This window comes from Leiobunum rupestre, chromosome 5, assembly GCF_980474605.1.
Source record: "Leiobunum rupestre chromosome 5, qqLeiRupe1.1.hap1, whole genome shotgun sequence".
NCBI lineage: Eukaryota > Metazoa > Arthropoda > Arachnida > Opiliones > Sclerosomatidae > Leiobunum > Leiobunum rupestre.
In genome coordinates, this window is record NC_143388.1 from 70,983,101 (window position 1) to 71,055,189 (window position 72,089).

General features: G+C 35.8%; 4 protein-coding genes and 1 long non-coding RNA gene across 6 annotated transcripts in view; 4 read left to right on the plus strand and 1 right to left on the minus strand.

Moving 5' to 3' along the window:
* The first annotated feature begins 1,593 nt into the window (after positions 1–1,593).
* Positions 1,594–7,754, plus strand: LOC149945791 (uncharacterized). The gene is made up of 3 exons (XR_016480930.1): positions 1,594–1,679; positions 6,872–7,100; positions 7,712–7,754. It is a non-coding gene; the product is annotated as an uncharacterized LOC149945791 (long non-coding RNA).
* A 632-nt stretch (positions 7,755–8,386) lies between these two features.
* Positions 8,387–17,198, minus strand: LOC149945792 (uncharacterized). Its single transcript, XM_090174856.1, has 4 exons — positions 17,068–17,198; positions 11,213–11,441; positions 10,773–10,945; positions 8,387–10,670 (listed from the first exon to the last, which is right to left on the minus strand). The coding sequence occupies exons 2-4, from the start codon at positions 11,439–11,441 to the stop codon at positions 8,835–8,837; spliced, it is 2,238 nt and encodes a 745-aa protein (XP_090030982.1). The 5' UTR covers positions 17,068–17,198; the 3' UTR covers positions 8,387–8,834.
* An 11,418-nt stretch (positions 17,199–28,616) lies between these two features.
* On the plus strand, positions 28,617–37,357 carry MED27 (mediator complex subunit 27). Its single transcript, XM_090174656.1, has 9 exons — positions 28,617–28,792; positions 29,736–29,938; positions 31,097–31,241; positions 32,925–33,055; positions 34,768–34,864; positions 35,456–35,563; positions 36,669–36,710; positions 36,945–37,022; positions 37,179–37,357. Exons 2-9 carry the CDS (start codon positions 29,748–29,750, stop codon positions 37,311–37,313), a joined length of 927 nt encoding a protein of 308 aa, XP_090030782.1. The 5' UTR covers positions 28,617–28,792; positions 29,736–29,747; the 3' UTR covers positions 37,314–37,357.
* A 5,207-nt stretch (positions 37,358–42,564) lies between these two features.
* Positions 42,565–59,112, plus strand: LOC149945794 (uncharacterized). Of its 2 annotated transcripts, none has more exons than XM_090175656.1 (4): positions 42,565–42,636; positions 57,683–58,102; positions 58,281–58,393; positions 58,992–59,112. In XM_090175656.1, the coding sequence occupies exons 1-4, from the start codon at positions 42,615–42,617 to the stop codon at positions 59,109–59,111; spliced, it is 675 nt and encodes a 224-aa protein (XP_090031782.1). In that variant the 5' UTR covers positions 42,565–42,614; the 3' UTR covers position 59,112. The 2 variants fall into 2 exon arrangements, with proteins under 2 accessions (XP_090031782.1, XP_090031781.1); XM_090175655.1 differs by lacking the exon at positions 42,565–42,636 and adding an exon at positions 52,995–53,171.
* Positions 59,113–63,758: 4,646 nt separating this feature from the next.
* LOC149945795 (clotting factor G beta subunit-like) overlaps positions 63,759–72,089 on the plus strand; it is a 21,920-nt gene continuing 13,589 nt past the window's right edge. The window contains exon 1 of the mRNA XM_090174763.1: positions 63,759–63,830. Within this exon, the coding sequence (XP_090030889.1) occupies positions 63,809–63,830 (22 nt within the window). The 5' untranslated portion in view covers positions 63,759–63,808. The remainder of the gene's footprint in view (positions 63,831–72,089) is intronic.

The window sequence follows — 72,089 nt, forward strand, 5'->3', positions numbered from 1 at the left end:
TCAACTCTCCGAGCGTCGCCTAAGATGTTTACCTTCCGACCACAACATCGTCACTTCACCTCAATGAGTTTGTCCACCCCTTCGATGAACTTCATGTCATAGTGAAAATACTTGTGATAAGTAATAAGTTTAATATCATGGCAGATGGTACACAATTAGGTTAGGTTAAAAAGCCATATAAATGGGGTTTAGCTTAGGAGGTTTAGCAGTAGTTTTTAGTTTCCTTTCATTTAAGAGTGTGCACGTTTAAAGCCCAGTTCACACTATACAATTAATTGGGCCATTTAATTGAAACCAACTAATTGTAAGCCAGAGAATTGAATAGTGTGAACAGAAAAATTGTAACCATTGTTTCAACCTTTTCTGTTCACACTGTACAGTTTTCTGGCTTACAATAAGTTGGTTTCAATTAAGTGGCCCAATTAATTTTAGAATGTGAACTGGGCTTTAATCATTTTCATTTCGCGGAAGTGTTTCAAGTTATTTGTCTAGGAATAATTAAAATTGGTCTTTTGGTATGGCAAAATATATTTCCTTATTTCATCCCTTCCCAAAAATTCAAATAGTTGCGTACCCCGAGCAGTCGGCTATAGTAGATTCGCAGTAGTAGTAAAATAATAGTAACAATTGGCAACTGGTAGGCCTACCCAGATCTAATAGAATGGTCAGGGGATAAAAATTGTTATACTGGTTAAATTGCATAGTTTTTATGGAAAGGGGAAACCGAAGAGCTCGCTGGAAAACCCCTTTTACAGACAAGGAGATAACTTACAAACTCAACGCAGGAGTTTTTCCTTCCTAAACTCAATAATTAAACTGAAGTGAAAGTAATAATGCAGGGGCGTAGGAACGTTTTTGAGTTTGAGAGGTAGATTTCGAGCCTCACATGCCGACCACCACAATATATGATATTATAAAAGTAGACTAATACACTCTTTTTCGCGGTCTTTTCGACCCCTCTTTTTGGCCGCCCGCTAGTCGGCCATTACCTGGAACCACCGGTGGGGGGTCTAAGCTCCGGTATTTGGTCCCAGGATATGGAAAATGGGGGTTAAGGGGGGTAAACTCAACATGGACGCGCCCAGCAAAATTCCAAAAAAAGTGTCTATATTTGGAAATTTTACTTCAATTTAACCAAAAATCGAAAATTGAATTTAAATTCGCTCTTACTTTGTTGTTGAAAGTTTTCAAGGACAAATTTATCTTTTTCATAATGGTTGTAAAAACAAATTCTCAATATTTCAGGGGGGGGGACAAACACCGGTGTTGTATCCCTAGTAGAAAATTGAGTAGGGGGCATTGTCCCCTTGTCCCCCTGGTTGCTACGCCGCTGAATATAGGTATTTAAAAATAAGAAAAAATCAGAGGCCATAGACGAGTCTATTGGGTATTTTTGACGGCATCATTCATAAACAGAACTAAAACTAAGTTTGTTAGAATGAGATAAAGTAAAGAATGGTGCGATGTGACCGACGAGTAAGATTTCTTCGCCAATACGTCATTGCACTCCAACACTGTAAACAAGTGTATTACCAAAAGCGGTTGTCTAATACACCCGTTTATGAACTGATTTATCTCCCAACGCAGTTTAGTAGAAATAGTCGCAGTCATCGTCGTGGCAGCTTTTAATTATCTTCGTTATACGGACATTCAATTTATTTCTAGGGAACAAGATAACGGTAAGTTTCAATTTTATTATATATAAATAAATATATTTCAAGCTGTGACAATCCGTTGTGTATAATGTAACAATATAACAATACAAAAATAAACTAAATTATCACAAGTTGGCAAGCCAAAATATACCTCTCCTCGGAAGAATTGTCCCTAGTGGTATTAATTTCTCGAGATAACCTTTAAAGATATATCTCCGCAATTTAGAGTTATTTGTTAAAAATATTAACCCATTTCTATCCCGCCCGGTATAAAATTTTAATTATAATTAAAATAATTGAGACGAAACGACCAATTTTAATTTATTCAGAATATCATAAGTTAAGTAGTTACAACAGTAAGTTAGACGTACTATAACAATGCACAATTGAATTAAACCCTTTTACAGAACAAGTTTATCAGTTAAATATAATACGAAGCAAATTTTAATGAAATATCTACAGAGGCTTTTTGGAATTACTCGCTTACGAAATACTTGCCGCATCTTTAACGCTCATTTTATTTCAACACTCGCCCTTGATGAAGATACCGTAGATATCTGGTAGTGGACGACTCGTTCACTTCCTGTTGACGTTGTGACGCATACCACATGAAAAAGACCAATGCCGTCCAATTTCCAATATCATATAATGACTCGCACACCCAAGAAATCATTGACTGCGTTAGAAATCGTAGATGTCCAAATATCCACAACAAATGTATTTACAAGAACCAAAAACCTTACCATCAACAAAGCACAGAGAGCCACTTGACTAACCGCCAGCTTTTAAAGCAATTAACGTTAAATTATCTCCTTTGAATTAACAGAACTATATATAGGTCGTTAAGAAAGTGGACCACCCACAGGGTCTACCCTTTAACCCTCTAATCTCGGCTGACTGCGCTAAAACAAGATTTAACCTTTAAAAAATACCAGATTAGGCCTTCATAAATTCATTAATAAAAAAAGACTTTATTACCTATTATGCTTACGATGCCTGTCTTAATTTCAGTGAATCTAAGCAGCTATCGGTGGTTCTGTGGTAGAGCGCTCGACTGCCAAGCCGAATGGTCTGGGTTCGAAACCTGGGTGGCGCATTTGTTTTTAAACAATAGAGAAACGCTAAATTAGAATTTCTTCGATGCAATAATTTCAATTTCAATTCTATTTCAATTAAACCAAAATTTCGTACTCTATTAAATACGCTTCCGATAAAGCTGAAGGTCTAATTTTCAAAAAGGCGTAACAAGTGTCGGTGGTTCTGTGGTAGAACGTCCGCCTGTCAATCAGGAGGTCTCGGGTTCAAATCCCGCCCGATGCGATCGCAAATTGATACTAAGACGAATACCGTGTACAACTGGTGGAAACCCTGCCATTGGACGTTGAGAGGTAGCATTACACTCAGCACTCGGTCCGTCCCTAAGTCATTAAGAAGACGTTGGAGAGAAAACGCCCATATAAACACAACAGACTCAACATGCACATCCATCAGAACACAAACACAACAAATTCAACACTCACAACCTACGCATAAACATTACAAAAACCGTAATACACCAAACCGTCACGACGGTGAGCGAAAAAACACCATCCAAACCAAACCGCAAATGCATCCGTTAACGCTCACCGTCACACGGTGGTTTTGCCAACCCTTTGAGAAACTGCGTACGCAGTGATTACACTTTGCACCGAAAATGCGAACGCGTTCGCAGTCCTGACAGACAGACCCACCCACAGACAGACACGGTCGTTGTATAACCCCTCCTAGGGGACTTTGTCCCCTCGGAGAGGTAAAAAATGAAAAGAGCTATTGCCCAATCAAGGTGTAGTTCATCACAGCGCCCCCACGGTTTAAATGAGCAGAATAAGGGGCTTATTGAAGGCAGGTTGGACATGGACTAATTAACAACAGGGACGGTCCGGCCCGGGAAACAAAAGTAAAAAGAACTAGCATCGACGAACTCTAGCGGTACTCGCGGGCATAACAGGAAATGCTTGTATAGGCTGGTGATTCAAAATAGGCGGGGGGATTAAAATAGGGCAAGAAGCTTCCTTGGAATGCTTGGAACTTAAAAGTTGAACCATGAGATTACCATGCGGTGCTAATATATTAGTCTTTTAAATTAATCGTCGTAAAAATTTAGAATGTCGAGCTTTTCCGATCGTACATATAGTAAAATATACTGCTTACCGTCTGGAAGCAATTCCCAAATTTGTTACGGTAATTATTATTATCATAATACAATATTATTCATAAATATAAATGATTGTACCAAGGCTTAATAGTTGTTTACCTTTTTATGATGAATAATTTCCGTGAAAATTCTGAATCTATCTTAGAATCGGATGTGGAAAACATATCATTTAACTATACCAATTATACTAAAATAATAACTATAATTATAGTTATTTAACGTGATAAAATGGATGGTTATGAGACACGTTTGAGGTTTCCTTTGTAAACAACAATCTGAAAATTCAAATCACAACCGCTAAAACCGTTGAAAATCAGTTTCCAGTTTATGACGTTTGAATCACCAGGATGAAAAATATTTGCCTCGCAACGCTGCTGAATGCGTTAACCCTTTTTTTGGGGGGTCTTTATAGGGAAATGTTATAGATCTGCGGGGTGCCTGTTGTTAATTAGTTCATGGGTTGGAGAAACATTAATTTTGTCAAATCCTCAGTAATTGTTTTAGTCACTTTTCAGAATGTTTTTTCGAATTTTTTCGGAAAAGAAAATGGTTAATAAAAAAGGCCCCGAGTACTTAATTTTGCCTATTGGACATCATTTTGTCAACACAGGCCCTGGAAATTTGTCAAGGCTTGCCCTCTCGTTGAACCTGATTATGTTTAAATATTCTCTATTCGGCATTGCCAGATACTCATATTTTAATAATAATTATTGATTTTACTTAAAATTGTCGGTAAATTTGAATTTTGTCGGAATAATAGGGTAAAAACATTTTATAATTATGAATCTTTGCAAAATTTACAGAAGGTTTTGCCAAGTTCCTATTATGTAGAATAGCGTACTATAACGTATATATGCTGTTTGAAATTCAAACCTTTCAAAACCAGTTGCTCGGACTATATATACGCTGCGCTTACTAGACAGGCGTCTCCATACAAGAAACTTGTTAACACTTTCGAAACACGGGAGAAGCCTTTGACCAGCCGTTAGAGGCGCCACTAGTAGCACTGCTGAGGCACGGCGAAGTTTTGACCAGCGTCTGCTATCGTATACAAGTTTAGCCATTGAACACGCCAGTCTATTTAGCGAAGCGTATATATAGTCTTTGATAACAAGCTACGATAATACCCAAGGAACCCTACAGGCCTAAGTCAACTAGTGACTTGTGAAGCTAATTACTGGTGGCCGGCTTAAATTGGAAAGCCTGAGAAGTAATATACGTGGACTATGTTAATGGACGCTTCAATAAAAGATACTCGGTTTTTACTCCCCTCTCCAAATTCATCTGGGAAGGAACTATTTCCGGTCGGTCGGTTAAACGGTTAGAATGGCTAGGCAAAAAGTCATATTTAAGCCAATTGGAGACGCGTTTTTGCCCTCATGAGAATTTTGCGTCAGATAAGAAATGCGTCGGCTCACGTGTATAAGGAACATACTAATGTTAATTTTCGATCATATATTTTAAGGTAAAATATATAATGTTACTAAAACTTAGTATAAGAAGATAATATTATTATTATTATTATCATCCTCTTATGGTATAAATAATAAAAATTATACGGAATATTTTTATATTACCGGGCAATTTTAAGGCTTCTCATGGAGGCAGAGTTAATTCATTTCGTACAAAATTATCTTTCGGAAAAAGATGAAAACTAATTCCTTTAGAACTAAACTTATAACTTTTGCAGTATGGTATGCAACAAGTGTTTCCTTTTAACCAGGTAACTTTTTTTGACATGTTAAGCAGCATAAGGCTTAGCAAAAAACCGATGTTATGTTCGAGAAATGTTTCCATATTTCTAATATTTCAACAAGAACAAGCACTATATAAATAGTAACTTATGAGTCCTGGATGTCGGAAATATTACTTCTTGGCAATTTCTGGGAAGATGTTTTATTTAAGCGCCTATTACTTTGACGCAAAATATCTCAGGTCACAGTTCGAAAATCCTAATTCAGTTTCGTTACGAGACGGAAGCTTGTTAGATCTGTATATACATTTCTAAAATTAAGTCGGGTTTGGATAAAAAATATCATTTTAGTTAAGTCATGGACCGGCGGTTGCCAATTGGTTTTTGCTATGGAACTCTAAATTATACACCTAATTTTGGCGGAACCCCAACTCATTTGTTTTACTTATCTTAAACGACTCTGGACTCAAAAGAAGATGGGCGTGCTGAGAATTCTCGGAACCCCTGTGACTCTTCCACGGAGCCCCAGGGTTAAAGGGTTCCGCGGAACATCTTTTGGGAACCGCTGTCATAGCCGTTTTTACTTCGTATATTGTTGCGCCATAATAGTTAAATTTTAAATCCGGTTTTAAGCCAGTTCGTGTACGCACTATTGTGATATTTTAGTTTCAATAAGGTAGAGTAAGCGTAAGCGAAGCTGATCATTATGTTCTGGTTACCTTCATTTCTGTCAGCTTGTGTTTCGCGTTCATTACATTTATTGCTAATAACTATAATGCATTTTTCTGTGTAGTAAAAATAAATCTTTCATTGAGGTTTAAAAGCTTTTCTTATTTGAAGGGACAAGCGTGGGTCCATTAGACAAGGTTATTGAGAAAGCGTTGTAATGGATTTTCTTTGTGGTCGAGCCAAACTTGGGTTTTTAATGTTTAGTGCACTAACGATCTTAAGGAACAGGCTTTTTAATATATTGTTTGTTAATAGAGAAAGGGCTTCTTTCGGTATTAGGTGCTCTTCGATCTTTAGAGTGCGCTTATTAAGTTGATGTAAAGGGTGATTGAAATATTGTTCCTAATGGAGAGGGTAATTAAGATAAGAGTTATTTTACTACAAACAACGTGACGTTGTTACTGCTAAGTGAGCTAATTAGGATCAAATATAAGCTGTTTGAGATACACTCTTTGGTTATTATAGGGCCCTTAATAATGAACAGAGTGATTGAATTTTTTTCAAAATTTTAATTTAATATGAAATTAAATATAGGCCTATTTAACACATTGAGGGAACTATGTGTGATCTAATATTTGGAATATCTTTGTTTGTTTTTAGATGGCTACTAACGACTTTATGATAGACATAGTATCGAAGACCTTGCCTTCATTAAGTAGCGTCAAAGTCAAAGAAGTAATTCAAGCACTTACTGACTTGGGCTTTGATAACGAAGAAGATCTGCATTATTTGAAGGACACTGATTTAGAAGGAATTCTCAAACCTATTCAAGCGAGGAAACTAATTAGCTGCTTAAATGGACAGACACAATTTACAGAAAAAGAAAGAGGTACCTACAATATTGTTATTCCAACATACTCCCAAAACATTATTATTTGGTGTTGAACATTTAACTTATCCTGCTCAAATATATTACCGAAGACACGGAGAACTTAGTAAGACGCAAAATGTAATAGTTAAATCTGATTTTAACTAGTGCAAATACGGTGGACGTAATATTGTATTAGTCCTAACGAAGATTTTTTTGTAATATCGATACCGATTAATTAACCGATATTGGAGATTCGGGAAATCGTTACCGATACCTAACCGATTTCTACCGATACCAATATCTTTTCTTCTTTTGAGTAGCCATTACATAACTTATGGGACGCTAGGGGTTAACACGTGAAATAATCACGGACCTGCGGTAGCCGAATTAGCGAAGCCAAAGGTCAAGGTTAGCGGCGCCATCTACCTTGTTTTAAAAAAAATCGGGGGTAAAATGTTTGGATAAAATCCGGGAAAATCGGTAATTATTACGCGAAGCGATTAATCGAGAACTAATACAGATCTCATATCGATTTCTCCACATCACTCATTTCTTGCTTAGAAGCTCACCTTCGTGGCGTTTATACCCGAGTTAAAATCAGCTCTAACATTATGAAAATACCATTACAGAAAGGAACGCATAGGCGGTCTCAAGACCGGCAGCTGAAACAAGAGAACCTTTCAAGCAGTTGGAGAGCCATAGAGAGCCAGCTGCGGAACCAGAGAATAATGAACGTCATGCTAGTGTTGAAAGCGCCTCAAATAACCTAGTATCCAGTTTGAGAATCATTTCACAGTTTTTTCGCTTTTCAAATTGGGCGTTTGGGGCAATAAATTTAAAACTAGATAGATATCATAATTGACATCATCGCCCGTGTTCCTAAAATGTCACGTTTTTTGAATATAGGCCATGTCACTGGTAAATAGTGACACATAATGACAAATTTGACCAATGATGGCATATAATGACGAATAGGGGAAACAAATAATTTTGTACTCTTTGAACACTTTATTTGCTATAACTTTTAGCAATGAATAAAATAAAATAAATATAAAAAATAGCCCAATTCTTGGCAACCACGAGTAGGATAGTTACAAAAATAGCATAAAAATGCTTTTATGGTATTTCATACGAAAAATTTATTAGTATTTTTACTTTTTCTAATATTTACCACTATATGTCAATTTGTCACTAAAAATCATTATTTGCCATGTCACTTTTTGCCACTATTTGCCACAATAAATGTCAGGTGGTATTTACCACCCGGGAACACTGATCATCGCTGACCTTTGTTTCGAGCCCCCTTCAAATAAGAGTTGAAATTATAATTTCACTTAGACATTGAATTGATTTAATTGAAAACCAAGGAACTATATAAATGGAAATGATTTTTTTAACATAGTTTGGAATATTATGGATAATTCCTCAGTTTTTTTTATCCATTTACTACAGTAAACATAAACGTACATTTTGAAACTGTAAAAACGGTTTTATGAAGTATACTGTAGAACGAAGAGACAATTTTGATTTGTAACACAAATAAACATGATTTACTAATATAAATGTTTCCGGAAAATATTTTTTACCAAAAACCCCAAAAAACAAATAAATAAAACAGAGAACTGAGAAAAAAAGAGTTTGATTTTTCTTAGCAAAGTTATGGATTTTGGCCCATCACTACGGACAATACAGTTTGCGTTGTAGTAACAAAATATTCACTGTACGTTATAGAAAAAGGATGCGGTACAACGTTTAGAACCAGTTGAACCGTTTCTTAGGCTTACTGGCAGGCAGAGCATGAGTAGTATTGTTTGTAGGCGCCTTCTTGACGTTTTTCTTTTCATGTTTCAACATGTGTTGTTGCCCCTCAAAAGCTTTCCTGATGTATTCTCCGTTTATTTCTAACGAGAACAAATCGTTTTGCAGATCTCGAATCATTTTGGGACTGTAACTTCGCTGAGGTTCGTTGGTATTTTTCAGACTTTCTTTGAGAATGTCCAGCTGCCCCTCGTACTCTTGCTTGACTCGATTCAAATGATCGACTTTTTTCTTGTTACCGGGATCCAAGGCGCATTTATCCTTTTCGACTTTAATCAAGTGATCCAAATAGTCCATGGTGGCGTCATTGACCAGAGAAATTGAATTCGCTTTCAAGAAACAAGCTATTTGAGCGCTCGCTTCGGTGATTTTCTTTTGTTCGTTCTTTTGCTTAATGATTCTGAACTCGCACTCCTGGAGAACTCTCTCGGCTTCCGCTCTGATGTCCCCTTTGGTTTTCAGCTCGAGTTCCACGTTGGAATCGATTTTCTGGGTGCTCGTCTCCACGTTTTTGTAATAAACGTGCATATGCTTTTCATATCCGCATTTGCAATGTTGGCAATGTTGAGTCCCATTCATGGCTGCGCAATTCAACAGTTGCGTATTATTAACCAGTTCCGCCGTTACGCCCTCCAAATAGCAAGGATCGTGACAGCTTTTCGTGTAATCGGTGACGGTTCTGCCTTCGCCGACGGTGCGAACGGTGACGCATTCGCTCGACGTACACACCGTTCTCGGCTGCTCGAAAAACTCGGCCTTCAGATCGATGTGCGGTACGTACAGCGCGTCTTTCAATTTATCCATGTCGTTGCCGGACTGCTGGATTTTAATTTGTTGATCTTGGGCAACTTGAATATTATTCTGAATGTGAATGGAGATATCGCAAAGTGGTTTGGCTAATAGGCAGACAATCTGCTTGGCTTCGTACAAAGATACCGTGTCGTCAATCGAGTGCGGAGGTAGATTCATTATGTACAACATCAGACGTTGGCACTCTTCAACGGATTTGTTCCAACTGTCGACGAAGTTTCTTTTTTCGTCGGCTGAGAATTGGACGTGGCTCTTTAACGCTACCAAAAACCTAAAAGATTCGTTGTCTAAGCAATAAATTGTGCTTAAATCCAATTTAATATTTACGTAAGGCGGATTTTGGGCGTTCTTCTCCAAAAGCTCGCGTAAAGATGGCAGCGTATCTCCAGGGCGATAGAAAGTCGACCTAGCGTTGGTGAAAAGGAAGACAATGTTGCGACTAGCGCTTTTGTGAAGATGACCGAGAAGTTCTTGAATGCAGAAACGGAAAAGAATGGACAGACGGGCATTGTTCGGTTTCAACAGAATGATAATTCCGTTTAGAACAGAGTACTGTTTAATGAATGACATAATCCGTCTGAAGTTCTCCGTGTCTTGATCAATGCCTGAAGTATCTCCAACTCCTGGAGTGTCGATGAGATGGACAGTAACTTCTCCCACTTCAAACGCGTACTCTCGGCAAGACTGGGTTTGAGAAGCTCCACGGCGTCCGCTTTCGTTGGGGTCACTTCCAAACTGAATGTGTTTCTCGGTGTAATCCCGGTCGGTTACGGTAAATGAAGTCGGAATCAACGATACCAAATCACGATCTTCGGCTTCTTCGAGGCTGCTGTACTTCATGTAGTTGGCGAAAGCATTTATGAAAGTAGACTTTCCAACCCCCGTTTCCCCCAGAATAAGAATGTTGCATTCGTTGTTCGGTGTGTTATTGGTAGCTCTGATGTTACCGAGTTGTAATTTCTAAATACAGTAAAAATATTACTTTATTTCACAAGCTTATAAAACGCTTTTGAGCCTAGAAATTGTACTACCAATAAAGGCAGGGGAAGAACGACCACTTACTTTTTGTTCCGTTGCTAGACGATCGTGCTTCTCATGCTCCTCCCATTCCATGTCCAAATCAGATTGATGTCCATTGGTCTCTGGCTTCTCAACTGGCCTTCTATGGACCTTCAACTGCTTCGAAGGTTGGCTAATATCAGCTGTCGATTTTGAAACCTTCGATGCGTTTGGCTCTGTAATAGCAAATACAACCTTATGTTACTGTTACATTTGGTTTTCTTAAAAAGTTATCCGTGTCATGAGCCGGATTCGCTCAATGGTCAACTTCGATTAATAATTTGAAGTATTGTGAAATACCAATATGGTAGTTGAGAATGACAAAGGTCTTTCTAGGCCTAAATCCGAGCATTATACATCCATATTTCACATTTAAATTTAATTTGACTACAAGTACTTAATTGTCTTATTATCATGAAAATTGCAATATTAATTTTAGTTACCCGCTTCATTTTCTGTAGATTCTCTCGGTCGATTTAAGCAGTCAATAAATTTCCTCGCTTGAATAGGTTTGAGGATTCCTTCTAAATCAGATTCCTTCAAATAACGCATATCTTCTTCGCCTTCAAAGCCCAAGTCAGTCATTGCTTCAATAATTTCATTCACTTTCTCACTACTTAATGTAGGTAAGGTCTTTGACACAATGTCTCTCAGGAGGTCGTTACTAGCCATCTGAAAAAAACCGAACAAAAAGAGAACATGTGAACACAATGCTCTAGTCATTCAAGAGGCGTTCTTTGTAGCACTGTTTCTCAAAGATTACCTTTCTACTTGTAAATAATATTTGCATACATACCGAATCGACCAGCTTCCTTACCAAGCCGAATTTTGATTTTCGTAGACAAAAATCATATTGTTAAGCCTAAGATAAATATTGTGTATGTTGCCTCAAATAATCTTTACCCATTTTCAGGGAATCATGACAATAAACGACATACTTTATTAGTATATTCTCTGTTAGCCTGAATACATTCTTGTGTGAAGTCGTAGCTACCCGTATAGCAGATATTCTAAAGTAACGTGACTTTCTTGTTTAAATGGCAAAGGCTACCTTCGACTATACTTTCATTAGCCGTCCCACCAACGAGCCTATGAATTCACCCATAGGTTTTAGCATTAGCTGAACTATTTCGTCAAGTTGGGTCATGCATAGCTTTCGCCTATTGAGTTAATGGCAAACGTCAGCCGAGTGCGGTGTTCAGCGACGTATCTAGATCCGTTTAAAGGTATTTATTTTTAGATAACAGTTATATGTTTTAAGTACGACTAGTACTCGAATTTGAATCAAAATAAATAGATAAAACACTTTATTACAATACATTATATGGGTAACTTTTTTCCATTCATATCTTTCTTTTAACTAGATAAATTTACTCTAAAACTTGACGTTTTTGAAACAGCTTGATCTCCAAAAGGTTTTATACTTATATCTTATTTTTATTAGCAACGTTTTTGTAAAATACTCGGCGAATATTTTCAAGGTACAAAGTGTCTTTCTAATTTTTTCACGTTATCAGTTTCGAATGACGACACAAAATATTATACGTAGTCCACGTTCATAGTATAATTATTTTGATATGACGAAAATACAACGACAAATAAGTTATTAATATTCCTTTAATCCAATTGGAGATTTTACACTTCGATTCTTAAAGCGCTCTGAATATACTACCAGGGACGTACCGAAGGGGTCATAATAGGGCATGGAGGCCCACGAGGTGTGGCAAACAGGGCAATTGCCACCTTCCTTTCATGAGTTATGCCCCGTCGCCCCCTCTTTGATCGGATTATGCCCCGCCATTATTTTTGTTACAAAGGTAGTAATTAAACGAGGAATATCTTTTATTGCTACAAATGACTTACTTAAAGCTCGTTCATTTATCAGAACGTTTAGTGTGAACGCCGAGCGAGCGAGGCCGTTATGCAGTGGCGTCGCCAGGGATTTCATTTGGGGGAGGGGGGCAATCTGGGCCAACTATTTCTAGTAGAACTTAGATAGAATGAAATGCCGAATATAAATTTTTCCCTTCGTTTCTACAAAACACACTTAAGCAACCTGATTCCCTAAGATAAGCAGTGGCGTACCTAGAGGGGTGGTCCGCCCCGGGCGGCATTGCTCATTCAATTACAAAAAATTGCGATTTGTACAATAATAGGTTTATTTAGAAACGCTACAGCTGTTTCGGGACTTGCGAGTCGCCCCGAAACAGCTGTAGCGTTTCTAAATAAAGGTATTATTGGGCAACAGTGGTGTGATTATTTGTTAATTGAGTACTATGCACAAGCTAGCCAGTAAATAGTTTAAAATAGTATTAAAGTTTTTACTGCTTTAACTATTAAACGATTGCTCCGAGCGTCAAAGGGTCTAGGTACGCCACTGGAGATGTACTGGTAGATCGATACGAAAGTATTATCTTAGTAGTCTGTATATTCTTTTGCAGTAGGGGGAGCTATGGCATACGTTTTGGGGGGTACCACGGTAATTATCACATGGGAAAAAGGGGGAGGTGGGTACCCCGGTAATTATCACATGGGAAAAAGGGGGAGGTGGGTACCCCGGTAATTATCACATAATAAAAAAGGGAGGAACGGTAATTATCACATGATAAAAAAGGGAGGAACGGTAATTATCACATGATAAAAAAGGGAGGAACGGTAATTATCACATGATAAAAAAGGGAGGAACGGTAATTATCACATGATAAAAAAGGGAGGAACGGTAATTATCACATGATAAAAAAGGGAGGAACGGTAATTATCACATGATAAAAAAGGGAGGAACGGTAATTATCACATGATAAAAAAGGGAGGAACGGTAATTATCACATGATAAAAAAGGGAGGAACGGTAATTATCACATGATAAAAAAGGGAGGAACGGTAATTATCACATGATAAAAAAGGGAGGAACGGTAATTATCACATGATAAAAAAGGGAGGAACGGTAATTATCACATGGGAAAAAGGGGAAGTACCCCGGTAATTATCACATAGGGAAAAGGGGGAGGAAGGGCCTTACTGGGGGTACCCCGGTAATTATCACATGGGGAAAAAGGAGAGGTAGGGCCTTACTGGGGTGGTTCTACTTTGGGGAAAAGGGTACCATGGAAATTATCGCATGGGAAAAGTGGGAGCGGCCTTACGGGGGGAGGTCGACTATGGGGTTAAATGTACTTGGAAATTATCGCATGGAAAAAAGGGAGGGGCCTTACTACGGTGGTTCGACTATGGGGAAAAGGGTGCCACGGAAATTCTCGCATGGGAAAAAGGGGTTAAGGGGCGTACTGGGGTGGAGTGCCTCGAAACACACAACTAGCTGAGGGCTTGGCTAGTACTTTATAAGGTTAAAGGGACTCCAAAGTTCGGTGGCACAATGTGTGTAAAGTCAGAAAAGTGCGAAATTTACGGTTAACTCTGCCCGCCTCTGGTAAGGCCGAGTGAGGGGTTGGGGGGAAGGAAAAGCATGCTCAATTTTCTTTTTTTTGCCACCGAACTTTGGAGCACCTTTAACGGTAATAGTTATTGAGTAGAGAGCTGTTGGCTCGCGTGGCAATGAAGGGCTTTCCACCACCCTCCTACGCATTATTACCCGGCCACCTGTTTACAGGTATTAAAGGTTCCCTAGCTGATAAATGATTATTAATGTTTTATTAATGAACTGATGGGAGGAAGCGCCATTTTCCAAAATTAATTATATTCTATATTTTTCAGAGATATTTGGCGAAATTGTTTAAAAACATTTAATGACTTCACTAAAAACCTCGTGAATATTTTTCCAGCTGGACTTCGTTATGCTAACTGTAACTAACCCAAAATTATGAGTGGCCAACGCTTAACCAGAAGGCGACCAGGAAAGGTTTTCTCAAATATCGGATACCACGTTGAAAAATATAAATTTTGACAAACAACGACTAGCATCCTCCGATTACCGACGTCTACGTCTTTAGTTTTCAATAAATATTGCTCTTGTATCATATTCTACTTGAAATTTATTTAAGTATCCTAATCGTTTTAATTCAATAATTGGGCTGGGTAGCTAGGTCGAATACGACAACTGCAATATTTTGCACTATCAATGACGAAACGTGCAAATAAATATTTGATTTCATTAAAACAATATATTATTTATATAAATATTAATAATGATAAAAACTATTAATATTAATTTGATAAATACTATTAATATAAATATTAATAATGATAAAAACTATTAATATTAATTTGATAAATACTATTAATATAAATATTAATAATGATAAAACTATTAATATTAATTTGATAAATACTATTAATATAAATATTAATAATGATAAAAACTATTAATATTAATTTGATAAATACTATTAATATAAATATTAATAATGATAAAACTATTAATATTAATTTGATAAATACTATTAAATATTAATAATGATAAAATTATTAATATTAATTTGACAAATACTATTAATATAAATATTAATAATGATAAAATTATTATTATTCATATAAGTAATATTAATTTTTATCATTATTGATACTACTTAATTAAATAATTAATTTTTATCATTATTGATACTACTAAATTAAATTATTAATTTTTATCATTATTGATACTACTAAATTAAATTATTAATTTTAAAGCAAAATGAATTGATATTAATAATTTTAAACCAAAATGAATTGATATTAATAATTTTAAAACCAAAATGAATTGATATTAATAATTTTAAAACCAAAATGAATCGATATCATAAATTTAAAAACCAAAATTAATCGATATTATAAATTTTAAAACCAAAAAAATCGATATTATAAATTTTAAAACCAATTAAATCGATATTAATTTTAAACCAAAACGAATCGATATTAATTTTAAATCAAAATGAATCGATATTAATTTTAAACCAAAATGTATCGATATTAATTTAAAAAAAATGAATCGATATTAACTTTAAACCAAAATGAATCGATATTATAAATTTTAAAACCAAAATGAATCGATATTATAAATTTTAAAACCAAAATGAATCGATATAATAAATTTTAAAACCAAAATGAATCGATATTATAAATTTTAAAACCAAAATGAATCGATATTATAAATTTTAAAACCAAAATGAATCGATATTATAAATTTTAAAACCAAAATGAATCGATATTATAAATTTTAAAACCAAAATGAATCGATATTAATTTTAAACCAATATGAATCGATATTAATTGTAAAATAATATGAATCGATATTAATTGTAAAATAATATGAATCGATATTAATTGTAAAATAATATGAATCGATATTAATTGTAAAATAATATGAATCGATATTAATTGTAAAATAATATGAATCGATATTAATTGTAAAATAATATGAATCGATATTAATTGTAAAATAATATGAATCGATATTAATTGTAAAATAATATGAATCGATATTAATTTTAAAATAATATGAATCGATATTAATTTTAAAATATTATGAATCGATATTAATTTTAAAATATTATGAATCGATATTAATTTTAAAATATTATGAATCGATATTAATTTTAAAATAATATGAATCGATATTAATTTTTAAATAATATGAATCGATATTAATTTTTAAATAATATGAATCGATATTAATTTTTAAATAATATGAATCGATATTAATTTTTAAATAATATGAATCGATATTAATTTTTAAATAATATGAATCGATATTAATTTTTAAATTATATGAATCGATATTAATTTTTAAATAATATGAATCGATATTAATTTTTAAATAATATGAATCGATATTAATTTTTAAATAATATGAATCGATATTAATTTTTAAATAATATGAATCGATCTGTTTTAAAATATTAATTTTGAAATAGGTAATCTGGGAAGGGGGGGGGGGCAAACTCTCCAGGGCCCGGAGATAATGGGCCCAGAAGCATTCTTGATAGGGGCCCGGTATGATATGGCCCCGGTATGATATGGCCCATCGCCTTGCCCTTCACCAGCTCGCCCCCGCCCCATGAAAATTCCAGTTAAACGGACCCGCGATGACATAATCTGCCCCGCGGGCCCCGAAATGTCTCTGCTCGGGCCTGAATCTGACGTACAGAAAATAATGATTTGGAATTTCGCACCAACTAATGTCGTCAAAAAGCTAGTGAGTTTAAGCCTTCCCTAGAAAACGTGTAAGAATAACTTCTATCACTTTAGATTTTAAAGAGTAAAGATACGGCTGTACGTGTTTCGCCGTTTGCCTTATCTAGCGCTGGCTTAGCCTCCCTATTATATATATTTATATATTTTAACATACTACAAATTTTAAAACTTACTTTTATAATATGGTCTTGAATACAGCACTGAAATCTGTGGCCTTTGAAGCCGGTGATTCGTATCACAAAGTGTATTGAACGCTGGCGATGCGATGCCTTCGTCCAAGTTGGAAGATAGCGAGGTACGAGAAGCGCCTTTACTTATACACACTTTTAAAGTTTTGGTTTGGGAGTGCAATGACGTAATGTAGAAGAGACGTCTCTCTCATCGCGCCATCCGCGGTCTCTCTCCGAAAAAGTTAGTTTTGGTTTTGGTTATGAATGATTCCGTAAAAAGTACCCTTTTTTAAATGCACGTATTATCAGCCACTATTATTCCATTTCAATCGTTCAGTTTTAGATTACATTGCGTGTAATATTTCTTTAAATAAATAAAGTAGACGGTTTGTTAATAAGATTATTTATGAACAGTTCTTTCGTGGATTTTTTAAAATATTTTCTAATCAAATACATATATTTATATTATTTTCAATTTGGAGTTTAAAAAATTTAAATTACTAAATTTCATGGATTATTTCTAAATGAAATGGTTATTCACCTTTATTTTTTAATTTTGTATCCTAAGACTTCAGATTTCGGAATTAATATTGTTTTAAATAATTGAAGTAGAATTTACTTAAAAGATTAATTTTAAAGATTTTTTCCATGCATTTAAAATAAAATTAACCCAATGTTTTTTATAACCAAAAAGTATAGTATACTTATTTTCCTGAATTGTATTTAAAAAAATTAATTCGAGAGTGTGTTAAAAAGATTAGTTTTAAACTGTATCTTCGTGAATTTTTTTAAATAATTTTTTATGCATTAAAACAAAATTCTAATCTTTAAATTTTATTTTACTATTTCCTTTGAATATTTTTTTTGATAAATGAAATAGTTATAGTGGATCCAATGATAAAAAAAATTATACTCTGCATTATACCAGCCCTAGTTCCGGAATCGCACCAGATAAAAGCGAAATTCAAACGCCCTTCAAATAACGGAAGTCATTATTTCGGATCGTTTACACGTATTTCATAGTTCTTTTTATAAAATAACCTTGGCCATCTTGTTGAAATGTTGCCTCCCCGCTTTAGCTGTGGATCCGTTTTCTCTCCCACTAAAGAGTTTATGAACTCATTCTTAGGCATTGGCTGAACTATTCCAGGGCAACATTTCAACAAGTTGGGCAAGCGTAAAGACTATTATGGAGCCTCTTGCAGGCTTGGAAATGAGCGGTGGTCACTGGGTCAAAGACCAGTTTATTAATTGCTCGGACCAGTTTTTTATTCAAAAGCTAGGGGTTCACTGGTCCAGTGTCCAGTTTATTAATTCAAAATTATCTACCGTATTATTAACCAACTGGTCTACGTGACCACTTAAATAATTCAAGAGTTGGGAGTCACTGGCCAAATAGACCAGTTTAGAAATAAACCTTATTTCCAAGCCTGGCCTCTTGTAGAGAAAGTTCGTCTGCTATTTATTCCCAAGTAATCATAGATGGCAATAGTCAGTTACTCACTTACTCTGAAGCAGACGAACATTCGTACAGTGCCACCGCGCTTTATTTCCAACGCTGGCTGTGAGCAGGCTTGGAAATAAGGTTTTTTCTAAACTGGTCTATTTGGCCAGTGACTCCCAACTCTTGAATTATTTAAGTGGTCACGTAGACCAGTTTGTTAATAATACGGTAGATAATTTTGAATTAATAAACTGGACACTGGACCAGTGAACCTCTAGCTTTTGAATAAAAAAACTGGTCCGAGCAATTAATAAACTGGTCTTTGACCCAGTGACCACCGCTTATTTCCAAGCCTGGCTGTGAGGATAGTTTTGAAATCTCTGCGTAATTATTATTAATTAATTTTTATTTTGAGTTATGGAGAATGTATTTAATATTTTGCATTTTTAAAAAAAAATCATTTTGAACAACCCTGTGAATTTCAGTCAACTTATGACTAAAATAGGCGATTCGGAAACTAAAATTTAGTAAGCTGGCGATTAAAAGTGTGTAGGAGAAACTTGTAGAAGTGTAGACGTAACTTTATTTAGTACAATCTACATTCCTACAAGTTCCCGCTACACGTTTTCAAGGGGTAGCTTAGCCTGTCTAATAAACACTAACAAGGAGACATTCTGAAGTGTAACCCGCCGATTTTGTTCAAACTTGGGGTATTGGTATAACTACATGTTACTTGAAAAATCCTAAAGGGAATTTATGCAATGGGCAATCGTTTTGCCATGGCAACGAAAACTGTTTTTGACAACAAAAAAATTAAATTTTCCCATTAAAAATAACATGGGATTCTGACCGATTCCCCCTGTGAAAATTTTTATCAAATTTCTAAATTTTGAAAAATGCCAAAAATTGAATAGATAAAAATCGACCAAAAAAACAAAATTGATCAACTTTTCATAAATTTTTATAAATTTGGAAAAAAATATATTTTATTTCAAACTATTTTAAGATTTTTTTATAAAATTTTGTCATTATTTATATATTTGTTTAAATTTAAAATTTTGCCCATTTTGATCTATTAATTCGAATTTTGATCATTGTTCACCAAATTGACCAAAATTTTTTTTTAATACACCAACTTATCTATATAATATTTCGATATTTCACAAATAATCTATTTCAATCAATTCTTATCAATTATAATCGTTTATGATCAAATTTACTGCTTTTGAACAAATGTTTTAAAATTTATAAAAAAAAATTCAATTTTGAAAAAATGATTTATTTCAAACAATTTCGAAATATTTTTCAATGTTTGTACTTTTTGTTCAAATTGACTAATTTTAATTTTGTTCGTAAATTTTTATCTATTTTTTCTATTTTTGGCATTTTAAAAATTTTGGAAATTTGTTCAAATTTTTCAGATGGGGAAAGTTTAAATTTGTTGTTTTCAAAGAAAATGTTCGTTGCCATGGCAAAACGGTTGCCCATTGAATAAATTCCCTTTAGGATTTTTCAAGTTACATGAAGGTCTACCCATGGAATCTCAATTTAAGAGGAACGGTAAGCAAGCGGTTTTTTCACCCCCATTTACCGATCAGAATAGTAGGAGTGGGCCAAGGTCATTAAAGAAAAAACAAAATGGCGCGCGTGTTCAGGTCGCTCAGAGTGGAAGGTAACATAAGAAGAAAGAAAAAGGAATTACACGACGAACATGCTTATTCCCAAAGGTCAGTGTTTTGTTTTTATTACATCGGTATTTTATAACGCACATTTGAAAGTTGATTATATTAAACTATAAACAAGGAGGTGTAATAACCCATAATAACAAGTTAAGCCTTGGCGAACCTACATGAACTTCTGCTGTGGCTTTGCTTTGGGTATGTTAAAAATACCTTCTAACTTTATATCGTATTATATTTATTGACAGAGAGATATTCATAGAAAAAGAGGAAGAACTATTAATTGAACCTTATTGCGATTTGGATTTGTCAAACTCAATTCCTCAAACAGTGGAAACAATCTGCGCAAACAACTTTAATAACAAGTCTTATGTACTTCTTCGTCAAAATGAACCAAAATCTCCAGCAAAATTCCAGGCAAAAAAAAAAGAAAAGAAGATACTAATCAATTAAGTTAGTTAAATAAGCAGACCTTATATTTGTATGTTTACTTAAAAGTGCATATGTCTCGTTTGCAGAAATTTCTGAACAACTATTTCATGAAGCTATTATCAATGGCATTAAAGCTATGTCTAGTTTAGGTGAATCAACAATAAATTCTGATTTTAATTTAATCTTACAAGAATTAGGATGTGTAGTTAAAGATGATAAGATTCCTCCTTGGAGAAAAGGTTATGAAATTATAGGTGATATAACTCTTAAGCCGTGTAAAGGTTATTGGACAGCGGCCCAATTGCTACAATCAAACGAGACAATATTAGAAGAAACAATCTCTTATTTAGCTGCATTTGCTCCTCCAGTAAGCATTTTATAATTACATTTTTGTTTGTTATAAAGTCTTTAATTGTATATTGTTAATTTCAGATATTTTGTGCCATTACCTTATATCAGAAGAAATATTGTGCTTCAGAACTTCTACGTACCATCCTTAATGAATTAGAATTATACATCGAGAGAAATGCAGCAAAAAGTGAGCCTAAGGCAAGCGAAAACATTAGTCCGGAAATAATCAACAAGAAGTCGTCTGTTCGTGAACTGCAGATTCTATATTATGTAGCTGGATCTACAGTTAATTCAACGTGTAGAAAAGTTCCTAAAAAATATGACATTTTGAATGCCTTAGCTATTAAAGGCTCAGGGGAAGAGGTAAAGATGTATTTAAACCAAGAATTACCAAACCTGGACATCACAAATTGGGTATCAGCGAATAACAGGGGTGGCCTACTTTATGTCAAGAAAGATACTTTCATTTTCTTTCAAATGGTGGACAAAATAGTTGATGTTTTTTATGATGGTATAGCCATACTTGCTGAAAACCAAAACAGAATGTATAACGCAAAGCGCAAAGTATTGGAGGATGAAGAAGTGGAACTAAAGTGGCATTGTTTATTGGGGAGTTCTCAGGTGCCTAATGAAAAGGATCTGAAAGAATCAATTTTAAAAAGGCTTATTGAAAGTTATTTACGACTGAGGGGCAAGGGGTTACAGCTTTTTTTGCGCGCCAAACACTTTGGGAAAAAAAATTTTAAAGAAAAAGCTCAAGCTAGCCTACGTAAAGGCTTGAAAGAAAAAAGGGGGAATAAAATCTCATGTCACAATACTTCTAATGAAAACCCAACCCTCGTCAAAGATTTTTCATTACCCCTTAAAGTAAAAGGAATAATTCATGATGGCTGCGATATTTATTTAGTTTAGTATATTTATTGTTTTGATTGTGATTATGGTAATGTCCTAAACAAAATTGTTCATAAAAAAGATTTTAATGCAAAAAGTAATTTGTATTTTTATTTTTAAATGAATTAAAAAGTATAAATCTTTACGGATCATCAATTTGTGTGTTTCCTTTAGGAGGTTTTATAATACCATCTAAATCCTTAAACCTGTCAATATTTTGAGCATAATGTAGTATGTCAGGATTCGTGTTTCCTCCACAAGAACTCCGGTGCTTTCCAAATTCTTGTTCTAAGCAATCTTGGTTAAGGTGGCTAGTTAAAACAAATTTGGCCTTTTTGGTAAGTAGAAAGCGTATTATAGCTGGAATTGACTTTGCTGTCATCAAGAAGCCTTCAACCGTCTCTCGACTTAAGGTCATTTGGCTCCTTTCAGTTGCAGAGACAGAACTGGGTAAACTCTCCACTTCTTTTTGCCATTCCAAATTCAAGCCACTTAAAAAAAATCTTTAGCAAATTATTAATTCAATAATCAAATTGCTAAATTACCTTTAACCTTTCATCCTCTTCACTCTTATATGGGTTTAAGTTAAAATGCCTAGCGTTCATACAATCAAAAAATTTATTCAATAAACGAATGAATTTAATTGTTTCCCGGCATTTGTCACCAAATTCCAATTCGAGGGCGTTCGCTACTGTATCACTAAGAACTTGCGATGCAAGCCGCACTCGCATTCGAGAATGAGAATCCAAACGTACGTGATCCTTAGTGAGTTTGGGAACTATTTTAATGGTTCGGGGAAGGTCCAATTCATATAACCTCACGATTTGTGTCCATTGTATTGGTTGACCATTTTTAATAAGTTTTTTGGTTATCATGTGGAAGTTACTATGACTAAAGCCATTTCTAGCCGTCTTTATCAAATGTGGTGGGTCACATATAAAATATACGTATCTTTCTTCATCGCATGCGTAGATATTCTTCCAACGGTATTCATTAGAAACCAAATTACGATACATTTTCCTATTTGTACTTGCTCCATCTGCGATAATGCTAAGCACTTTAATTCCATGAAATTCCAACTTCGAGATGGCTTCGGAAAGTATCCTATGAAGGCTGTCAGTATTCATATCCTTACATGGAAAATATGAAAGAGGAAACTTAAAATTTCCAGTGATACTCCTTATCATAATCTGAAGGACGTGGGTTGCTACTTCAGGTAATTCACTGGTCTCGCTCCTTATATTTAAAATTTCATTTCCAGTCTTGTCCAAGTTACTGAAGCCCATCAATTCTCCCGTGCTGTTCCGATAAATAATATCTTCTTTTATCTTCATTTCATCTATGATAATTGATACATATCGTTGGTGTTCTTCGGGACAACTTGAATAGAGCATTTCAGTAGCCTGAACAAAACTGTCTTTCGTGAATCCAGCTAGTAGTCCAACGTGAGAGCTATGGTTGTATAGTGTTCTCTTCGACGGAAGCTCGAATACTCCACTGAAAACCATAGCATTGTAAGTTGACGATGATTTCTTGTACAAGTGAAGTGCCCACTTAATAATTTTAGGGTGCCACCGCCTTTGTGTTTTGCTTTTAGTTTTAAGATACTTAATTGTTGTTCCACAAATATTCTCTTGAACGAATTTTTTGGCAATATTTTTTTCTGCTTTTCTAGCTGTTCACATATAAAAAGTGTATCGGTGTCACAAAAATACTGCCCAGACTTCTTGAAATCCTTCTTCATCTTAAGCTTGACTTTCTTTATTTTCTTTCTAAGGTCAATCGCTCTTTGAGTTTGAGTTTTCAATTTTTTTACTAGCGCATCACGCTGTAAATACTGTATTCTTTTTTCCCCATGTGCTGTTGGAATATTTTTTTTTGGCGTATAATGCTATTAATCAGAACTCTTCGATAACTAGTGCAAAAATGACACAAGTCTTTTGTTTCTAAATTAATTTTGTTTTGTTTTTTCTGGTGGCTTTGAATTATTTCACAGGTTAAAGAATGTAGGGCTTCATCACATAAATTTATATACCCATTTGTTTTTTCCTTAGTTTTAAAATGGTTTAAGAGTTCATCTTTTAGAATTCCAGTGCAGAGGGGATATTGATCGACAGCAATCAGAAGATTAAAAAGTAGGTCTTCATTTGTAACATCAGGGAGTGACTTTACTAGTGGGTGATTCGGATTGATAACTTTGCCATTAATTCGTAATATACCACGGAGCTCATGGTCTTTTAAAGTGAAGGACTTTGTGATCAACCCTTTTTCAATATCTTGTTTGGTTAATGCTATTCCTTCTTTCGTAAGTATTAGAGTCCAATTATTCGGAATAGGTTTTCCAGCCAGAGTTTGAATGTTCGCTTGTTTACTTAAACAAGTCTAAAAAAGGTGTGAGATTAATTATTTGAATCAATTATATTAAATTATATTATATTAAACTTACACCGGAATTGAATATATTAGAATCACTAACGGAATTACTCAAATCTGTTTCAGTTTGGTAAGGTTCTTCAGAGGAGCATATTGTAACCTCAGTCATCAGAACCACCGGATCAGTTTCCTCATCAATAACCACTTCAGAAGTATCTGGCAAAATATCTGATACATTTAATATTGACCGAGACTGAATACTCTGTACTCCGAATGACTGATTCTATTAAAATAGAAAGGAATATAATTAATTTAAAAACAAATATATAACTTCACAAGAGAACATTTAAAACATACCATAAGATTCAAGCTTTCTTCAAAGGGTATGGGGTTCGGATCAGTTTCCTCATCAATAACCACTTCAGAAGTATCTGGCAAAATATCTGATACATTTAATATTGACCGAGACTGAATACTCTGTACTCCGAATGACTGATTCTATTAAAATAGAAAGGAATATAATTAATTTAAAAACAAATATATAACTTCACAAGAAAACATTTAAAACATACCATAAGATTCAAGCTTTCTGAGGTTTCTTCATAGGGTACAGGGTTTGGATGTTCGGAAGTTGGCCCTTTACTTCCAATAAAATGTTCTTCACATATGTAGAAAGATTTTTTGGTACGTTTTTCGATGGTTAAACGATAATCAAACCTTCCACACGCCGATATCCATTGTTGACACTTAAGGGGTTCTCTTCGGGGACGTGGAAACGGTACGAAGTTCGTGTGTACAGTCCGAGGCTTAGCTGAATATGTATTATTTTGGCACAGAGAATACATACATTGTTTACTTTTCGGCATTTTTAAGCAATTAAATCGTATTACGCGTTAAATTAGAGCGCAAAGAGTAGCCAATTTAAATTCATAGTTTATTTAAAGACTAATAAATAGTGGAAACCAACAAGCATTGATTAAAAACTTAAATCATTGTTATAAAGAGCTTCCATTTTGTAATTTTACGATCACGTGGTACAATCGACCTTGGGATACTCCTACGGAGTCTCCCGAGCTGATTGAAGCGCGGTGAAATACATTTTGTACTGTGGAAGGCTAGCGTTTGCCGTTCCTCTTAAATTGAGATTCCATGGTCTACCAATCCCTCAAGTTTGAACAAAATCAGTGGGTTACACCATGGCATCTACACTTCGGGATGTCTCCTTATGAGTCTCTACGTCAAATCGTTCATCGTGTTTCATTCGGGTTTTTACACACAATCCTAAGGATTTGTGTGTATCATTTTATACATTTTTCCTCCTAATACAGTATTTCTAGTTATATTTCTGGTATTATATCTAATATTAGGTGGGGTAATGGTATAACGAATCTTGTACGTATAGAGTAAAATTATTTATGAATACATTTGTCTGACAGAATAAGACTTTGAAATCTCTATATAATAATAAACGTGGCCCAACATTATTTCTTTTTAAACATATACGTATTATTTTTCTTTTATTTTTTCTAATTTTTCAATGTATGTGTTAAAATTTAATCCCCAACCAATAATCCCGTACATTAATATAGATTGAATAATAGCGTAGTACACTATTTTTATCCATGGTATGGTTAAGAAATTACGCAAAACATAGAACCTGGGTAAGCACATTTACAGTCCGTGAGCACATACGGAGTTTTTTTAACAAATTATTTACGTGGAGTTCCCACTTTAAGTTTTATTCTGATTATACCTAGGTGTTTAATGTTTTTAACTCTTTCAAGTTACACACAATCACTTTTACAATTTATACAATTCTTAATACCATGTACAGTTAAGTTCAAGTTGATTATTGGGTGACTTCTGGCGGTAAAACATATATATTTCCTTTTTTCTATATTTAGCGTTAATAATTTTTTATTTCACATATTTAATCCTTTTTGGGTTTTATCAAACACTTCGTCCCATGTATTTCCTTCAAAGAGTAAGGCTGTGTCATCGGCAAATTAAGTTAATTTTCCATTTAAGTTAATATTGCAAAGTTAATTAATATAGATCAGGAATAAAATGGGGCCTATAACTGTACCTTGCGGTATACCACAAGTTATAAGTTCTACATCACTATGTGTATTTTCAATTTTTACTATCGTTTTCCTGTTGACTAAATAACTTTTAAACCATTGTAATGTTAGGCCCGAGGGGTTGGTCACTCAGCGAACTCGGTGTACACTGTCGTACCTCTGACTGTGCTACTAAGAGTTCGTGAACTCTTTAAAATACGTACCTTTAACAGTACTAAGTACGCGAACTCAGTGTACAGGTCATCCGAGAGTGAATTTCCCCTCGGTTAGGCCTCTGACTCCTGCTCTTTCAAGTTTATCCAATAAAATAGAATGGGACAACCAGTGGCGTAGCGAGGATATTGGGCGCAAAGGGCAAAACTCCCAAATTTGCGCCACCCCCCCCCCCCGGCTACCCATTATATACCCATTATCAGGCTTACCCCGGTCAGACTTACAGATAATTGTTATTATATTTAAAAACATAAAATTAATTTTAACCTTCTATATTATAGCATTCTCTCACAAAACTGTCCGTAAAATTGACAAATATCGTTAATTTAAGCCTTCAGTCATGTGCGAGAACTTTTAAAAATAACTAAATGGTTAATCAATTAGGCTCTTTCCTGCATGAGCGCACCCAGAGCGACCTTTCGGTGTCGACGCATCTGAACGGTCATGAAAATTACGCGACGCGATATCGCCGCCTGTTTCCATTGTCGAATCCAACCCCCACTGATGAGTAGATCGCTCCATTTGTAGTGCTACTAGCACTTTGAAGCATTTATCCTAATATCTTCTTTCTAGCCCAATGCGGTGGATTAAGTCAAACTCGACTTTCACCCAAACTAATTTGACTTACGCTTACGCCACAAATTTATACGTTCATATAAATGTAAATTTGATGGTGAAATTAGTGAAGCAGTTTGGATATATAATTCAGATTGTACCTGATATCATGTGAGAAAAAGATAACGGATTGATATGTTCAGATAGAAATTAGAAGCACTAGATTTACCAGTTGTTTTTGAATTCGGAAATTGGCTAAGAGGCACACCGAGTATAGAAGGAATAAGGAGAGAAACACCCAACATGTAGTGAGAACGATGCGATGACCGTTTCCAAGAAACAAAAAGGAGCGATATTTTCTCCCCGGAACACCTCTTTTGTCGTGCCAAGAAGGTCGACCACTTTTATCGCACTAACCCGTTTCCATGACCGTTCAGATGCGTCGACACCGAAAAGTCGCTCTGGGTGCGCTCATGGAAAGAGCCTCAATAATAAGCTTTCTAGAAAACCCGGAACAATTATTGTAGTTTAATATCTAAAAAAAACGATACTTTTTATCTTTCTTCAAACACCCGTAAAACTGACTACCGAATGGCAGAAAATGCCACATTGACAATTCAACTTTTTAATTTTCAACAATAAAGAGTGTAATATATAATACAATATCCGTTTTAATACTTTGGGTGCCTCTTTGGCGCCCCTCTGACCGCCGGCGCCTGGGGCGGATGCCCCGCCTGCCCTCCCCTCGCTACGCCTCTGAGGACAACGTGTCGAAAGCCTTCCTTAAATGCATCAATTAATATGCATTAAATTTCTATTACTAATGGCATATTATCTTAATAATTATCATCGCCTTTGGTTTAAAGACCGAAAAATTAAAGTAAATTCGAGTATGTCGCCTCTTACAGATAAAATAATGCGAAATTCGAATTTCCCGCCTTTTTAAGCGCGCTGGAATCACAATAGTGCCATCTGTCAACTAATGTGAAGAAATAGGAGACGACTTTTGAATTTCAAACCAACTAGTAGTACTGTACTCTATAAATTATAGAATTTTTCAAAAGACGGAGGGGCCATTTATTTAAACTTAACTGGTTTAAAGTTAACAAAAATTATTTTATATTCCAGTCTATTTGTGGCTCTTAGGCCGTATCTATATTGGCCAGTAACTATTTTAGGGCGTTATTTGGGCTAAACTAGCGCGCCGTGAATCGCTTAGCTATTTAGCCCAAAAACGGGGCCAAATAGTCTTTACCGCGCGCCGCGCGGTAAAGCGCGCGGCCACACTATTTCAGCCTGTTTTTCAAATCGGGTAAAAATAGTGTCTGACTGAGTTGCCCAGTTTATTTATTCTAGGCCAGGGGGGTCACTGGTCACCTGTCCACTTTTAAAAAAAATCTTATTTCCCAGTTCCCACCTTGTGGAAGACAGGAAGACTCTTTTGGCCCGTTTTTCGGGGTAAAATAGTTAAGCATTGGACGGCAAGCTAATTTTGCCCGAAAAACGGTCCAAAATAGACACGGCTCTAATGGATCGTCTGCTCTCTGGACAAAGTTCTTTAAATCTTAGTGGAGAGTGAACACCATATTCAATATGCTATATTGTTAATTTTAAATAAAATTAGATTTTCTGTCTCTAAAAAGTAGAATTATAATTATACAGTTCTATCAGTAACTTTGAATTGAATATTTCCTTTAATAGCTCGTAAGGTAATGTTACCATAATTTTAAAAATAAATCTGTTTAGATTTAAATGTCTATTGTTTAATGTTAAGCCATAATATTAGAGACTTAAGAAATTTTAGGTTTTACTCTTTATGAAGTTTTCATATAAGGGTAAAGTCACCTGGGTAAAATGCATAGAAATAAAATCTCTCTGAAGTCTGGTCTGTATAATTAACTCCCCCAGTATGCCCTGATGCAGTAGCAGGGCTTTCCATATCAACCCACCATTGGTGTAACTTTGGCTGTACTAATATTTAACCCCCTTCTGGAACCCCCTTTGGTATTTACATACTTTAAACCCCTCCCTTGAAGGATTTCTGGCTACGCCACTGCCTGACATTATGGATATTGGACCTTTTTTGTCTAAAATAAACTAAAGAAGTACAGGAATATGGAAGTAATTTTTCAAATTCACTGTTATAATTGTTTCATATCTAGTTGATAAATTTAAATAAATTTCAACACCTAGTCCTGATTAAAGCCAGTACAAAGCCTAAACTTAATTTTCATAAGGGCCCCCATACAAAGGTGTAGCTTGAATTGAACTTGGAGGAATACAGCCTACAGAAGTAAAACCGTGGGTAGTTGGCTTCGCACATGGCTGTAGGGCCACCCAAAAAGTTTGGGTTATTTTTGCTCCACAATTAAAGGAATGTTTTTTACTAAAGTAGTTGGTTACATTAGATGTTATGATAAATAGATGTTATGACAAATAGTTTTTTGAAAACCATAAATACTAATATTTACGTTATAGCATTGATTTGAGATGGGAAGTAGCGGTAACAATTTTGGTGTTGTAAAGACTTAAAGCTCTGATGTTATTCTGATCATGCAACATCATAGCTGTAGCGTTAACAAATCAAATAAAATTTGTCTCTGGTCAATCATTTTGAATGTTCAATACATCTTTTTTTTCCCCATTTTCTAGGTTTTTACCAAAATGGCGGATGGTGTCAATTTAGACGCTGTTCTCTCAGGCTTAAAAGCTGTACGTTCGTTAAGATGTTCTGTTACTGACTTATTTCGCACATTAGCAAATGGATTAACTGCAGCCCATGGCGAAGAGGGCAAAGAATCAATGTTCCTTCAGGAATTGCAATCATCTCTCTTTTCTGTTACTGCTAAAGTTAGGTAGGGTATAAGTATGACTGTAGAAGGTTTTCAAAATTTATTGCTCCAAAATAAAATTCAGAGAAGTGTAATAAAAGAAATTCTGAGAGCATGTTGGTAGAAGAAAAAATTGTAGGGGAAGGAAACAAAATTTTTATGAAAACCAAATTAACAGTATAGAAAATAGTTTTTAACGGAAAGTCAGAGAAAATAAGCAAATTTCAATAAATCAGAGTCAAAATTTGTGGAGATGGGTACATTTTTAATTTAATTCATTTTTTTAATAAAAATATGATTTTATTTAAACTCTTAAAATAGTTTTATTGCATGTACATGAAGGTGCGAGCTGTAATGGTTTATTATTGTCATATGGGTCCACATCTATAAACTAGTTACGATTTTGCTTGTTATGATTCTAGGAGGCCCAACAATGAATAATTAGGCCCAAAAACACTTTGCATTTTTATATTCTATTTTAATTATTATATTATAAATCTTTACCAGTCTAGAATTGTATGGTACCTACTGACATTGTAACTAGCAAAATCATAACTAGTTTATAGATGTGGACCCATACAACAGTAATACCTTGTAACGGTTTCTTATACTGTACTCCAAAAATTAGAGACGCTTGTTAAATATCAACTATTTGATAGCCATGGTCATCCCTCACCCCGTTTTGGACCTGTGTGTGTTTGCACAATTTTAAAATTTGTCTTGTGCAAATTTGATGGTTTACTATTAAATATTATTATGTCGATGGTAGTTTAAAGAAAATTACACTAGGATTTTTATAATACTGAGTTTAAAAAGTTTTAATTCTTTTATCGCACAGTTGTTGGTTTGAATGCCATCTCTGACTCAAATCTGTATTGCCACTATATTACGAAAACATTGGTCTATCTGAATAAATTTTTTTGTAATGATCCTTTTTTAAATTACAACTGAATGCCCTAATAATAGAATAATGCCACTACCATTTGCGAGAGAGTGTGGAACCATTAATTATAGACAAGGATAATGGTGGTATTTACTATGGAGGGGGTTAATTAACTGGTGGGACAATCGAAAAACATAAAAATCACAGACCAGCAGCGCTGACACTAGACTCCTTAAATCCAACAGAAATGTGAAATTGCAAATATTTGTTTGTTTTTTTAATAAACTAACTTTCAACAGAGATCTTGAAACTGCATGTACACTTCTGGGGTCATCTGGTGGACCCTTAAGTCTTGGAAATACAGCTCACTTAAGTCAAGATCCAACTTATGACAAAACTTCGCTTTACAATGAAATGGTGAAAGCATACAGATGGTGTGACAAGGTATGGCTCATTCAGTTTCCAAGGTTTCTTATATAAACACACATGTTTAGAAGACACTATAAAGGAAGTGAGTAACATTTAGTCATAATTTGAAGTATTTAATAGGAAGTTTTTAGCTCATTGATACTAGAAAAAGCAGGAATCCATGATGATATTTGGAATAATTAACAATCCTATTGTAAAGATCGAGTAGTAGGTTATGAGTTTTGTCGAGGCATTATTGACTTAGACCAAACATTTATGATTTATGTTTTATATGATCATGCTAGAAATAACCTTGCATTTATTTTATGGCCAACACTATTTTAGAATCAAAAATGCTCTTCACAAAATTTAAAAAGTTGATTGTAAAATGTAAAATGATGTATTTAGCTGATTACCAGAGAGCCAAATGAGTTATGTAAGCTATCATTCTAAAATTGGACATGAAAACAAATGCAAAGCTCTCTTGTGCCAACAAACACAGCACCCCACACAAGGAGAATGCAACCTGTCAAAAGTCATGCATTTTCTTGTGTACATTTTTCATTGTTTAGACGCTTTAGCGCCTGCTGCTGTTGGAAGGGCAAAATTCCAAAATTGTCTTTCCACTTCCCTTACCAAAAAATAAGTGGTCTAGGAAATACTTCAATTTGGTATTTGAGACAAATACCAACTTAAAACCAACTAAATACCTACTTAAAACCTACTTAAAACCAACTTACAAATAATATGTAATTTTCTGACCACTAAAAACCAACTAATTACCAACTTAAAGAAAAAAGTATTTTCCCACCAACTTAATAACAACTTATTACCCCTTTAACTAGTTTATTGAAATATTCTGTCCACTTGAGCCTACTTAAAACCAACCTAATGTCAACTAAAATGTGTTTACCAACTAAATACCAACTAAAATCCAACTTATTTTTTGGTAAGGGAATTTCCATAAAACGTTCACAAGGAGACTACCCGAGGTGGTTATCACCGATTTTGTTGAAACTCGGGGGTTATTTAGACCTTATGGTAGAATGAAAATTGCCAAAGGGAAAAGTTGCAATGGGCTTTAGTTTTCCTATGGCAACCGAAAATGTTTTTGATCTCTCCATTTAAAAAAGCATTGTATTTTCTCGGTTACCCAAATTTTGTTAAAATTTAACCAAAATTGATAAATTTTAGCCAAAATCATTGATCAATTTTACCCAAAATAGGTCAAATTCATCTTTTTGGGTAGGTTTTGAAAATTTAATTTTTTCAAATTTTTTAAGTAAGTAAGTACCCTGTGAAACCGAGAAAATCCCATGCTTTTTTAAATGGAGATTTTTTTTGTTTTGAGAGATCAAAAACATTTTCGGTTGCCATGGGAAAACTAAAGCCCATTGCAACTTTTCCCTTTGGAAATTTTCATACTACCATAAGGTCTACTTAACCCCCGAGTTTCAACAAAATCGGTGATAACCACCTCGGGTAGTCTCCTTGTCAGTGAAAAGGCTCGTCCAATGTAATCTGTACACAACACTGCATTAGTGTGTTTAAAGACTAGCTGCGTTCTCCTTGTGTTTGTTGCTCTTAGGTGCCACAAAGCTTTTTGTAAATCTGTTGTTTAAAGTCTGCCACCGTAATGTGTTAGAGATGTACAGGATAGTCATTCTAGGTAGTGTTATGTATTACTAATAAAAAACTATATATTTTTTTAATATTTAGGTACACGAACATACAAGTCATGCATCAGCAATTCTAAATCAAAATACTTTGAAACGCTCAAATATAAATCCACTATTAGCTCCAAAGAAGTTCAAAAGGTCCCCACACAATGGACATAATGTATTACCACAGTGAGTAAATATTAATTATTTGTAATTTCATGTATTTAAGTCTTCAATAAAATAACCAATACTCCATAGGAAAAGTATTTTATTTGTCGGGTTGTTATGCCCAGTAGATGAAATCTATTCTGTTTGGTTGAAATCTTGGAAAATGTTGTATACGATTCAGCAATAGCTAAAGCAATTATTTTTAGCTAAGTTGGTGACCTAAAATTTAAAAGCATGATTTCCTTTTCAATGAAGTTGAAAGAAAGTATGAAATTACTTGAAACGTTAAAACAGTTTGACTCTATAAGTAAAAAAATACTATTCTTTACATTGAAAAAAATATATACTTTTAAAAATATTTATTTGAACTCAAAACAATCTCTAGGAAACTTGTATCACAGATTCAACTTAAGTGTGTTTGATTTTAGATTTTAAGTTACTTTGGAATTAAATTAGTGTTATCCTTTTTTGGGTGAAGTAGCATACAGCAACCTCATCTTGTTTTTTAATTATTTTAGGCGGATACGATAGAGTTTGTCACGTAGATAGCGTGGGTATTTTTATTTTGTCCGCAAATGATTGTTTAATTTTTTAATTTAATTTAAAAATTTAATTTTTTTTGGGTATTTTTACGTTTTTTATCTGGTTTTTTAATTATTTTAGGCGGATACGATAGAGTTTTTTTGCCGCAAATGATTTAATTTTTTAATTTAATTTGAAAAATTGAACCTCTTTGGGTATTTTACATTTTTTTGTGTTTATTATTTTCGTCTTGTGTTCGACGACACCACGGGGTTTTCAGCCCTTGGTATGCCGATAGTTCGAAAAAAAAAATTCCATGTGGTATTCCAGTTGTTTGTTCAATAAATTATTTTTGGGAATTTTGGGCTATTTCTAGCTGTGCTGACTTTTTATGGCCGCAACCCCACTTTGCCCTTGGTCTTGCAATATACGCTCCAATTTTTTTCACGCCCGACAATACTTGGTAGGGTATGCCTAGGTACTGTCCTCTAGGTTGCGTTATAGAAGGCCCATCGTTTTTTTTAGTATGGGGCTGGGGTGGCGCCGCGCGCCCCCAGCACGAGAGCGTAGCGAACGTGCGGCGCAGTCAGGCGCCAATACTTATACGAACACACGACGAAAATAATAACATAAGTCGTGAAAAGGCCCAAGCAGTTGCGGCCATAAAATTAAAAAATTAAATCATTTGCGGCAAAAAACTCTATCGTATCCGCCTAAAATATTTAAAAAACCATATAAAAAACGTAAAAATACCCAAAAAAATTTAAATTTTTAAATTAAATTAAAAAATTAAATAATCATTTGCGGCCAAAATAAAAAATACCCACGCTATTTACGTGACAAACTCTATCGCATCCGCCTAAAATAATTAAAGAAAAAGATAAAAAACGTAAAAATACCCAAAAAAATTTAAATTTTTAAATTAAATTAAAAAATTAAATAATCATTTGCGGCCAAAATAAAAAATACCCACGCTATTTACGTGACAAACTCTATCGCATCCGCCTAAAATAATTAAAGAAAAAGATAAAAAACGTAAAAATACCCAAAAAAATTTAAATTTTTAAATTAAATTAAAAAATTAAATAATCATTTGCGGCAAAAATAAAAAATACCCACGCTATCTACGTGACAAACTCTATCGTATCCGACTAAAATAATTGAAAAACAAGATGAGGTTGCTGTACCCTACTTTTGCCTATTTTTTTTAGGGCAGTTGATGGCTTTACTGCAGGTTTACATCGTCTGTTTCCAGATATGTCTATTGAAGTGTTGAGACCATTTGGTGGAAGCTCAACTGTTCTTAAGGTATATTTTTCTTGGAACAAATAAAAACCATAACAAACTTATTATGCAGCCTTCAAGCTAATTTTTACTTACTTTTACCATAGAACACTCAAAGGGAGTATAAAGTGTTTTGAAAAGGGGGTTCATTTGGCACTTAGCTAAATCTGCACTCAGGTATACTACAATAGGAGTTTTACTTTAGTTTCTAATAGAATCTTCTTTGAACAAATCATCTTCCACTCGGGCTTGCGGGAAAGACGCTGGTGTCGGAATGTAATTCAGTGATCCACCATTGAACATCCTACTTTATATTCCCTTTATTTTAGTTGACCAAGGTGTAGAATTGGCACATTTTTCCACTAACACAATAAATTTAAGGAAATGTTTATTGAGAAATAGTCAAAAAGACTGGCCCCGGATTTCTTTAGAAAATTAGGCACCCATGCTTTTCTCATTTGATTATTAACTAATTTGAATAAGCTAATTACTGATGTTATTAATTGCTAATTTCAAGAATCCATAAATCATAAACCCTATATTATTAGATGTTCCTTCAATGTGTTCTTGGTATGTTATAAAACAGATGCTAAATTCTGGTGTTTTTATTTACAGATTACTTTGTGCAGAACTCTGAAGGCTCTGGTTATCTTAAGAGGACTGATTATTGAATGGGTTTTGGTTAAAGGCTTTAGTGAAGATTTCATTGATGATGATGATAGAGTAAGATTTTAATATCTTTTACATACAGCAGATCAGAAATTGTTCAGACACCCAAAAAACTATTTAACCTGGAATTAGTATATTATCATGAGTGTACATATTAAATAAGGAATGCATTAATTTGAAAATGTTTATGAAATATGCACCCTGAAAAAATATTTTCTATAAATTGCTTCCAGAGGTATGTCAAGTAGCATGCACTATGTAGCTCACTTTCAACCAACACAGCACCCTCTACAAGAAGAACGTAACTCGTTAAATGTCATGCATTTTCTTCCGTACAGTCTTCATTGGTTTGACGCTTTAGCGCCTGCTGCTGTCGGAAGGGCAAAATTTTGATATTGTCTTCTGCCTTTCCAATAAAATTTATACACAACAGTGCGTTAGCGTGTTTAAAGGCTAGCTGCGTTCTCCTTGTGTGGGGTGCTGTGTTTGTTGCTCCTTGCTTTCAAATTTCAAGAAATTTTATGGAAGCAACTATTAAAACATTTTAATTATTTTTGGTATAGAAATCACAGAAAATTATTCATTCGTGTAATTTTTTTAAGATAAAGAAATTTGCCTAAGGCAGAACCCTGGCCCACATCACTCCTTAAAGTTTACTCCGAACACCCTATTTTAGTTAAAATGGTTTTTTAATTCCTAATTATTGTCTTGAAAAACCATATATTTGAGGTTAACGGTAATGGTGAATGTAGGGAGCTGATGGCTCGCGTTGCATGAAGGACTGCCATCACCCTCCTACACATTGTAACCCGGCCACCTGTTTAAGGCATTCAAAGTCACTAGATGACTTGGGCCTAAGGCTGTGCCTTGAGTAATAGCCTAACTGATTATTATTAACCGTGGAAATCAATAAATTATTTTTTTGAAAGGAATTGTACATGGATTTTTTGGTTTAGTTAAAAACTTATTTATAACTGCACTGTGCAATAACATTTGGACCTCGTCAGGGGCGTCTTCTTCAGAACAGAAGAAATTTTCTATATTAATTAGCCCCAGTTTTGCTAAATATTCCCTATCTACTAAATAGTGCTCTGTGTAGAATACTTCTTCTGTATTTTGGCTGAGCTAAAAATCTATTAATTACAACATTTTTGTTTAGTTGGATTTATGGAGCAGCTCCAAGTACAAAGTGTTTCAAAAGGTAATTTTTTACTTTTTTTCCTGAGTGATTGAAATATTTCTAGAAAATAAATTTACATTATTTACAAATATTAATTTCTATGTACATTAAAACAAAATTTAAATGGAAATTTACCATGTAGTTAATTACCAATCTTGAAACTAAAAAAAATGTTAGTGGTGTCTATCCATTGCAGTGTTATTCTTGATTAACATATGTGGAGCTACATTTGACAATAAAATTATTTTCTTTCAGGTTACTGATCATGCAAATGCTGCAATGTTACATTTTTACTCACCAATGTTGCCAGAGATTGCTTTGAAGTCATATGTAGTAAGACTTTTTTGATTATGTTTAAAAGACCGGTTAATTATTTTTAAATAATTGAGAATTCACGATTGAGGTTTTATTCAGAGAATAAGAAAGTAGGAATTTTATAGCTGTGATGTTTGATCTCTTGCTTAAAATAGTTTTATTTTCTTTTTTTAGACATGGCTTCATAGTTACTCAACACTGTTTAGTGCACCTTGCCGTCGCTGTGGAAACAGGCTGCAAGGAAATATGCCTCCTACGTGGAGGGATGTCAGGAATTTGGATGTCTTTCACGAAGCATGTCGGCCATAATGTTGTATTTATTTGTATATAAAAATGTTTTTTGGTATTTGAAAGATTTGGTGCCTTTAATCATTATTCTTCTTTAGGATTACCTTCTTTTCAGCTTTTTCAGGAGGTATTTCAGCTTAGTTAGAAGAAACCACCTATGGACTGTGAGAAGGATGATAAAATACGCGAAAAAGTAGATACGTCCATAATTAAAAGGGATAATATAGCTAAATCCTAAACAAATTTGAAGAAAATTAAAAACTTACTAATAACTCGTACCGATAGGTCTTCGAGCAACGGGAAACTCGGATCAAATAGATCTTCGAGTAATAAACTAAAGTAAAAATAAATAAAATAGCCAGAAATTCCAACGGTAGACCGGTTTCGTTCTATTTGGAACTCATCAGTACCGTGCGGGAAATCTGGCTGGCGACTATCAAATCGAAAAGAAAAACTAAGCCTAAACATTAAAAATTTCAAAACGCGTTGCGTATAGCAACGGAAAGCCGAAAAGGGGGGAGTGTGGTGGAGAATAGTATATACGATAAGTTAAGTTAAAAGAAACCACCTATGGACTGTGAGAAGGATGATAAAATACGCGAAAAAGTAGATACGTCCATAATTAAAAGGGATAATATAGCTAAATCCTAAACAAATTTGAAGAAAATTAAAAACTTACTAATAACTCGTACCGATAGGTCTTCGAGCAACGGGAAACTCGGATCAAATAGATCTTCGAGTAATAAACTAAAGTAAAAATAAATAAAATAGCCAGAAATTCCAACGGTAGACCGGTTTCGTTCTATTTGGAACTCATCAGTACCGTGCGGGAAATCTGGCTGGCGACTATCAAATCGAAAAGAAAAACTAAGCCTAAACATTAAAAATTTCAAAACGCGTTGCGTATAGCAACGGAAAGCCGAAAAGGGGGGAGTGTGGTGGAGAATAGTATATACGATAAGTTAAGTTAGAAGAAACCACCTATGGACTGTGAGAAGGATGATAAAATACGCGAAAAAGTAGATACGTCCATAATTAAAAGGGATAATATAGCTAAATCCTAAACAAATTTGAAGAAAATTAAAAACTTACTAATAACTCGTACCGATAGGTCTTCGAGCAACGGGAAACTCGGATCAAATAGATCTTCGAGTAATAAACTAAAGTAAAAATAAATAAAATAGCCAGAAATTCCAACGGTAGACCGGTTTCGTTCTATTTGGAACTCATCAGTACCGTGCGGGAAATCTGGCTGGCGACTATCAAATCGAAAAGAAAAACTAAGCCTAAACATTAAAAATTTCAAAACGCGTTGCGTATAGCAACGGAAAGCCGAAAAGGGGGGAGTGTGGTGGAGAATAGTATATACGATAAGTTAAGTTAGAAGAAACCACCTATGGACTGTGAGAAGGATGATAAAATACGCGAAAAAGTAGATACGTCCATAATTAAAAGGGATAATATAGCTAAATCCTAAACAAATTTGAAGAAAATTAAAAACTTACTAATAACTCGTACCGATAGGTCTTCGAGCAACGGGAAACTCGGATCAAATAGATCTTCGAGTAATAAACTAAAGTAAAAATAAATAAAATAGCCAGAAATTCCAACGGTAGACCGGTTTCGTTCTATTTGGAACTCATCAGTACCGTGCGGGAAATCTGGCTGGCGACTATCAAATCGAAAAGAAAAACTAAGCCTAAACATTAAAAATTTCAAAACGCGTTGCGTATAGCAACGGAAAGCCGAAAAGGGGGGAGTGTGGTGGAGAATAGTATATACGATAAGTTAAGTTAGAAGAAACCACCTATGGACTGTGAGAAGGATGATAAAATACGCGAAAAAGTAGATACGTCCATAATTAAAAGGGATAATATAGCTAAATCCTAAACAAATTTGAAGAAAATTAAAAACTTACTAATAACTCGTACCGATAGGTCTTCGAGCAACGGGAAACTCGGATCAAATAGATCTTCGAGTAATAAACTAAAGTAAAAATAAATAAAATAGCCAGAAATTCCAACGGTAGACCGGTTTCGTTCTATTTGGAACTCATCAGTACCGTGCGGGAAATCTGGCTGGCGACTATCAAATCGAAAAGAAAAACTAAGCCTAAACATTAAAAATTTCAAAACGCGTTGCGTATAGCAACGGAAAGCCGAAAAAGGGGGAGTGTGGTGGAGAATAGTATATACGATAAGTTAAGTTAGAAGAAACCACCTATGGACTGTGAGAAGGATGATAAAATACGCGAAAAAGTAGATACGTCCATAATTAAAAGGGATAATATAGCTAAATCCTAAACAAATTTGAAGAAAATTAAAAACTTACTAATAACTCGTACCGATAGGTCTTCGAGCAACGGGAAACTCGGATCAAATAGATCTTCGAGTAATAAACTAAAGTAAAAATAAATAAAATAGCCAGAAATTCCAACGGTAGACCGGTTTCGTTCTATTTGGAACTCATCAGTACCGTGCGGGAAATCTGGCTGGCGACTATCAAATCGAAAAGAAAAACTAAGCCTAAACATTAAAAATTTCAAAACGCGTTGCGTATAGCAACGGAAAGCCGAAAAGGGGGGAGTGTGGTGGAGAATAGTATATACGATAAGTTAAGTTAGAAGAAACCACCTATGGACTGTGAGAAGGATGATAAAATACGCGAAAAAGTAGATACGTCCATAATTAAAAGGGATAATATAGCTAAATCCTAAACAAATTTGAAGAAAATTAAAAACTTACTAATAACTCGTACCGATAGGTCTTCGAGCAACGGGAAACTCGGATCAAATAGATCTTCGAGTAATAAACTAAAGTAAAAATAAATAAAATAGCCAGAAATTCCAACGGTAGACCGGTTTCGTTCTATTTGGAACTCATCAGTACCGTGCGGGAAATCTGGCTGGCGACTATCAAATCGAAAAGAAAAACTAAGCCTAAACATTAAAAATTTCAAAACGCGTTGCGTATAGCAACGGAAAGCCGAAAAGGGGGGAGTGTGGTGGAGAATAGTATATACGATAAGTTAAGTTAGAAGAAACCACCTATGGACTGTGAGAAGGATGATAAAATACGCGAAAAAGTAGATACGTCCATAATTAAAAGGGATAATATAGCTAAATCCTAAACAAATTTGAAGAAAATTAAAAACTTACTAATAACTCGTACCGATAGGTCTTCGAGCAACGGGAAACTCGGATCAAATAGATCTTCGAGTAATAAACTAAAGTAAAAATAAATAAAATAGCCAGAAATTCCAACGGTAGACCGGTTTCGTTCTATTTGGAACTCATCAGTACCGTGCGGGAAATCTGGCTGGCGACTATCAAATCGAAAAGAAAAACTAAGCCTAAACATTAAAAATTTCAAAACGCGTTGCGTATAGCAACGGAAAGCCGAAAAGGGGGGAGTGTGGTGGAGAATAGTATATACGATAAGTTAAGTTAGAAGAAACCACCTATGGACTGTGAGAAGGATGATAAAATACGCGAAAAAGTAGATACGTCCATAATTAAAAGGGATAATATAGCTAAATCCTAAACAAATTTGAAGAAAATTAAAAACTTACTAATAACTCGTACCGATAGGTCTTCGAGCAACGGGAAACTCGGATCAAATAGATCTTCTACCGTTGGAATTTCTGGCTATTTTATTTATTTTTACTTTAGTTTATTACTCGAAGATCTATTTGATCCGAGTTTCCCGTTGCTCGAAGACCTATCGGTACGAGTTATTAGTAAGTTTTTAATTTTCTTCAAATTTGTTTAGGATTTAGCTATATTATCCCTTTTAATTATGGACGTATCTACTTTTTCGCGTATTTTATCATCCTTCTCACAGTCCATAGGTGGTTTCTTCTAACTTAACTTATCGTATATACTATTCTCCACCACACTCCCCCCTTTTCGGCTTTCCGTTGCTATACGCAACGCGTTTTGAAATTTTTAATGTTTAGGCTTAGTTTTTCTTTTCGATTTGATAGTCGCCAGCCAGATTTCCCGCACGGTACTGATGAGTTCCAAATAGAACGAAACCGGTCTACCGTTGGAATTTCTGGCTATTTTATTTATTTTTACTTTAGTTTATTACTCGAAGATCTATTTGATCCGAGTTTCCCGTTGCTCGAAGACCTATCGGTACGAGTTATTAGTAAGTTTTTAATTTTCTTCAAATTTGTTTAGGATTTAGCTATATTATCCCTTTTAATTATGGACGTATCTACTTTTTCGCGTATTTTATCATCCTTCTCACAGTCCATAGGTGGTTTCTTCTAACTTAACTTATCGTATATACTATTCTCCACCACACTCCCCCCTTTTCGGCTTTCCGTTGCTATACGCAACGCGTTTTGAAATTTTTAATGTTTAGGCTTAGTTTTTCTTTTCGATTTGATAGTCGCCAGCCAGATTTCCCGCACGGTACTGATGAGTTCCAAATAGAACGAAACCGGTCTACCGTTGGAATTTCTGGCTATTTTATTTATTTTTACTTTAGTTTATTACTCGAAGATCTATTTGATCCGAGTTTCCCGTTGCTCGAAGACCTATCGGTACGAGTTATTAGTAAGTTTTTAATTTTCTTCAAATTTGTTTAGGATTTAGCTATATTATCCCTTTTAATTATGGACGTATCTACTTTTTCGCGTATTTTATCATCCTTCTCACAGTCCATAGGTGGTTTCTTCTAACTTAACTTATCGTATATACTATTCTCCACCACACTCCCCCCTTTTCGGCTTTCCGTTGCTATACGCAACGCGTTTTGAAATTTTTAATGTTTAGGCTTAGTTTTTCTTTTCGATTTGATAGTCGCCAGCCAGATTTCCCGCACGGTACTGATGAGTTCCAAATAGAACGAAACCGGTCTACCGTTGGAATTTCTGGCTATTTTATTTATTTTTACTTTAGTTTATTACTCGAAGATCTATTTGATCCGAGTTTCCCGTTGCTCGAAGACCTATCGGTACGAGTTATTAGTAAGTTTTTAATTTTCTTCAAATTTGTTTAGGATTTAGCTATATTATCCCTTTTAATTATGGACGTATCTACTTTTTCGCGTATTTTATCGTATTTCAGCTTAGCCTTTCTAACTCCGACACTTGAGTTTGAAAAATCTTAATTTAAAGGGATCCCTTACTCACAACAGGGGAAGGCATAGGGGTCACAAAAAAACTGGTTTTGAAGCACACTGCAAGTCTGGATTTTTATGTTACCCCTATGCCTCCCCCTGTTGTGAGTGATGGAACTACTCAAATTTCTTCTATTTAAAAACAGTCATCAAATGAGAATTGACAGCCCGATTATTAGTTTCCAAATCAAAGATGTCATCAAGAATGAATTCAGGTACTAATAGGGGTGTGCAAAATATTTGGTCAGACCAAATAATTCGATCGAATACCAAATTGAATATTCGATTCGTCGAATCAAATAGCGCTTGGAAAAGTTCGCGAATAATCGAATTTTTTGATCAAATAGTCGAATATTTGGAAAGATAGGGAAAAAGTATTTGGTATTTTCAAATAGTTTGCAAACTGGTCGAATAACCGCGGGTCTTTTTCTAATATGTTGAAGTTCAAGGCCATCCCAGAAGAGCGTAGTGAAATTTCCGAACTAGTCCTTATTTCTGGCACCTCTCTTTAGGCCGCAGCGCCAAGAACCATATAAAGAGTAGCTTGCACATCCGTTATCCATACCGTTTGTATTAAAACTTCTTAGCGAAAGGCAGAAGCTTTGTATTCTAGCGCCTATTGGCTAGATTACTCGCGTATTCTCTTTTGTTATGGAATTTTCTAGAATAGCAAAGTAAAACTAAAATTGAGTCTTAAACGTAAACCAAGTCCAAAACAAAACTAAAAACTGGGAGGAAAGTTGAAGTAAGTAACTTTATGGATTTTCTGTTTAGAATTTTTGAGTTAACTAAATTAATAATTATTGATTTAAAATTAAATAAATGCAATTTTTTAATTTGTAACAAAAGATCTGCTCCCTCGTGTTTTACATATATTTAAAAACTTGAAATTTTAATTAAGTGTTTGCAAACTATGAAGTATGTAGCATGTCCTTTGATTTTAATTGTAGTTAGTAGTTACCAAAGGTTAAAAGTCGCTAGAAGACTTGGTCCTGGAGTGGTACCTAGGGTATTAGCCTAGTTAATTACTATTATTATTATTTTTCCATGGTACCAAATTAAAATATGTATGATAATTGATAAGTTGATATGCAGTATATTTTTGTAGGTTACGATTAACTCATTTTGATCAAATCGAAAAAATTGTCAGAAGGAAGGTTGAAAATAAAGACATTTTGTACAACAATTAGAATTAATTTGAATGGTAAGTTAGAGTTTACCACAGTGGCGTAATATAAAATTCTGGGCTCGCCTGCAGCCTGAGACAATGGACCCCCTTCAGTTTTTTTTATTAAGAGCCTTAGAGAAGGGTAAGTAAATAGTAAAATTAAAAATTTAAAGACCATCTTTTAGAACGGGCCCATCATTATACCACTAATTTACCAAGTTCGCCCAGGGAACTTTGTTCTAGGCTATACTGTATTTGGTTTAATATTTTACTATTTTCAAGTAAAACAAACAGTGATTTCAATTACTTTTTTTGACAAATATGCAAACTATTTGGCTATTTGAAAACCAAATACGTCGAATAATTTGATATTCGAAATACTATTTGGTATTTGATCAGTTAACTGGTCTAAATTTTTGCCCTAAAAATATTCGACCAAATTATTTGACGTTATAAATATTTGATTTGGTATTTGCCGTGCTTTGAAAAAAATATTTGATATTCGATTCGATCCCCAAAAAATGGTATTTGCACACCTCTAGGTACTAATAATATCGGAAGGAAGAGATTCTAAACCACGACCTCCCATACTTTGTCGCAAGTTTGTCTGAGCTTAACGTTTTATGGCCCTCTTTCGCACAGATGATTGCCATCAATAGTTGGATACTTTTCTACTTGTTCTGGACAGGGTTGGCTGATTTAAATCAATTTTCATAAAGTATTTTTGAAAAAGAAAAAACCTCACCAATTGCTATAATTTAGGTTGAAATATAATCTTTCTCGTACTTCCCCCTTATGTTGCTTTGGATTCTACCTGTGGGTGGAGATTCCGCCGAATTTTTTTGTAAAGTACCAAAATAGGTTTTAAAAAATAAAAACTTCTATATGATTATTAGCTTAATTTTAAAAAATTCATTATATATATTAGTCTTGCAACGGTACTGGCGCCATCCGCCAGATGGCGACCGTTCCGTCGCTAAAAAACTTATAGTGAATATGACGTCACGCAACGCAGTTTAAATTTTTGTTTTAAAACCCCCGGACCACGTGTTCAGCGGACAGTAGTCAGCAGAGAGAGAGAGAGTGTGTGATTTATTCCTTTAATTTTTTAACGAGACCAGCCAGCCTCGGAAAAACTTTTATTAATTATTATTGTGCGATATGGAAGGCTACAAGCCAAGGGGCTTGATTATATTGTAAGTTCATTTAATTAAAACTTCTTTGTTCACAACTCCTTGCTTCTGGTTCAATCTCTTCATAGGTGTGATTGCGATAGGTCAAATACTGTAAACGATCCCCGACCAAAATAAATTGTAACCGTTGGCTTCGATTATCCGTTTTTAATAATATGTAAATAAGGATAGAAGCCGGTTACAGTCTTTAAAAATTAAAAACATATTTGTTTTAGGTAAAATTATGATACTAAATTATATAAAACTTTGAAATTTTAATTAAAATCAAAAAAATCAATAATAATCTGATTTAAATAAAAAAAAATCGATTAATTTGATTTTTTTTAAATAAAAAATTGCCAACACTGGTTCTGGATCAAAAGAAGTACACGTTTTCTGCTAAATTTGTAATAAACTAATTTTACATTTTATAGTTGCTTCCCTTCTTTAATTTTATAAGTATGGTTCAACCATTTTTAATACCCACAGAACACTTTCAAAATGGGGGTAGAACAAATATGTAGGTTTTTGTTTGGTGGGAAGGTGGCGCTGTGGTCATTCGTTTGTTGTTGTGGTGGATGGAATTACTGTGTTCGTCAAGGACAGAGTATTGGGTCTACACTTTTTACTCCTGAAAAGGTGTGGAAAATTAAACCGATAATATCATCTCCTTTTCCAAAATTTATCTGGTAAAATGGTGATAGGCAGCCTTTTTTTACTTTTTTTCCTCCCTCCCAGCTTCAACTTTTCGCCTATACCGAATAAAATAATGTCAGAGGGTTTATCTTCTTACCCTACTATTAAATCCCAAAACGTGAAAAGTATCCTCATTTTGTTTACATTTGGGGATTTAGAAGTGAACAAAATGACACAATGAAGTATGTGAGGAATACACCAAGCTATTATGCTACATTCCCATATTCTTGGGTACCTGAACGCTTTCTTGATGCCATCAGCATGTCTATTATTAAAAGGGAAGGGGAAAGAGGAGGTTGTGGAGTCTGAAACGGAAAAACAGTAGGATCTCAATAAAAATTATCTTTATTAACCCTTTTAACAAAAATACACTTTGTCAAAAATGTAATGGGGACATAAACCAAAATTATAAAGTAAAACGAGGGGACCCGGCAAAATCTTTAAGGGAACTTAACTCTTTTTTTCGGTTCTTGGCCTTAATGACTGATATCTCAGGAACTCACGGGCAAAATGGAACTTTACGTAGGGTTAGGGGACTTGATTGTTTTATTTGGTTTGGTATTAGGAGGGCAACTCTAGATTTCGGGTGATTTTGGCAGTTTGAAGGTGGGGGACTTTACTTGACTCGCTATTTGACCCAGTGAATTTTTAGGGGGAAACGTAAGAAAATTTACTACTTATCAATTGTCATTTTGTCTGGCGTCTTCGAGAGGAGATATTTCTTCTTTTTTGCGCTGGGATCTCGTTCTGACAGTCCGATGGGTGCACAAACAGACACAACACTTCGTCCAAACGCACGCGGGAAGGGTTGCACGTTTCCCGAACGGCCAGGGATGAAACCAGACAGCAGATCGCAGCGGCTCCCAGAGCTCTCTTTCTCTCCTGATTCACGATGTGTCGCTTGACCCGAAGTTGCTATGGAAGACGGGGGACTCTTTCTCTGGAATTTGATGGCTCTGCTGTAGCCTCTACGGTTTACGGGATTTGCGGATTACGCAAGTAGGCTCCCAGCAGTTTTAGGCGGGCTAACTCTTTCGGACCTGAACGGAATTCTCGGACTCTGGATCGGGTTTACTTCTCTCGCTCTCTTTGGATTTGGATTACCTTTCTTTCTGGACTCATTGACCTTCGTAGCTGGATACGTTAGGGAACTCGCTGGATGTCATCAGGGATTGACGTTTAAATTCGAGGAGATCCTTTAATTTCATTAAGACTTCGCTAAAGTTTCTAAGTTTGGGTTAAAGTTTAAAGTTTTTTAAGTGAAGGGTCAGGCCATGGCGGAGCAGAGCTTCCACCTGTGAGTCTCTTGGGGTTTCTCTTCTGGTTTTATTTTTTGTTTCGAGGGTGCGGGGTCCTTTTATGCCCTCTGTCTTGTCCGTCATTACTTAATGATGGTGCTCTTCTTGGGCATTGGATATTTGGGACGGATGGGGGTGGCTTACGCCTTTGACCATGCATTTTCGGGTCTACGTGACTAGGTCGTTTCCGGTGAAGTTGTTGCTGGGGTCCGTGATCACATGAGGTGTCCTTGACTTGTTATTAAGCGAAGTTTCTCTCTCGTAAGCATTGTTTATGCTAGGGCTATTTTTTGAAGTTTTATTATACTTTTCAAGGTTTTTGCGTGGGGGCTCTCAAACTGACAATAACGCCTCTCCTTCTTTTGAATTCTTCAGTGTTAAGCCTAGGCCCCAAAATCTACATTACCTTACATTTAACTTTAATATTTGACTAAAACTTAATGGGGATCTCATTTAACTTACATTTGTCGTTTGGGGCCTCAGGCCACATATAGTTCTCTGGGGACTTTATAACTTAAAAATGACTGGGGACCCACCGTTATTATCGAGGGGGTAGTCACCTGATTATAGATTATGATTATTTTCGATTGATTTTTGGGATTACAAATTAAACAAAGATTATTAGATATTTCGTAAGATTTTTTTCTAAACTGGGGATTATGGATTTTTTCTTTGATTATAGAAATTTATGGTTGAATATATAGAAACTTTCAGTGGATTATGCTCATTTTTTAGGGATTCCGATTTTTTTTGTTAAATTTCATGGATTAATAAAATTTTTCGAGATTATTTTTTAAATTGGTATTGCAAATTTTTTTTAGATTATTTTTATGATTAGTTGAATTTTTTGGGGGATTATGGTGATTTTTTATTTATTCTACGTTAATTTTTAGGATTATATTTTAAACATTGGATTACTTTTTTTTACTTATAGCATGAAATTTACGGAATATTTGTTGATTTTGTGACAACTGTTTGTAAGCTTACTTTTTCTGCCAGGCCCGTAGCCAGAAATTTGCAGCTAAGGGGGCACGTTCAGCAGTGGCATAGCGAGAAATTCGTCAAGGGAAGGGTGGTCGAAGTAAGTGAATGTTAAGAGATGGGTCGTGAAGGGTTGAAAATTTAGTAGAGTCGAAGGTATGCCCAAGGGGGTTTCGACAAGGAAACCCCTTTTTCTCTACGCCACTGACGTTCAGCTAGTAGGATATATTTTATTGATTTTGTTTACTTTGATATTTTTAGAGGCGCAATGATATTTTTAAGGGGCTAAGATACTTTTTGACGGGGCATGGTTGGGCATTCTCAGATTTTTTGAGGCGGCACAAATATCTTTCGGCCCCCTCAGGCACCATCGCTAGCTACGGGCCTGTTCTATAGAAATTGGTTAGTAATTTAAATAAACGCTTAACATGGAAATAAAAACATTTATTCAATAATCGCTCTGAATTATTTTCGCATAGAAGGCTTGTTAAAAGACTGTAGTTTTATTTACATTTTGATAACGCTTTTAAAGTAGAATTTTTCAAAAACAAACCATCTGGTGGAGATATTGTTCCAACGTAGTGTGTTAGATCGTAAAACCCGTGTAAAGAAATATCAGTGGAAATCAATAAGCCGTTATTATTCCATGTTTACCAATTACACAATACGCCACCTTTTTTAGGGGGTTCGATTTTGACCGATGACTTAGAAAATTCGCGGTTTTTACCTTTTCGAGTCAGATATGAAAATCCAAGTATCAAACCAATAAGGGAACTTTGAACTCGACCTCGACGATTTCCGCTAGGTTTTTCTGGAGCTTTTTTGAAAAGTGCCCAGTCTCCAATATTAACACAGTCTTCTCGTTGAATTTCGCTTTTCCTCACGAATATTTTCTTGGTTCTTTGATTATGTAGTGTGCTCGGTTGTTCCTGTTGAACTCTTTTACTACGATCGCTGCTAAGGTGGTTGTCTGTATTTGTCAGCAGCCAACATAGGGAAGATTTTCGTAATAAAGGTTTACGACCAGATTTGGTTTTTATCTGAACAAATCGTATGTCTTGGCGTAGATTTCCATCTAAAGAGTAATCTTTAAGGTTAGTTCTTCCAGCTGAAGAGAGAACCATTAAATCTTCGTTGAGTCCGTCTTCTAGATTGCTATCTTCTATTTCTTGAGAGGTCGGAGCGACGGTCGGAGGGTCTTCATCGAAAATAATTTCATCTTCACTCTCACTATCTTTCGATATAGTTTCTGGCGACATACTGTCAATAGAAACGACCGGTAATTTGCAATGCAGTACCGATAATATATCTGATGTTACATCAATTCCTAAGGCTTTTGTATAATTTTTGGCCGTTTTCAGGGCTTCTTCTATTAGAGAATTAATTTCTCCAGTACTGGGGAGACGTCAGTGTCGTAGCTGATGGTCTGCAGGGCCCGCGGTGCGGGGGGCCTCGAGCTTCGGGGGGGGGGGCGCTAACCATAAAAAAAAATTAAAAAGGGGGGCCTCATAGAGATTTTTGCGGGGGCGGGCCTCTGGGTTCTCAGCTACGCCACTGGGAGACGTGCAACAATGTTCTCAATACAGCTTCGTTGTTGTCTGCGGAATTGAAATTGGGACGAATCTTGGCCACACTGAGTGACTTTTTCGCTTTGTAATTGCGACTTAAAATATCCAATAAGCTAAAATTAACGACCGTTGAATATGTACTTGTTAAAGACCTCGTAGTACGAAATTTTGTTCACAAGTCTGGCTACTAAAAAGCCACGGCAAGAAGTAGACTTCGTTATTGTTGTCTCTTAATCGTTCAATAATGATAACGAAGGCATGAGCGTTAAGCTCTACACACGCGTAGGTGTTATATGTAACGAAATTGTGTTGGAGATTGTACTCGGAATGTTGCGAAATCCAATGACGCCATATTCGCAAAAAGAAAACAACGTACCATATATTGTACAATCTTTGACTCGGAGACAAATCCTTGTCTAGAAATGCACTTAAAGCTTTTTGAATGAAGACATGGTATTGTCTTGTTCCTTCAGATTCTGGTAATTCTTTTAAGACATTAATTATTTTTCCTCACAAATTTTTTCTACTAATTTAAAATTCATTTTATCTTTTCCGTCGAGGTCGGAATTTGTTAACCCATGTATGTCTTTAGGAAACCTTTCCATTACAATCTTCAAATGACTTAGGTTTATAATTTTTTCCCCAACTACTAATATGTTGGAAAGTTTTAATAATTTCGTTCTGAATTTCGTGCCGACGAGAACACTGAAACCACGGTCTATGTATGTCATTTTGAGAAAGTTTGGACACAAATCGCATAGACTTCAGAAGCCTACTGTCGCGTCAGAAGAAATGCCCAAAATTTCAATTCCTACTTTTGAAGCTTCTTCTGTGAGATATTTCCATCTCGCTAACACGTGTTGCGCCTTAAATTTGTTGTCGGTGCCATTTATGCATAAACAAAATGAGGGAGTCTTGTCACCAAGTGGTTGTGCCATTATGACGTATGCTGGAGTGTTGTTATGATGTGTTATTCAATGACTTTAGCGGAACTGGCAGTATATGCTAATGTGGTTGGACAACCATTCGTTGGATTGATGGGTAAAACTAACCCCACAAGTTGGTTTGATTTGGAATCAAATTGAATTTTTCCGGTGATACGAGTAGCATCCTCACTAAGCCACACTTTCATCGGGAAGTTCTTCCGGATTAAGTAGTCTCGGAGTTCGTTAAATCGGAAATTTCCTTCTCTTATATCAGGACCATTGTCTTTTAAATAACGTAACACGGTAGTAGTTGAAGGTAAGGGCAAGTTTAACTACAGCGTTTCATACAGTAAACGTCCACAAATCAAAAATATGTAAGTAGAAACAATTTAAGTGTAAAGTTATACCGTTTTCCAAGTTTATCTTTGTATTTTCTTTGGCCGTTTTCATAAGAGAAGACAGAAAGTTGTCAGTAGATTCTTCTCCCGTATTACTAGAACTTGAATTTGTAATGCACGAAAGTAAACGCTTCCTTAACTCTACATTATCTTTGAATAATATTTGAACTTTATTCAGAACTGGGAAAAGTGCCTTTATTGAAGGTTGGCTCATAGAAGAACGATATAATGTCCGCTTTTGTCGTTCAAGTCTGTTATAACGATAATTTTTCCATTTTGTGAACGGAATCTCCTTAGCCTTTGTAGCATTGAAGACGCGCCGACGCGGTCGGTTCCTATTCCGCGCCTTCGATCTCTTCCAACGAAGTTTTGTTATTCAATTCTTTATTAGAGCTTCCTTTTTCGGAATCAGTAATGTCATTAACGTCATATGACGCTATCTCCGAGGAAAGGGTTGGTTCGGTCACAGTTGTTGGATTCTTGGTTAACTCCACCGTCTTGCTATTCATATCCAACGATTTTTTTGCTGCAAAAAGAGCCTTGATAGATAGTTGAGATGTTGATTTCGACTTGAATTTTATTTCAACCTCATTGTCCAATTTTGAAAGCTTCAAACGTGTCTGTAAATGCCTTGGAAAATTCGATATTACCCAGCTTTTGAGTCCATATTTTCTTGGTGTAGTAGCCATTTTAATTGGTTTAACACAAATTGGACATTGAACGTGTGCTATAAATTCCTTGGCCTTCTGACACTTGTCGACCAACACGGTGAAAGATAAAAGTGTCTCTGGGTTCGTCGCGACTTCATTGTTTTTGGGCCTATTTGTAATTAAAACCGCCACTCAATAAATGGTCCCAAAGTATTAACAATTTTCGCAATTTTATACAGGCACTAACGCGAAGTAGGACAAAACTTAATTATTATTATTATTATTATTTTTATTACTACTACTACCATATTTACTCATAAGTATGCCACTGTACCTTTATTCCATTCAAAAATTTTCACTAACGGTTTGTTTCACCACGAACCAGTAAAAAAGTGGACTACGTTAGATTTTAACCTTTTTATTCATCCTAGTAATTTTGGGAGTCACACTATTAACTAGTAACATATTTATTTAAGCCAATGGAAAACCTCTAAATTGAGAAGGAATTTTTGTATCGGAATTTTAGTCAGCCCAATGTAGCTTTATTGAAATTTATAAACTCACTCAGTTTGTGCGGATGAAGTTAAATTACGAGTAAGGTTGGGGAAAATGACCAATAAGTGATCGCTTTCCGAAAATGGAACAAGTCGTCGAAGTGGGATATTCCACCAGCGTTATTTAAACCCATATCAAGCCTAGAAGAGTTACGCGGCTTAAGCCTAGGCTCAAAAGAATTTGCAAAGACTCCAACCTTGTAGATGCGCCAGAAAAGCTCAACCTGAATAAACCTGCTTCTTTTATTTGACAATGCAAATTTATTTTAGAACGTGAGTCTCCGAGAACTTAATTACATTAACAGAACTTGACACTATATTGTAGTTCATTTTAGCTCCTAAGCCTTGCTTGTTCAAACCGGTTTGTTTACTAAAATAATGACCGTCGGTTTATCAGACCAAAGATAATTTAAACTCGTACCCTAGATTCGAAATCACTCTCTCGCGCGTTGCCGATAGTGTTTACCCACTTCCCGCCGGAACTCAAAAATTCGCTCCATGGTTTGCGCCTTACCGCAACCGATGGAGCCCGATTTTCTGAGGTCACGTGCCGGAAAAGGTAAACACTTCGTAACAAAACCGTCAATGGGAAAGCTCTCAGTATTCGAATCTAGGGTACGAGTTTAAATTATCTTTGATCCGACGTAGACCTAATTATACGACGGCATTATCGGAATTTGAGATTCGATGATGTCAAATATTACGTAGGGTACGGATAACGCAATATCTGTGACACAAACCGTTAGTGAAGAAATAGAGCTAGTGGCATACTTATGAGTAATTATGTTACATATGCTACTACTAATACTACTACACTTCGCGTAAAACAATAGTTCAACTCGAAATATATTTCACTGTGGATCTAAAAAGAAAAAGGTTAAAACGGCGCGGCAATCAAAGGGCCCGGCACGACCGCCTTTCAAAACAAAAATAAATAAAATATAATTATTTGCTTTAAAAATTTGTTATCAATAAAGTTGAGCTTCCAAGGAAGTCTTCAGTTATAAATGCCCTCAGAATTAATGTAAACCTGTTTTATCGTCGCCGGGAAAACCGTGAACTTGAAGAATATTTTTTTTTCCTCCGCTATTGCACAATTTCTAGAAAGTTTCTCCCTCTTTATCGCTTTCTCAGACTTCATTCGTTTCCTACCAATCGCTCGGATGCCGGAGTTCGGTGGCTCTCTTAACAAACATTTAAAATAGCGCTTGTCCATATTACAGAAAATAATTATCAATTCCTTTTTACTTAATTATACAAGAAGAAATGAAGGTCGTGGTATTTTACATTGTATTATATATGTTTCTACAATTATGCGTCTCCGAGGAAATTAGCAGTGGTAAGTTAATTGTTTTTCATAGTTTCAGTGATCTCTCTGAATCACACCGACTTTAAATTCGCTATCATCCATGTAACACGGAGTAGTCGACTCGACATCTACGAAGTTGTTCGGGAAGAATGAGTTGGGAGGGTGTCAATTAAGAGCAAATAAACAGTCGAGATGTCCAACCCAGCCAACAGTCGGGAGGACTATTTTAAAGGAAAATTACACCCTATTTTAATGTTAGGCTTCTTGAAAAGGCCGTTCAAATAGCAATATACTAATAGGCCTATATTCGAAAAAAATTATAAATCATTCCTAATTTTAAAATAAATTATTTTCGAATCGGAAATTGAGAACTAGGATAGCGCCATTTTTTGCGCTCGTAGCCTCATGCGTGCTGACGGACGGACGTTATGTCGACGCTATCTCATTGGCTAAGAGAAAGACTCGTGAGAGAGGAATAATTTTTAGTTGAAATTGATTTACGTGAGACGTAGATGATGGAAGAGTGGGGGTCGCTTGACGTCCGCTAGTAGTGTCGGGTAAAGTTTTTTTATATCGCAGTCTGCTCTCCGAGCAGACGAACCTTCAAATGTAAACAGCCAACGACGTGCATGATACTTGTTGGAAACAAACGGCGCTCGAGTCATAGTTCGAACCAGAATACTCCCAGCCCCAGGCCGAATTAAATAATAGGCAAGTTGAACAAAATAATCGTTTAGAGGTAAGATTTTACTATGAGTGTTAACACCAGTAGAGGGCGCAATTTGGTCATATTAATACATTTTGATATTCCGTAGGGTACACGAAGATACAATTATTATATGTAGACAAAACTAATGAGTTTTTTATTATATTATAGAGTGTTTAAAATTTAAACGGATTTTTCATGTGTTTCTTATAGCATTTTTTAGATTTTAGACCAAAGTAGACGAATATTGGGATATATCGTAGGTTTCATAGGTTTTTGACCTACAAAATCGATTTCGACTATGGTGCTTTATCGTTCTGCGGCCTTTTCTCTTTTATATATAACACATTATCCCACGAAACTTTGCACCGTCTCTGGGCCTCTAGGCCAAGTTACATCTGTTACGCTCTCGAGAGCTTCGACGGCTGTTCTGCTCAGCGGTAAATATAGTATCTGTCACGCAGAACGCCTCCACAGCCGTTTTGTTAAAGATTATTTCAGTTTACTATTGGGTATATTTTAGCTCATAGTAAAATCATAGTAAAATCATACCCGTTTAGAAATAAATTTGGATGTTGACGATATAAAAAGGCACTGTAACTGTAAAAATTGTGAAGCGCCGTGGCTAAGCCTCGGCTTCGAAGCAGAGGAATTAAGGGGCCTAATTGTTCAAAATGACTTAGAATCTGGTCTTGTTTGTTTGTCAAACTATACGAAATTATTTTAATAGTACCATACGTATTTGATAATATTCTAGGAGGTTGTCCATGTCTCCTTAGGTGATAATACCGTCTGTAATTAGTACTCAATACTCCTCTATTAAGACCAAACGATGCGAATTCTTCATGGTCTATAATACAATTTATGCTTTTTTACCAGTATCTTCAGACACTTTCCGCATAGCTCTCCTAGCCAGTGCCGTATTTCCGCCTAGGCCAACTTAGGCCGTGGCCTATAGGGGCCCATCCTTGGAAGGGGCCCCTCCAGTGACCGTAATGACTGTATCAATCATAATTTATATTGGAGAAATTCCTAGGTTTAAAATTACCAAAATTTCTGCCTGGCAGTTTACGAAAGCAGCCTTAAATCGCAATGTTGCATAATTATCGCATATTTAGTCGACGATTGTTAAGAGCTTTTATTTATTAATCTAACCGTGCCGGGAGTAGTGGCTCACTCCTGTAATCCCAAGCGTCAGGGAGGCAGAGTTTGTGGAAAGCCGTGTGAGGACGACCACCAATCCCCCAAAGGGTGGTCGGGATACTTCCGACACGGGTGTCCCCACCCCTGTCCCCACGTATCCCCCCATTGGCGTGGCCGTTACACATATCTCACCCTTATTAATCAGTTATTGTGTGTGTGCTGGTGTCTAAGGTCTAGGGTCGACACCGATGTGTGTGTATCTCAACAAAAAGATTAATCTAACCGTAGAGCTCAAACTTCTACGCTGAATCAGGGAAATTCAGGCACAGCCTAGTTCCAGGGATAAGAGTAAATGCAGTGCGTGAAATGGGGGCCCAGACACCTTATCTGCCTATGGGCCCAGGATCTCTAAGTCCGGCCCTGCCTCCCCCATTGTTTCCCGTAGACGGCTATAATATTTGCCACTGGAATGCGTAAAACAATTTCAGTTTTTTACGAGTTAGTGATAGCCTTCTTCTCTCAATTGCCATTAAATTATTAAAGCATTCAAGGACGTTCGATTAAATTTTTGGCTATTCGTATCTGTCTCTTTAACGAATCGAGATGGAATCGGTTGTATGATTGACAATGAGCTAGGACATCGTTTTCGTTAAGAAAACTATATGGAATCAAACCTTTTTCCATAAGAATTTTTTTATCGCTCCACTACCTAGTGTTGCGGCTTTGTGGTATTTTAAGAATGTTATCATATCCCAGACCTTTCTGGGACTCTACAAAACATTAACATCGAATAACTGAGTTGCTTCGAAAATTGAGAACGGCTTGAATCAATCTAAGCAGTTCTGGAACTGGCAATATATTAGAGCAACAGTAAACCTTAACCAGTGTTACGGATTATTCGAGCCCTTGGTACAGTATTTACCATACCAAGAAGAATTAAATCCTCGATTTTTATCTCCAACTAGAAAAGAAATGACCCAAGGCTGAACAGGCAGACCATTTTTTGAAGGAAGGTGTGGGTCTGCGATGGATCATTTTGATCAAAATATTGTATTTTCGAAAAGATTTTAAAGATTTCTCGTCTTTTAAATACAAAACCTTCGAATACATTAATTTGCAAGTAGTTGATTGAAATATTGGAAGCCCATAGGCACATTTCAAAATTTGGAGGCCCACAAAGTAGGCACAAAATTTTACAACGTAGGCACGTGCCTATGTGCCTACCGCTGGCTGGGCTACTAATTGACAGTGCTGTGCTACGCCATCTACATGGGCATGTTAAATAGAAAGCCGAGTACTCGACTAGAAACTTGAAAAGTCTTATAAAAACTCGAGTATCCGAAACGCTTATTTTAGTTTTTAACCAAGGCCTTTTTCGTGAGTTTTTCAAAATAAAACTATTACGTATTTTTCTTTAAAATATTAAAAAAAATGTATTCCATTGGCCCTTAATAAAGATCTCTTAAAACTCTTTTTGATTACGGCACCATAGAGATAGAAAAGCAATAGAGGGAAGATTACCGCGTTAAGGCACTCCTGTTTTTGACCGGGAAATTTCATCCCCCCCCCCCGCATGTATGAAAGCGGAGATGGCCAGAATTTTCAACGCCATCTATCCTTCCTTTGTTTACATCAAATGACAGTTGATTTTCCAAAAGGCATAATGTATTTCATTTCACCGCGCGTCGATGGCGCCACGTAATCTGCCCATCTTATGGCTTCCTACATTGGCGAAAAGGGGGTCGGCACTCGCGGTCAACTTCGCCAGATACAATAGCGCCTCTATTTCTTTTCTATCTCTATGTACGGCAGAAATATAGGTTCTTCCTGATTGATCTATGAACCATAACGTTGCGTGTCCGGTACATTTTTGGTATAAAATTGGGATTAGTTTCATTTCTGACATATTTTTAAATGGATTCCAATAAACGTCAAAGCAAGTATTCTGTCCAAGAAGAAATATTATAGCCAAGTGACCGTGGTAATGAACTACGATTAAACGAAGTTTCATCAGACACTACTTTAGATTCTACCAGTTTGTCCAAAACCCAAAAAAACTTCAAATGACGAACTACGAATGTTAAGAATGTTACAATTTTACGTTTTACCATGTTAGTTAAGCGATATATATTTTGCACATATCAAGTAATAAGTAAAATTCCCAAATCTTATCGAAGGAAACTGAAACGCTTACTAGGGATCAGATTTGACGTTTTAGTCAGGTGGCATTTAATTTGTACCCCGACGGCCCTAAGTTTCGCCAACTGGATCCTTGAGGGAGTGGTGGTCAAGATTTTGGTGGTGGAACATTAGAGAACTCGTTCAAATTTCGATTGCACTAACTCAACCGCTGCTCACATAGATTCTGATATGTTTTCGAAAGCACCCTTAGCAAAGCAACGGGCTCCCAAAAGCGAAATTACGTGGTATTTGTTCTCGTATATATGGCCAATCTGCCTCAGCTAGAGATGTAAAGTTATTCCTATGCGTAAATTAACTATGGCTTTTAGTAGTTTTGCAAAGGGCAGCCGAGTGAAGTTATAAAATAATATGAATATTTGTGGATTAAGAATTATCTCATCATATACTCCAAGCGTTTGGGTAGTTCTTCTTTAGGGGCCAATATATTTATTATACAATGGTTGACTTAAAATTAAATTTAATTACACTGTATTTTTATTTGGTTCTATAGGACTAAGTTTATCAACTCTTGATGTAAAAAGTAAATCATGTGATACAAATCATGGTAAATGTGTTCCACTGGCATCATGTAGATCTAGTCAGGCCTTTGTAACGCGATCAAAGCTACCAAGTTGCCGATATGACGGTCACGTTCAAACAGTCTGCTGTCCCGAATATACACCACAAAAGTCCAGATCAGCCACTCACAGGAGGCCTAGAGCAGTCACGTCAAAAAGGCCTAATTCAAGGACAACAAAGAGGGCTAAACCAGGGACAACAAAAAGGCCTAGATCTGCTAAGCAAAAGAGGCCTAGAGCAGCTACATCGAAAAGGCCCAACTCAAGGACAACGAAGAAACCTAAATCTAGAACAACGAAGATTCCTAAATCGACGACACCGAAACCGAAATTTCAGAAGTTAATTGTTTTAGGTAATAAAAAAACATTTGATATATCCCCGTAAAACACTTAGTTGAAATTCGTCCTTATAAAGTGGTAAATTATGCAATTACTTTATCCAGTCAGATTTTGTCTGAAAGTTTCTGAAATCGCATGGCAACAGCCATAAATTGTAATAGAAATTCGATTTTTATTCTAATAATTGATTAGGTTGTGGATCAACACACATAAGTACCACTGCTCTGAGAAGACGCCGTCGTTTCTCTTTCCAGAAAACCGTAGTTGGTGGAAAGATATCTCTCGCAAATTCATGGCCATGGATGGTAAGTGAGATCTGAGAGTATAATATTTCCACGCCTTTGTAAAATATATAGAGCTGTGGTTCCCAAACGTATTTCGTCGCTGAATCAAAGGGTATATTCAGTTATCTATGTCATCATATCCTCATGCACGATGTTTTTGGATAGCGTGACGTCACACGCGTTGTTAGTGGAAATCGCTGCTTTGTTTAATAAAATAGCAAAGTGAAAAAGAAACCTTTCAACATCGTGTGACGACACAACCTCATCAATCCAAAATAAAGTAAACAGTTTCCCCAACCATTTTCTTTACTGAACGTACCTCTATCTGATCGAAACTCCGCTGAAGTCCAACGATAGGTTGATGCGGGAGCGATAGGTTATTGACACGTTATATTTTTGTCAAAATAATCCTACGAAATTACCTTTGGATTCCAGCGGGACACAGTTTGGAAACCACTAATACACAGCTAACGAATATTTTGGTAAAACCCTGAAAAAACAAATGACCTTAATTTTATCAGATTTGTTTTTGCACCAGGGGCAGGATTCAAAATTCACAGCTGTGGCCACCCTGAGGAAATTATTTAATGTTATTCTTATATGTATGTTTGGTTTTTAGACAGCTATTTCCAGGAAAACTAAAAGCAATTGGCGTTACCATTGTGGCGCGTCCCTCATTAGTGAGCGATATTTACTGACAGCTGCCCATTGCTTCGCTGGAGGAGGCCGCTCCAAGTAAGTGGGGTCCGTGTCACACAAACACGGCGAGCTATTTTTTTTGTAATTTGAAATGGTTTCCTCATGGTACAAACGTGGAATATATGGTACACCTGGTAATGTCAGGGAATTAGATTGTTAACCAAATACTCAGGGAGATTCCCGGAAATTAAATTATGGATAACAAATTCCGGGATATATTAAGTATATTTATATATTAGGTATAATTCGGGGATATATGTGAGGTGGTTTTTTTCGGGAGTTGGTAAGATCGGTGTAAACCAATTCGGTGTAGGAAAGTTTGGTGTAAACAAATTCGGTGTAGGAAATTTTGTTGTAAACAAATTCGGTGTAGGAAAGTTTGGTGTAAGCAAATTCGGTGTGCGAGAGTTTGGTGTAAACAAATTCGATGTAGGAAATTTTGATTTAAACAATTTCGGTGTAGGAAAGTTCGGTGTAGAAAAGTTCGGTGTAAGGAATCCTCTGTAAGGAAAGTTCGGTGTATAGGAAAATTCTCTAAAAGTTGGGTATGGGTAGAAATTTGTGTTCTTTTAGTAACAAGTTGTAAAAACGTCTTATGAGATAAGTGAATAAAAATTTCTACTTGTTAAAGCTTATTAAGCGTTCGCATCTAGACGTATGCTATATCGTTACGATTGAAAATAATGACAAGGTAATCGAAATTACCAAGAATCACAGTAATTCATTTCTTTGTTTTATGGTTACTCAGAGGCTACACGTACTGTTAACTAACAACATTACATTGATCAATGTATTTACAAAAGTTGTTCGAAATGGCCCGTGTAAGCAAGCTTGGACGCGTCTTCGGAAAGATTCTCGAACACGACGAAAGATTTCTGGCGTGTTTCAACGTCTCGAACTTCAGTCTTATATACCAAGTCCTTAATATGGCCTCAAAGATAGAAATCACATGGGTTCAAATCGGGAGACATGGCTGACCATGCAACAGTTTGCCCGAGGAAACTTCTAACTCGAAGGCTAAAATGAGGGAATGCTTCGTCGTGCATAAACCACATTCGTTGTCTTACTGCTAGCGGTACGTCTTCAAGTAGCTCTGGTAAAAGTACGTCTCACCAGTTAGTCTACGTGGTAGAAATTTAGGTCCAATTAAATGGTCGCCAACAATTCCACACCAGACGTGGAGATTAAATTGCACTTGATGTGACCTAACGGCAGTCGCGTGCAGATTTTATTGCTGCCAATCATGACGATTATGTAAATTAGCCTCGTCAGAAACCCGAAGCGTACTTAAGAAATTAACGTCGTTAGTCTGCTACTGAAACCACTGACAAAATTCGACTCGTCTTGGATAATCAGTCTCATTTAAACATTGAACCTTTTGTAAATGGAATGGGTGTACTGGGTGTCCTCGAACTTGTCGTATATAGGATCATCCTCGAAGATAGTAAGTATTTGTTCCTCCACGTCTGCTGGAACGTTTCCTGCAGTATCAGGTCCCGTGGGTTGTATTTTTAAAGTTTCTCTTAAGCGTCTGTCAATCACCGTGGTCGTTTGTTGATTTGGAAACTGTCTTTGAGGAAAGTGCCCCTGATACAAGTACCGCGCTTCCACCCAGTGGCGGCGGAATAGGGGGTTACAGGGGTACATTGTACCCCCCAGATTTCACTAGGGGGTACAATGTATGTATTTGTACCCCCCCCAAATTGCACTCTGAAAAATATCATTTTCTAAATGCATAATGATTATATAAAACTTTGGTTATGGAGAAACCAAATAAGCGAAACTTTTGGAGTCTAGGCAGCTCGATGTACTATTACTTCTTGGCGTAAATGTAATCATTGAACGAGCTTTATAATACGAACTTCGAAGAAAGAAAAAATAGTTATATTATACAGATTATACACTCTGTTTTTGGGAATTTTGCTGGGCGCGTTCATGTGGAGCTTACCCCTTTAACCCCCATTCTCCATATCCTGGGACCAAAGATCAGAGCCTAGACCCCCTTTGGTGGTTCCAGGTAATGGGCGACTAGTGGGCGGCCAAAAAGAGGGGTCGAAAAGACCGCGAAAAAGAGTGTTATCGCGAAATATTTTTTTGAAGAGGGAGGAGGTACAAATGTGTAATAAAACATACTTTAGGGCTAAGAGTCAGTAAACTAGCTGATGACCGTGATATTACGCTTAGCTGAGTTAATTCTGAATTACTGAAATGGTTTTACATGGACGGACAGAAAAACTGATTCACAATTATCCCAACGGCGAAAATGCTTCAAGCATTTTCACCGTTGGAAATTTCAACTTTCCAACATTGGCAACTCTGCTTTGCAACGGTGTCTCAGGACGGTGTTGGCGTGGCGCCTATTTTGGTCAATTTCGTGCCACGATTCGGTTAAATCGGTTTTTTATTCAAATTAAATAAGTAGACTAGTGCAAAAGATATTAAATGGGTTTACTGTGTTTACCATTTTCCAGTTATAGAAATCTGGAAACCGTTAATGTAAGTTGTTCTTTATTAATTTAGCGCCTTGGGTGATTAATAACCTACATAGTTTAAATACTATTATGTTGCTCATAAAAGTGATTAAAAATTATCTGACACTAGCGGAATTTTCACTCAAATTTGCTTAAAGGTTAACCTTTGTAACAAGTTAACAACTTAATACATTCTTTTGAAACTTCGGTGCAATCGGTATTCGAATTTAGTATAAATAAGGCATATTTTTTAACCAGGGCAGACGAAGAAATTCACGGAAAGGTATGTTTAAACTAGATTCAAAGCAGTAGTAATAATCGTTATTGGCAGTACAGTAAAACTACCAATAGAGACTTGGCACTCCGCAGCTTAGGCCATGGCCGCCATTGTGGTCATATTTTTCTCCCCACTATAAAAACTATAGAAAAAAAAACTGACGTAGCACTGCCAAGTCCCAATTACTACAGATCGCCCATCTACATAACTGTCTTTTGTTCCCCCCCCCCCCCCCGTGTTAAAAAGTTGAGCGCGTTTGCTTGTTCGTACCCCCCCCCCCTAAAAATAGATCTTCTACCGTTGGAATTTCTGGCTATTTTATTTATTTTTACTTTAGTTTATTACTCGAAGATCTATTTGATCCGAGTTTCCCGTTGCTCGAAGACCTATCGGTACGAGTTATTAGTAAGTTTTTAATTTTCTTCAAATTTGTTTAGGATTTAGCTATATTATCCCTTTTAATTATGGACGTATCTACTTTTTCGCGTATTTTATCATCCTTCTCACAGTCCATAGGTGGTTTCTTCTAACTTAACTTATCGTATATACTATTCTCCACCACACTCCCCCCTTTTCGGCTTTCCGTTGCTATACGCAACGCGTTTTGAAATTTTTAATGTTTAGGCTTAGTTTTTCTTTTCGATTTGATAGTCGCCAGCCAGATTTCCCGCACGGTACTGATGAGTTCCAAATAGAACGAAACCGGTCTACCGTTGGAATTTCTGGCTATTTTATTTATTTTTACTTTAGTTTATTACTCGAAGATCTATTTGATCCGAGTTTCCCGTTGCTCGAAGACCTATCGGTACGAGTTATTAGTAAGTTTTTAATTTTCTTCAAATTTGTTTAGGATTTAGCTATATTATCCCTTTTAATTATGGACGTATCTACTTTTTCGCGTATTTTATCATCCTTCTCACAGTCCATAGGTGGTTTCTTCTAACTTAACTTATCGTATATACTATTCTCCACCACACTCCCCCCTTTTCGGCTTTCCGTTGCTATACGCAACGCGTTTTGAAATTTTTAATGTTTAGGCTTAGTTTTTCTTTTCGATTTGATAGTCGCCAGCCAGATTTCCCGCACGGTACTGATGAGTTCCAAATAGAACGAAACCGGTCTACCGTTGGAATTTCTGGCTATTTTATTTATTTTTACTTTAGTTTATTACTCGAAGATCTATTTGATCCGAGTTTCCCGTTGCTCGAAGACCTATCGGTACGAGTTATTAGTAAGTTTTTAATTTTCTTCAAATTTGTTTAGGATTTAGCTATATTATCCCTTTTAATTATGGACGTATCTACTTTTTCGCGTATTTTATCATCCTTCTCACAGTCCATAGGTGGTTTCTTCTAACTTAACTTATCGTATATACTATTCTCCACCACACTCCCCCCTTTTCGGCTTTCCGTTGCTATACGCAACGCGTTTTGAAATTTTTAATGTTTAGGCTTAGTTTTTCTTTTCGATTTGATAGTCGCCAGCCAGATTTCCCGCACGGTACTGATGAGTTCCAAATAGAACGAAACCGGTCTACCGTTGGAATTTCTGGCTATTTTATTTATTTTTACTTTAGTTTATTACTCGAAGATCTATTTGATCCGAGTTTCCCGTTGCTCGAAGACCTATCGGTACGAGTTATTAGTAAGTTTTTAATTTTCTTCAAATTTGTTTAGGATTTAGCTATATTATCCCTTTTAATTATGGACGTATCTACTTTTTCGCGTATTTTATCGTATTTCAGCTTAGCCTTTCTAACTCCGACACTTGAGTTTGAAAAATCTTAATTTAAAGGGATCCCTTACTCACAACAGGGGAAGGCATAGGGGTCACAAAAAAACTGGTTTTGAAGCACACTGCAAGTCTGGATTTTTATGTTACCCCTATGCCTCCCCCTGTTGTGAGTGATGGAACTACTCAAATTTCTTCTATTTAAAAACAGTCATCAAATGAGAATTGACAGCCCGATTATTAGTTTCCAAATCAAAGATGTCATCAAGAATGAATTCAGGTACTAATAGGGGTGTGCAAAATATTTGGTCAGACCAAATAATTCGATCGAATACCAAATTGAATATTCGATTCGTCGAATCAAATAGCGCTTGGAAAAGTTCGCGAATAATCGAATTTTTTGATCAAATAGTCGAATATTTGGAAAGATAGGGAAAAAGTATTTGGTATTTTCAAATAGTTTGCAAACTGGTCGAATAACCGCGGGTCTTTTTCTAATATGTTGAAGTTCAAGGCCATCCCAGAAGAGCGTAGTGAAATTTCCGAACTAGTCCTTATTTCTGGCACCTCTCTTTAGGCCGCAGCGCCAAGAACCATATAAAGAGTAGCTTGCACATCCGTTATCCATACCGTTTGTATTAAAACTTCTTAGCGAAAGGCAGAAGCTTTGTATTCTAGCGCCTATTGGCTAGATTACTCGCGTATTCTCTTTTGTTATGGAATTTTCTAGAATAGCAAAGTAAAACTAAAATTGAGTCTTAAACGTAAACCAAGTCCAAAACAAAACTAAAAACTGGGAGGAAAGTTGAAGTAAGTAACTTTATGGATTTTCTGTTTAGAATTTTTGAGTTAACTAAATTAATAATTATTGATTTAAAATTAAATAAATGCAATTTTTTAATTTGTAACAAAAGATCTGCTCCCTCGTGTTTTACATATATTTAAAAACTTGAAATTTTAATTAAGTGTTTGCAAACTATGAAGTATGTAGCATGTCCTTTGATTTTAATTGTAGTTAGTAGTTACCAAAGGTTAAAAGTCGCTAGAAGACTTGGTCCTGGAGTGGTACCTAGGGTATTAGCCTAGTTAATTACTATTATTATTATTTTTCCATGGTACCAAATTAAAATATGTATGATAATTGATAAGTTGATATGCAGTATATTTTTGTAGGTTACGATTAACTCATTTTGATCAAATCGAAAAAATTGTCAGAAGGAAGGTTGAAAATAAAGACATTTTGTACAACAATTAGAATTAATTTGAATGGTAAGTTAGAGTTTACCACAGTGGCGTAATATAAAATTCTGGGCTCGCCTGCAGCCTGAGACAATGGACCCCCTTCAGTTTTTTTTATTAAGAGCCTTAGAGAAGGGTAAGTAAATAGTAAAATTAAAAATTTAAAGACCATCTTTTAGAACGGGCCCATCATTATACCACTAATTTACCAAGTTCGCCCAGGGAACTTTGTTCTAGGCTATACTGTATTTGGTTTAATATTTTACTATTTTCAAGTAAAACAAACAGTGATTTCAATTACTTTTTTTGACAAATATGCAAACTATTTGGCTATTTGAAAACCAAATACGTCGAATAATTTGATATTCGAAATACTATTTGGTATTTGATCAGTTAACTGGTCTAAATTTTTGCCCTAAAAATATTCGACCAAATTATTTGACGTTATAAATATTTGATTTGGTATTTGCCGTGCTTTGAAAAAAATATTTGATATTCGATTCGATCCCCAAAAAATGGTATTTGCACACCTCTAGGTACTAATAATATCGGAAGGAAGAGATTCTAAACCACGACCTCCCATACTTTGTCGCAAGTTTGTCTGAGCTTAACGTTTTATGGCCCTCTTTCGCACAGATGATTGCCATCAATAGTTGGATACTTTTCTACTTGTTCTGGACAGGGTTGGCTGATTTAAATCAATTTTCATAAAGTATTTTTGAAAAAGAAAAAACCTCACCAATTGCTATAATTTAGGTTGAAATATAATCTTTCTCGTACTTCCCCCTTATGTTGCTTTGGATTCTACCTGTGGGTGGAGATTCCGCCGAATTTTTTTGTAAAGTACCAAAATAGGTTTTAAAAAATAAAAACTTCTATATGATTATTAGCTTAATTTTAAAAAATTCATTATATATATTAGTCTTGCAACGGTACTGGCGCCATCCGCCAGATGGCGACCGTTCCGTCGCTAAAAAACTTATAGTGAATATGACGTCACGCAACGCAGTTTAAATTTTTGTTTTAAAACCCCCGGACCACGTGTTCAGCGGACAGTAGTCAGCAGAGAGAGAGAGAGTGTGTGATTTATTCCTTTAATTTTTTAACGAGACCAGCCAGCCTCGGAAAAACTTTTATTAATTATTATTGTGCGATATGGAAGGCTACAAGCCAAGGGGCTTGATTATATTGTAAGTTCATTTAATTAAAACTTCTTTGTTCACAACTCCTTGCTTCTGGTTCAATCTCTTCATAGGTGTGATTGCGATAGGTCAAATACTGTAAACGATCCCCGACCAAAATAAATTGTAACCGTTGGCTTCGATTATCCGTTTTTAATAATATGTAAATAAGGATAGAAGCCGGTTACAGTCTTTAAAAATTAAAAACATATTTGTTTTAGGTAAAATTATGATACTAAATTATATAAAACTTTGAAATTTTAATTAAAATCAAAAAAATCAATAATAATCTGATTTAAATAAAAAAAAATCGATTAATTTGATTTTTTTTAAATAAAAAATTGCCAACACTGGTTCTGGATCAAAAGAAGTACACGTTTTCTGCTAAATTTGTAATAAACTAATTTTACATTTTATAGTTGCTTCCCTTCTTTAATTTTATAAGTATGGTTCAACCATTTTTAATACCCACAGAACACTTTCAAAATGGGGGTAGAACAAATATGTAGGTTTTTGTTTGGTGGGAAGGTGGCGCTGTGGTCATTCGTTTGTTGTTGTGGTGGATGGAATTACTGTGTTCGTCAAGGACAGAGTATTGGGTCTACACTTTTTACTCCTGAAAAGGTGTGGAAAATTAAACCGATAATATCATCTCCTTTTCCAAAATTTATCTGGTAAAATGGTGATAGGCAGCCTTTTTTTACTTTTTTTCCTCCCTCCCAGCTTCAACTTTTCGCCTATACCGAATAAAATAATGTCAGAGGGTTTATCTTCTTACCCTACTATTAAATCCCAAAACGTGAAAAGTATCCTCATTTTGTTTACATTTGGGGATTTAGAAGTGAACAAAATGACACAATGAAGTATGTGAGGAATACACCAAGCTATTATGCTACATTCCCATATTCTTGGGTACCTGAACGCTTTCTTGATGCCATCAGCATGTCTATTATTAAAAGGGAAGGGGAAAGAGGAGGTTGTGGAGTCTGAAACGGAAAAACAGTAGGATCTCAATAAAAATTATCTTTATTAACCCTTTTAACAAAAATACACTTTGTCAAAAATGTAATGGGGACATAAACCAAAATTATAAAGTAAAACGAGGGGACCCGGCAAAATCTTTAAGGGAACTTAACTCTTTTTTTCGGTTCTTGGCCTTAATGACTGATATCTCAGGAACTCACGGGCAAAATGGAACTTTACGTAGGGTTAGGGGACTTGATTGTTTTATTTGGTTTGGTATTAGGAGGGCAACTCTAGATTTCGGGTGATTTTGGCAGTTTGAAGGTGGGGGACTTTACTTGACTCGCTATTTGACCCAGTGAATTTTTAGGGGGAAACGTAAGAAAATTTACTACTTATCAATTGTCATTTTGTCTGGCGTCTTCGAGAGGAGATATTTCTTCTTTTTTGCGCTGGGATCTCGTTCTGACAGTCCGATGGGTGCACAAACAGACACAACACTTCGTCCAAACGCACGCGGGAAGGGTTGCACGTTTCCCGAACGGCCAGGGATGAAACCAGACAGCAGATCGCAGCGGCTCCCAGAGCTCTCTTTCTCTCCTGATTCACGATGTGTCGCTTGACCCGAAGTTGCTATGGAAGACGGGGGACTCTTTCTCTGGAATTTGATGGCTCTGCTGTAGCCTCTACGGTTTACGGGATTTGCGGATTACGCAAGTAGGCTCCCAGCAGTTTTAGGCGGGCTAACTCTTTCGGACCTGAACGGAATTCTCGGACTCTGGATCGGGTTTACTTCTCTCGCTCTCTTTGGATTTGGATTACCTTTCTTTCTGGACTCATTGACCTTCGTAGCTGGATACGTTAGGGAACTCGCTGGATGTCATCAGGGATTGACGTTTAAATTCGAGGAGATCCTTTAATTTCATTAAGACTTCGCTAAAGTTTCTAAGTTTGGGTTAAAGTTTAAAGTTTTTTAAGTGAAGGGTCAGGCCATGGCGGAGCAGAGCTTCCACCTGTGAGTCTCTTGGGGTTTCTCTTCTGGTTTTATTTTTTGTTTCGAGGGTGCGGGGTCCTTTTATGCCCTCTGTCTTGTCCGTCATTACTTAATGATGGTGCTCTTCTTGGGCATTGGATATTTGGGACGGATGGGGGTGGCTTACGCCTTTGACCATGCATTTTCGGGTCTACGTGACTAGGTCGTTTCCGGTGAAGTTGTTGCTGGGGTCCGTGATCACATGAGGTGTCCTTGACTTGTTATTAAGCGAAGTTTCTCTCTCGTAAGCATTGTTTATGCTAGGGCTATTTTTTGAAGTTTTATTATACTTTTCAAGGTTTTTGCGTGGGGGCTCTCAAACTGACAATAACGCCTCTCCTTCTTTTGAATTCTTCAGTGTTAAGCCTAGGCCCCAAAATCTACATTACCTTACATTTAACTTTAATATTTGACTAAAACTTAATGGGGATCTCATTTAACTTACATTTGTCGTTTGGGGCCTCAGGCCACATATAGTTCTCTGGGGACTTTATAACTTAAAAATGACTGGGGACCCACCGTTATTATCGAGGGGGTAGTCACCTGATTATAGATTATGATTATTTTCGATTGATTTTTGGGATTACAAATTAAACAAAGATTATTAGATATTTCGTAAGATTTTTTTCTAAACTGGGGATTATGGATTTTTTCTTTGATTATAGAAATTTATGGTTGAATATATAGAAACTTTCAGTGGATTATGCTCATTTTTTAGGGATTCCGATTTTTTTTGTTAAATTTCATGGATTAATAAAATTTTTCGAGATTATTTTTTAAATTGGTATTGCAAATTTTTTTTAGATTATTTTTATGATTAGTTGAATTTTTTGGGGGATTATGGTGATTTTTTATTTATTCTACGTTAATTTTTAGGATTATATTTTAAACATTGGATTACTTTTTTTTACTTATAGCATGAAATTTACGGAATATTTGTTGATTTTGTGACAACTGTTTGTAAGCTTACTTTTTCTGCCAGGCCCGTAGCCAGAAATTTGCAGCTAAGGGGGCACGTTCAGCAGTGGCATAGCGAGAAATTCGTCAAGGGAAGGGTGGTCGAAGTAAGTGAATGTTAAGAGATGGGTCGTGAAGGGTTGAAAATTTAGTAGAGTCGAAGGTATGCCCAAGGGGGTTTCGACAAGGAAACCCCTTTTTCTCTACGCCACTGACGTTCAGCTAGTAGGATATATTTTATTGATTTTGTTTACTTTGATATTTTTAGAGGCGCAATGATATTTTTAAGGGGCTAAGATACTTTTTGACGGGGCATGGTTGGGCATTCTCAGATTTTTTGAGGCGGCACAAATATCTTTCGGCCCCCTCAGGCACCATCGCTAGCTACGGGCCTGTTCTATAGAAATTGGTTAGTAATTTAAATAAACGCTTAACATGGAAATAAAAACATTTATTCAATAATCGCTCTGAATTATTTTCGCATAGAAGGCTTGTTAAAAGACTGTAGTTTTATTTACATTTTGATAACGCTTTTAAAGTAGAATTTTTCAAAAACAAACCATCTGGTGGAGATATTGTTCCAACGTAGTGTGTTAGATCGTAAAACCCGTGTAAAGAAATATCAGTGGAAATCAATAAGCCGTTATTATTCCATGTTTACCAATTACACAATACGCCACCTTTTTTAGGGGGTTCGATTTTGACCGATGACTTAGAAAATTCGCGGTTTTTACCTTTTCGAGTCAGATATGAAAATCCAAGTATCAAACCAATAAGGGAACTTTGAACTCGACCTCGACGATTTCCGCTAGGTTTTTCTGGAGCTTTTTTGAAAAGTGCCCAGTCTCCAATATTAACACAGTCTTCTCGTTGAATTTCGCTTTTCCTCACGAATATTTTCTTGGTTCTTTGATTATGTAGTGTGCTCGGTTGTTCCTGTTGAACTCTTTTACTACGATCGCTGCTAAGGTGGTTGTCTGTATTTGTCAGCAGCCAACATAGGGAAGATTTTCGTAATAAAGGTTTACGACCAGATTTGGTTTTTATCTGAACAAATCGTATGTCTTGGCGTAGATTTCCATCTAAAGAGTAATCTTTAAGGTTAGTTCTTCCAGCTGAAGAGAGAACCATTAAATCTTCGTTGAGTCCGTCTTCTAGATTGCTATCTTCTATTTCTTGAGAGGTCGGAGCGACGGTCGGAGGGTCTTCATCGAAAATAATTTCATCTTCACTCTCACTATCTTTCGATATAGTTTCTGGCGACATACTGTCAATAGAAACGACCGGTAATTTGCAATGCAGTACCGATAATATATCTGATGTTACATCAATTCCTAAGGCTTTTGTATAATTTTTGGCCGTTTTCAGGGCTTCTTCTATTAGAGAATTAATTTCTCCAGTACTGGGGAGACGTCAGTGTCGTAGCTGATGGTCTGCAGGGCCCGCGGTGCGGGGGGCCTCGAGCTTCGGGGGGGGGGCGCTAACCATAAAAAAAAATTAAAAAGGGGGGCCTCATAGAGATTTTTGCGGGGGCGGGCCTCTGGGTTCTCAGCTACGCCACTGGGAGACGTGCAACAATGTTCTCAATACAGCTTCGTTGTTGTCTGCGGAATTGAAATTGGGACGAATCTTGGCCACACTGAGTGACTTTTTCGCTTTGTAATTGCGACTTAAAATATCCAATAAGCTAAAATTAACGACCGTTGAATATGTACTTGTTAAAGACCTCGTAGTACGAAATTTTGTTCACAAGTCTGGCTACTAAAAAGCCACGGCAAGAAGTAGACTTCGTTATTGTTGTCTCTTAATCGTTCAATAATGATAACGAAGGCATGAGCGTTAAGCTCTACACACGCGTAGGTGTTATATGTAACGAAATTGTGTTGGAGATTGTACTCGGAATGTTGCGAAATCCAATGACGCCATATTCGCAAAAAGAAAACAACGTACCATATATTGTACAATCTTTGACTCGGAGACAAATCCTTGTCTAGAAATGCACTTAAAGCTTTTTGAATGAAGACATGGTATTGTCTTGTTCCTTCAGATTCTGGTAATTCTTTTAAGACATTAATTATTTTTCCTCACAAATTTTTTCTACTAATTTAAAATTCATTTTATCTTTTCCGTCGAGGTCGGAATTTGTTAACCCATGTATGTCTTTAGGAAACCTTTCCATTACAATCTTCAAATGACTTAGGTTTATAATTTTTTCCCCAACTACTAATATGTTGGAAAGTTTTAATAATTTCGTTCTGAATTTCGTGCCGACGAGAACACTGAAACCACGGTCTATGTATGTCATTTTGAGAAAGTTTGGACACAAATCGCATAGACTTCAGAAGCCTACTGTCGCGTCAGAAGAAATGCCCAAAATTTCAATTCCTACTTTTGAAGCTTCTTCTGTGAGATATTTCCATCTCGCTAACACGTGTTGCGCCTTAAATTTGTTGTCGGTGCCATTTATGCATAAACAAAATGAGGGAGTCTTGTCACCAAGTGGTTGTGCCATTATGACGTATGCTGGAGTGTTGTTATGATGTGTTATTCAATGACTTTAGCGGAACTGGCAGTATATGCTAATGTGGTTGGACAACCATTCGTTGGATTGATGGGTAAAACTAACCCCACAAGTTGGTTTGATTTGGAATCAAATTGAATTTTTCCGGTGATACGAGTAGCATCCTCACTAAGCCACACTTTCATCGGGAAGTTCTTCCGGATTAAGTAGTCTCGGAGTTCGTTAAATCGGAAATTTCCTTCTCTTATATCAGGACCATTGTCTTTTAAATAACGTAACACGGTAGTAGTTGAAGGTAAGGGCAAGTTTAACTACAGCGTTTCATACAGTAAACGTCCACAAATCAAAAATATGTAAGTAGAAACAATTTAAGTGTAAAGTTATACCGTTTTCCAAGTTTATCTTTGTATTTTCTTTGGCCGTTTTCATAAGAGAAGACAGAAAGTTGTCAGTAGATTCTTCTCCCGTATTACTAGAACTTGAATTTGTAATGCACGAAAGTAAACGCTTCCTTAACTCTACATTATCTTTGAATAATATTTGAACTTTATTCAGAACTGGGAAAAGTGCCTTTATTGAAGGTTGGCTCATAGAAGAACGATATAATGTCCGCTTTTGTCGTTCAAGTCTGTTATAACGATAATT

Coding starts and splice junctions, on each gene's coding strand:
- LOC149945792 (XM_090174856.1), bottom strand. CDS start 11,441: ATGGCTAGTAACGACCTCCTGAGAGACATTGTGTCAAAGACCTTACCT. Junction 10,946..11,212: donor ATCTACAGAAAATGAAGCGG/GTAACTAAAATT, acceptor TTGCTATTACAG/AGCCAAACGCATCGAAGGTT. Junction 10,671..10,772: donor GTCTAGCAACGGAACAAAAA/GTAAGTGGTCGT, acceptor TACTGTATTTAG/AAATTACAACTCGGTAACAT.
- MED27 (XM_090174656.1), top strand. CDS start 29,748: ATGGCGGATGGTGTCAATTTAGACGCTGTTCTCTCAGGCTTAAAAGCT. Junction 31,242..32,924: donor CATACAGATGGTGTGACAAG/GTATGGCTCATT, acceptor TTTAATATTTAG/GTACACGAACATACAAGTCA. Junction 37,023..37,178: donor TTGCTTTGAAGTCATATGTA/GTAAGACTTTTT, acceptor TTCTTTTTTTAG/ACATGGCTTCATAGTTACTC.
- LOC149945794 (XM_090175655.1), top strand. CDS start 53,099: ATGAAGGTCGTGGTATTTTACATTGTATTATATATGTTTCTACAATTA. Junction 58,103..58,280: donor TCAGAAGTTAATTGTTTTAG/GTAATAAAAAAA, acceptor ATAATTGATTAG/GTTGTGGATCAACACACATA. Junction 58,394..58,991: donor CAAATTCATGGCCATGGATG/GTAAGTGAGATC, acceptor TTTGGTTTTTAG/ACAGCTATTTCCAGGAAAAC.